The sequence below is a fragment of the Vigna unguiculata genome, chromosome 3 (genome assembly GCF_004118075.2).
Source record: "Vigna unguiculata cultivar IT97K-499-35 chromosome 3, ASM411807v1, whole genome shotgun sequence".
Classification (NCBI taxonomy): Eukaryota; Viridiplantae; Streptophyta; class Magnoliopsida; order Fabales; family Fabaceae; genus Vigna; species Vigna unguiculata.
Window position 1 is genome coordinate 53657333 of NC_040281.1, and position 72089 is coordinate 53729421.

Genomic DNA, 72089 nt, shown 5'->3' on the forward strand with positions numbered 1-72089 from the left:
TATAGAAATTTAATTCTTTTAATCCAATTTTTTTAAGTTTATTTAACATTTCAAGCACATTTCATAATAATATTTGACGACTTAACATTAAAGCGAAAATGTGTCAAACAGTATAAACAACTCAGATACAATCCTGAAATGCATACAAAACATCAACTAAACCTAATAAAATTTGATTAAAAAGACTAAATCCACGTATTTCGAAAGATGAATGACTAAATTGGTCTAAAATTTCAAAATTTAATGCACAGTCATATTTTCTTCTTGCACCCCACATTTTCTTTTTCCATCTTGCCTTTACAATCTGAGAGTCAAAAATGTCTTATGAACTGTGTAACTCAAAAGTTTTTCCTTTAAAAAAGAGACTTTTAGATAATAAAATGTTAATAATATATTAGTTGGATTAGTTTTTTCATAAACATGTTTTAGGAAGAAAAATAAAATAAACTCCTTTATAAGCTAAAATTAACTTATTAGATATAAGTTCAAAATAAAAACTTAGAATGAAACTAATTTTATAAACTAATGTTATCTTATTGAAAAATTCAATTTTTTTTTCTTTTAAAAATATTTGTAGAATAATATACTATTGAAGCCTATAAAAAATAGTGAAATAGGAATTAGACCAATTTATAAGCAATGCAGATAATGTATTAATGTTTGTATGTACATTGGTGGATGAGAATTGAGAGGTAGATAAGGATTACCAAAGGCAAGATGTTTGAGGAAGTTTAGATGATAAAGAAATAAATTTTCATATATTATAATTGACCAAAAATAGAGAATCCATGGTGAAAAAGAAGTAAAAAGAGAGCTTTTCTTCTCTTCTCCATGGCCTTCTGATTTCTGTAAACTGAATTACACTCCTCAAATTGGTTAGCTTCCAAGCTTCTATTCTTGGTACTGTGTCTATGTGGACATGATAATGTTCATCTGTTGCTCAAAGTCACAGCAGCTAGTGAGCTTGGAGAATGAAAAATGGTCCTTTCACAAGGACATTTGGTTTCAAATGCACCTTTGGAGTTACTATTTCCTTCCATGAATAAATATCACCTTTGGAGTTACGTCCCTTGCTTCTTACCTGCAATCCATGGATCGATTAACTTTGTAATACCATAGTTTCTTGATAATGATTGCAAGAACTCTATGCACAAAAATGAATGAGAAAAGATTGAAGAGGGAGTGAAAAAAGCAATTGCTTCTTCATTTTGTGACAACAGTCTTTTAGATATTTCTGCCACATACCTCTCTGAAACCATGATCTTCTGACACTACGCCGGATGTGACGCTCATGTCTTTCTAAGAGTTCATCAACTGTGTGCATTTGAGATAGCAGAGGCCCTGAAAACTCTACCTTTTCTCCTTGATCCTGGTAACTCTGTTAAGAGGAAATAAATAAGAAGCATGTCCAGTGAAGAGCACATAAATTGCACATTAGGGAATTAGCAAACTAAGTAAACTTACCAGGTTACTTCTCTTGGATAGTGAGTCTTGCCTGTTATAAAGCGCCATGGAAAGTTCTTGTGAATGGTACTCCTCAGTATCAAATGAATCTGGACGATCAAACTTACTCCATTGATTTTTCATGGAAAGCTTAGAAATTTCAAGTAGGTCGTGGCCCCTAGAGTTGGTGCATGTCCCGAAAAATTCATTATTTTCGTAGTTTCTGGATTCAGAATTATTCCTTGAATTTAGTATAGAAGTTTCCAATGAATTAAAGATATAGCCTCTAGAAATAGACCGACTGTGAGTTCTAATAGAAGTGTCATCTCTACGCCTTTTTGCCCATGCAAAGCCACTTGATTTTGAAACTTGCAATGGCCCAGGAAAGGGAATATCTACTTTAGATGCATTCTTCACATGGGAATCATCCTCTGGTTTACCACTACACTGCTTTGGTGCCTCCTCAACTGTATTAGTGTTCTCTTCTTTAAGGGTGTGGATACATCTATCATCAATCTTTAGGGAAGTTTGAGTTTGAGTTGTCAAATCCTGTAGGAGGAGAATAAGATTCTAGGTGAGATGAAAATCCATTTTTGGTGATTAGGTCACTGTTTGGAAATCAGTGCATAAGAAACACAATGATGGAAGAACAAAAAAAGCAAGCTAGACCTCTGCTGGGGCTAATTTACTCAGTGCTAGTGGCTTTCTTGATGGTTTTCTTGATTCTGGTACACCAGCTCGCCCACCAATTTTTTTCCTGGAAGTTCATCGACGTATAATCTCATGAAAAGGCAACAAATGATGATTGATAAAATGAAAATTTCAAGATTAAATTTTGTTTATGATGTTCAATACTATTGAAAGCTTCATATCCTCTTTTCAGTAAAACTAAACCTTTCTAGTAAAACTCCATAAAATAGTCAGAAAAAAGATGATTGATTTTTACCTTCTTGACTCCTCTTCATGTTTCGCATCAATCTCCTTGCTAGGTGGGTATATTGGTAAGGTTGATGGGTCGCATGCATAAGGTTTTGTTTTGAAATACTGAAAAGTGGTAAAATTATTATTAGAAGGCTAGAAGAGTCCAAAACCATACATCAATGCTGCACATGGTCATAAAATTTGCAGATGGATGACGAACAAATCTGAATATAGGCTAGGACTAATATCACAAAAATGACAGAAAGATTATATGCACAAAAAGATATTATCAAAATCAAAATGTACAAACGCAATCAGGAGACTATGCTCTGTTATAGAGATTAATCACCGAAAAAGAACACTTCAGTAAATCCACTTTAACTCAACTTTATAGAATTAACTCTAAATCCACTTTAGATGGTTGAGTTAGACCTAAATCCATTTTCTAACTATTTTCAACATATAAAAAACCAACATTGCCATGCTGACTTACCTCTAATGAGAGAGCGGAGGAGGCAGTCCCACGTTTGCTTGGTTCGACAGAAAGAAGAGTTTGTAGAAGATTTACACTGGAGATGTGAAAATCTTTAAATGTCTCTCGGAGGCAACTATCGTATGGTTGCTGTGGCTTGAACAATGTTGCATGAGGAAGTCTGGTTTTTTTCCAGTATTCTTCGGGTGGGGAGCCACAGAGCTTGAAAATTTTGTGCAATTGTTCAACCTAATGTATAGCAAAGTTGAATTCAGTATAGATTGAAGAGAACAGTAAAGAACAAAATATTATATTTGTCACTTCCAGTTGATTCGTTTATTATCAATTAGCCGGTTAACAAGCAATCTATGAAGTTCAGTTCCACTCTCCACTGTATCAAGATCATATATAATTAAACACACAACAAGAGCACCCATGTCAAACAAACCAACAGTTTTTGACTGTCACAAAACGTCATGCAATAGGAAGGGGACTATAATTTGTATTCTGAATAATTATTGTCAACAACTACATAGGATTTAATAAAATTAGTATGTAACCGAAACAATGAATGAAACTCAAATTGTCACCAACGAGCATCATTAGAGGGTAATCATCTGAACACAAAATATCAAACAGGGAAGGAAAAAAGTCCATACATTTTGAAAAGTTTACTTTACTACCTCGGTTCTCCCCTGAAGTATGGGCTTCCCAATTAGTAATTCTGCAAATACACAGCCAACACTCCAAATATCCACGGATGGACCATAATCTGTTGAACCGAGCAAAAGTTCTGGAGGACGGTACCATAACGTGACTACACGACTAGTGAGGGGCTGCTTGTTCCCAGAATTGGAAAAATTTGCCAGTCCAAAATCTGCCACCTTCAATATCCCTTCATTATTCACTAAAAGATTTGATCCTTTGATGTCCCGGTGCATCACACCCCGTGAGTGACAGTGCTCAAGACCAGATAACAATTGTTTCATGTAGCATTTGATCTGCACAACAAAATTGTTTCATCCTTTTAGCTAAGCATCACAACATTCAATTGGCACCTTTTTTTGTCTCAGTTCACAAATCACTCAACACTTATCTCACGGTGTCTGAGAAACAAAACAACAAACATGCAACATTCATACCTGTGATTCACTAAACTTGATTTCCGGTCTAGACAAGAGCCCCGTGATGTCGTGCTCCATGTACTCAAACACAAGGTATATGCTACAAGACAATCTAGAAGTAATCAAGCCCTCCAGTTTAATGATGTTTGGATGATCAAGCCTCCTAAGAATCATTATTTCTCGTGCCATAAACCTCACACTCTCCGGCTCAAAATTGTCAAATCTCACCTTCTTCAAAGCTACTATCTTTCCGGTCTCAATCTCCTTTGCTCGGAAAACACTACTATATGTTCCCTGCCCAATCTATTCATCCAGTTTGCAAACATATAAAAGCCAACTTATCAAAACCAATAATAAACATTAGTATATAAAGCAGTACGTTATATACAACTCAAGAGAAACCAATTATTCAATAGCGACAATTTCAATTACATCGTCAAGTTTTTAAGATTTCTGCAACCATAGTTGTGACTGCATTTACGATGTTTTATAACATCAAATATTGTGATAAGTAAATTGAGATGCAATTACAATTGTGTTCGTCTACAAATTTTCTGCAAAACCATTGTGATAAAATTGCTGACCGCAACTACAATTTTTAAATCTTATCTATACCATTCCAAAAAGTTTGAGAAATCTCATCCATGACTCTCATTTTGAAATGCTTCCTAGTTAGTTAAATCACAAAATGAACACCCCGAGATAAACCATTGATAATTTGACATGATGAAATGGTGGCTGGTATTTATACGAACCTTTTCAAGTTTCTCAAATGCGTCAGCTCGAAGAGGGACCCAACCGTGAATGGCCTCACTTGCCACGGCGCTGAGCCACGCCGGCCAACCTGCCGCCGCCTGCTCTCCCTCCACGTACTTGCTCAGGTTACCCAACCTGAAGCTTAGAGACTCACTTCCACCATTGGAACTCGCTCTCCCTGACTCGCCCAACTCGCTCCTACCAGACTCGGTCTTCTTCTTCCTGTTCTTATCCGACTCAACCGAGTGCTCAATCGCAGGCGTGACAGAAACAGCCTGCTTCGCCACCACACACCCCATTACGTTACGCCTCACCGCACCATATCACTCCCAACACCTTCACCTTCCGACCCACCACGCAACCGGTTAACTTCGTCCTGTTCCTCGGATGAAGTTAGCTCCTTTGGGAACCACGGAGAACGAGAGTGAGCATCAGCAACTGTTCAACACCGCAAGGGCAAATGGGTCTGACCTTTTAAACTCACACGACATGAACTCAGACACAGGCACGGACATAAAACTTTGTTTCACTCGCTTTCTCACTTTTTTTTTTTCGTTTCTCCGGTAATTGCGGAAAGAGAGGGTGGATGTTGGGATCTTAATGAGGCTCACTGAAACACAGCGCCGAAATCAACGGAAGGATGAAAGTCTTTTGTGAGTATCTGCCTTTTTGCATGACAACGAACGAACGAACGAACGAAAATGCGAAATACTGGTTTTGTTGTATTTGTAACTACTCAGTACTACTGGTTTGCAAATTTGTATTATAATAGGTTTGTTTTGCCTGTGAGCGTGATGTTGTGTGAAAGGTAAACTACTTGAAAGTAGAGAAATTTTGCATGGGCTTGATTAGAAGAGCGCGTGTGAAATGGGGAGGTTATAGCATATGACAGATATATAAATTAATAAATTCCGTTTTCATTTGGCTTTTGTCGTCATCATGTCAAATTGCTAATCACCAATTATTATCAATCACAATTAATTTGCTTCCACACTGATAAATGGTATTGGGCTGTCGTTGTTGTGTTCATTAATGCGTCTTCCTTGCTTAAATTTCCACTTTCTTTGAATTCAAGATTTGAAGATTATTTTCTGTTCATACTTCATGCACCACTTGACGTGGGAACAGGGTAATAAAAGGGTGATTTTTCGTACTAATCACTTCTTGAAAATAATAAATCATTGTCCCTGAAAAGTTGATAATGGAAGGAAATGTTAGTCTGCATAAAATTCGCTTACTCGAACTGTGTCTGCATAAAACGCTGACATTTTGATGTTTACTTCCGTCAGTTACTGACTTAAAGTCCACGCATTTTGTGTTTGATTTTGATAGGTTGAAATAATAATGGGGCAGGCACTCTCTGAGCACAAAATTTTCTTCGTGGTTTGACACCGGATCATGAAAACAGAACAGTGTCTATCTATCTTGCTTCTATCCTTGGTGTATATATTGACCACAGTTCTCACTTTCTTAAAGATAACGCTTTGGAATGTTTGATATTTTTGAGTGGGTAGAAAGCGTGCTGCTTAGGATATAGCCTCACTACGGAATTCAGAGTCTTGGGACCATTTCTGTAGATTCCAGAAAATCTTCCCAAATTATCCCATTTCAATTTGATGTAGACCAAAAGTATTCAAACGGTCTAGGCTCCTACACATGCTAAATTAGCTTTTACCTCCTATAATTTACTATGTTTCAATAGTTCCTCCTATGTGCACAAGAAAAGGTAAAACCAGACCTTTTTTCCAATTGATAATACAGAAAAAATTAAAAGTGGGGTTTTAATAAATTATTCCTGGTGCTAATGCGTTTAGGAATTCAGTACAATGATTAGGCATGGTGTAAGCATAGCTGACTTGAGTGAAAGAAGGATAGCATGATGATTTGATCACCAAAACCTTGTCTGCATTATTAATGTGGTTACCTTATTTTCAGTATGCTGTTTTCTCAGTATCCTAATGGCGAGGGAAAAGTTTGCAGTGTGGCTCCCACTATATATCCTTTTTTTTCTTTTTTCTCTTTTCTCTTTCTAGTGATAAAAGGAAAGGGGGATCCAACCCAAGCATCCAACAGCTATTTTCACCGTTATGATTACCATTCTATGTAGTTTCCGGAATCCTAGATTTAACAGTCAGAACAGGATAAAGTAAAATATAAGTGAGTAACTTTCCTGATTCTGCAAGTCTTGTTTGTTATTCACCTAAATAATGGTTTGTGCTGTTATGCAAATTGAAGCTTTTTCATAATTTTGTCTATTTAGCCACAGGGAAACATCATACTAGGAAGTCATAATTTAAGGAAATAAGGCTCATAGTTGCTGGATTGAGTCACCAGTAACTGAGATTAATAGTTCTGGGTCAAGATTCAGAATTAGAAACATGAGGTAATAAAAGCTTTTGAATTTTATTATAATGACTGGAGTTTAAATATCAGCATCTTACATTCATTCCTGTATGGAGTTTTCACAAATTAAACCACAAAAGTAGGAAAAAAGATTTTAAAACATGGAAATAAACAAGTATCAAAGTAAATTTTATAATTAAAAAAAAAAAATCAGGCTTCCTTTTACCAGTTCTACATGTGGTGTCTTTGACATCACTGGTTCACACTGATAATAGTAACTCTTTTTAAAACTTTAAAAGTCGCTTCTCCAACCCCTCCCCCTGAAAAAGAAATGGCTCTGATGATATACATAAAAAAAGGAAAGATGGCTCTGAGAAAAGCCATAATTGCTGCCTCGTGCCTCCCGTGATCTAATCAAGATATCCCTCAAAGCATGAGGAGCACTCAGAAGCAATGATAGAAATAAACAATACCAAAGTGATAACTAATAAATACATCTATAGATGAAACTATGAAAGAAACCCTTACATTAATCAATGTAAATAAATGCAGACAAAGCATTATTCAAATTCACAATTTAAAAGAAAAGAGGATAAGTGGTTAATCACAGAGCTAAAACAGGAAAAAGATCGTCTTTTAGATTTACAACCTTGCACCCATCTTTCCCTGAAAGTTTCAACCCAGTTATAAGAAAAAAATATGAAGATGTACTGCATGTATTTACTGCAGGGTAAACACAAAGCTGAAAAAGTCCCCAGATTTTTAATGTGCCACAGTTGATCAGAGAAAATAATCTTTTCATTGAATGCATTTATTAACCACTCCAGACATTTTGACAAAGTTGGCTTGAGAATAATGACAAACAGTTTAGTGGCATAAGTGGACTTCTTTAATCTTCAATATAGGGTGATCCAAATTGCAACTTGAGGAAGTTGACAAGAAACAGAAAGCCAATGCATGTGCACCTAAACAAGATTAAACTGATAAGCTTAATTTCCAAACAAGGAAACAACTCAAAGAAGTGAGTAAATGTACACCAAAAGAAACAAAGTGAGTAAATGTGATGTTGAACAAAGCATGTGAGTGGAGCTGTTGTGATTAATTTTTGAATTCATTTTTTATACATGGTGGAGGAAGCATCACCCTCTCTTCCACTTGAAAAGATGTCAATGAAACTGAAAACCAACAACAGTGATTAAAAGGAATAAAGAGTAATAAAATGAAGAAGAAAAAGAGGTGGGTGTGGTAGGTTAAAGGTTGGTCACAAGTGGGGATCCATGTCAGGATTTGGTTTATAACTGTGGTTTAGTTGGTGCAAATATTGACTAGAGAACCTACATACGCTTAATGAAACCACAAACACTGAACGACAAGGGAACCATAACACACAAACATTTCCTTCGTTAGTTACTTTATTCTTTTCTTACTCACATTCTGGCCCTGCAACATGTTCATGTTTTTCTCCCTAATCAGTACTCAGGCACAACTTAACTACATCACAAAAGGAGAGGCCAATTCTTCAAATACTTGGTCATAAAATTCGGGTTTTCTTATCTAAAAATCTTGCATTTTCCACTTTTCTTAATGCTTTATGATCTGAAATCTGAAAAAAAAAGGAGAAACAAGTTAGCATTTACGTGATCATTACGTATCTCTGTTGCAATGATAGTAATTAGAGTTTTAAGATCTTTCAGGAAATTCATTATGTATATAGTAGGAGAGTGTTAAAAATTATAGCTTTAAATATTATTTTAGTTCAGTTTGTTGAATTTGGTCTCTTTTATTTTTTGTTTGTTTGATTTGATATCTGATTTATTAAATTAGGTTTAATTTTATCTTTTTATGTTGACGCTGTTTAAATTGATAACAGTAGAATGTACAAATTGATATTTTTCACATGACATAACATTATTTACATTATGAATGCATGTGTTTTGTTCAAATAAGTTATAATGTGAAGAGTGTCATATCATGTGAACAGTACAATCCTACATACTTTGTGGTTATCAAATTAAATACGTGAACATGAAGACAAAATTGAACGAAAAAAAAGGACTAATTTAAACGACATGAACCAAGATTATAAATATAGATGTTATAAGACTTGTATATTGTGTCAAAACTAAAAAATATTTTAAAAAATTATATCACGTAATGAGATTTATATAATAGAATCTATATAAAATAAAATTATGAAGTAAAACGATATTAGGATACATAAAAAATGAAATAGAAACTTATGTTGTGAAAAATGGAAATGATATCATTAGATTTTGTAGTACAATATGAAATAGCAACTAATAATGTATTTAATTATAATCATATTTGAAGCATATCATAAGTTTAATCCACTGAAGATCAGATCATTTCAGAAAAAAAAAAGTTTTTTTTTCAGTAAAACTAATGCAATTTAAGCACATGATTCTTACTTAAATGTACTATTAATAAATAATATTTGGGGTATTTTGCCGAAAGAGAGTTCAGCAGATAAATGTTATGGTGTGAAGTGGTATATAAATATTAGTATCTGTCTCTGAACATTTCTAATTGTTTGTCCAAAGACTGAGTATAAGAAGACCAACTTAATTTGGTAGTAATATTAATTCCATTTGTTAAGTACTACCAACTTAGTTATGGAAACATTTATTTATAAGGAAAAGCAGAAAAACGTCAACGTTTAGTAAGATTATTTATGACTATGGTGGTGGGGTTTACAAAGTTTCTATAAGGTTTTAAGTCAACTTGTGGCCATTATTTTACATTAAAAATATATACCTTTATTAGTTTTGTAGGGTTAGTTTCCAACTTATAACTTTTATATAAAGTAATTGCTTAAAAGGTTATACTAAGGTGATTATTAATTAGTTTATTATAATTATGAGTAAATGTTAAATTCTTTTCTCAAAATTAAAGAATAGAATGATTTTAAATTTTTATGAATTAGAGTTTTTTATTTATATAACTTTAAAGATGTAGTTTAAATATATCTTGATGAAAAAGAAAAAGAGAGAACGTGGTTCCAATTGAAGAAAACCAAAAATTACCATAACCATATATAGTGTATGATCTAAGTTTTCTTATTTTATTTTTCCAAAAAGGTCAAATATCTAATGTATGCACGTTTAAAGATAATTAGTTAAACACTTTGAAATTGGAAACATATCCTCTTCAAATAAATTTAAGGAGAATATATTTTGATAATTTATTCTTGATCAACATTTAGAGTTCAAATTGAGATAAATTAAGTATAGAAATTTATGTAAAATATTCTAATTAAGATAAGATAACTTTTATATAATTATCCGTCTCAATTAATGATTTTTCTATTTTTCTTATTTTGCAATTAATTTTTATTATTGACAATCTCGATCTAAAAGAGATTATGATGCTCAAATCAGATGACAAGGAGATATAAGGTTAATTTAGTGATAAAGTTAGAAGTGAGTCTTAGAAGAGATTATGGATTCAACTATCTTCACTAACATTTAAGAGTTATAATGTTGGTTTAATAAATTTGAAAAGAAGGGTAAGAGAGGTTGTGAGTTCAATTTTCTTCACTAACAAACCTTATAATTAGAACCTTATAATTAGAGGGAAATCAAAGTGTTTTATTTTATCATGTTATCGAGTTAAATTATTCAGCATATTTAAACAATTTTAATCGAAAAGAAAAGAAGAGATGGAAAGAATAAATAAAGGTGTGGGTGAAGGTGGAAAAACGGAGATGAAAGGTAAAAGAAACTCTATTAAGAAAAAAAAAAAGTTTTTTCATGAAGATTGTCCAATAAAAAAAATACACCAATTATTTCTGCAACATCTCATTCGACAATGTCTGTTTCGTCCATTCTTTTTTTCTAATTTTTTTATGTTTTCATCTCTTAATTTTGTTCTCCAACTTTGTGTGATAAAACCTAAATTAACACTTAAAATGGTACATATAAAATGAAAGTATTTTAGATATATGTTGTATAGGTAATATTGAATGCTTTAAAAATATTATGCAATAACTTTAAGCATCAAGAATTTAATGGTAGAAATAGTATATAAGATAAACCCTATTTACTTAAAACCTTGTGTTGCGTTAGTGTTTGAAGGGAGAATGTTGGTCCTTCTACTATTAAAATATTATTTTGATACAAAAGGAAATGGTTCTTTCTCTCTTAATTATGAGCCATTAATCACCCACCTTCCCTTTTAGAGTCCATGAAATAATGTTTTTTGTGTTCTTATTTGGAAGATTAATGAATACACCCAATTTTGTAATATCCCATGTAACATCCCTGTGGTGGTAAAATAACATCAGATGGTGTTATAGAGATAAATCCTAACTGCATTATGCTAAGTGGATTAATTTAGAATGTTGAAAAAAAGCCACTCTCAAAAGTGTACACATGATATGTTTCTATTATAAGTTGAATGAAACACAAACTACTAAAAATTTTTCTGTATATCAAAATTTGTTTTCTGCAAGTTCTGCAATATCCACAAGTAATCTTTCTTGGTCCTTTGGGACATCAGTTTAAAAGGGACAATTCTTTTATCATTTTGTTCAGGGTGCCATGGATGGCCCTACTCCCTCACACTCACATACCTTTCAACTATGAAAATAATAAATGCAATATTAAAAGGCTTTGTAGCATTTCAAAAGTACTTTATACTTGTTAGAAATCAGAAAAAGTAAAAGACGATAAACAAGTTATTTTAAATATATTTTTTCATATTTTTATTTACTTTTAATCTAAAGATTAGAAATGAATCACTTGTTAAAATTATCTATTACAAAATTAAAAAATAGAAATAGAACACAACTCTTTTAAACGGTTCTGAAAAGTGGCCAAGGAGACCCCATCAATGTATTGGATTAATCGTTTGAGAGATAGATCACAGACCAACACACATTTAAAAAAAAAATATTATATATAGTTAACCCAATTTGACAAATCTAATCAAATTTAAAACTTGTTAGATAAAAATAAATAAATAAATGAAACAGTGAATAAAGTTTTAAAAAAAATAATGGAATTTGATAGCTCAAAATTTAAGATATTATTTGAAATAACTAATATTCAAAATAAAGTTCTAACATCACCAAAGATCCATAAATAAAAATTAAACAACACATATTAGTAAACTAATTTAAAAGGCAAATATATATATATATATATATATATATATATATATACACACACACACACACACTAAAAAAATCGGACCAATTCAATCGTTTTTATTGATCCAGTCAGATTCAACTGGATCAACCTGGATTGGCTATATTTCCGGTCTGAATATCAACCCGTGACTTGGGACCCATTTGAACCAGCTGGGTAAGCCTAGTTTTTACAACTTTGATTTTAAACCCATTCCCAAAGACTTTCAAAATGACCAGATTTTACTTATCTCCAGGCAGGGATACCATGTTCATGGACCAAAAATAAGAACTGAAAAATAGGCCTTCTCCTGTTTAACTAATTAAGCAAACGATCTCAACCATGTATCAGAAAATGAAAAAAAAATATATCATACAAATCTATAATTACCCCACAAATGCAAGTTTCTTATTAAATATAAATTATTGATTTTGTCATTGATCATAGAGTTTTTTTTCCCTCTTACCTTAGAGGTTACTTTAAAGAAGTCAGAAACCTAGAATTACACTTAACAACTAGTCTAGATGCCAATCCTCACGCTAAACCAAATGATATGATATAAAGTGAAACAATTGTTTTTTGTCTAAAACTTAAGAGATTTGGCATGAGGTTCTGTTTTCAATACATTATGCTGTAAAGTTGCTTACTACAGCTGAGATTCATCCCTGTGGCAACTTACAAGCATCTTTGTCATCTTTTGGTTTAAATTTGCCAAGCTTCTCAGCAATAGTTCTGCAACGACACTGATTTCCCGGCCGCGCCACATCGCCGTAAACAGCCATCTCAATTATATCAAGCTCCTTATCTGCTAATTGATCAAAAGTAGAATATTGAGATAAGAAACATGATTGTTATGCAGAAATTTGAACACTGCACAATTTACTTGTACAACACTATACCTATAAGTAATTGTGAATTAGACATATAATTCCAATGAACATGTCAATAATTGATCAGGCCTAGATCTGTTAGAAAAAATAGAGAGGAAACTAGAGAGAAAAAAGAGGAGATTTTATTGCATTTGGGACACGAAAAAGATGGATTGATTATTCTTTTATATTAGAGTAGGTTCTACTTTACATGTAAACTCACTCCCTTTCATCTCCAGCATCCCCCTTAGAAAAATCTGAACACATTTTCTGTATATCAAGTATTTTTCTTAATCTTGTAACATCTTTAACCTTGAGGAGCTTAATGAAAAATGAAAACGTCTTGTGTCTTGTGTCTTCACATGAACTACCTCCACCTTTTTCTCATCAACTTTTTTCTTAAACTCGAATGTCCACTGAACTTTAATTGCTTCATGACCTTTAGGAAGTTTTGATAAATTCCAAGTGTCCTTCACAATGTTTTAATTCTTTCTCCATGAATTGTTTCCACCTTTTGTGCTCCATGGATTCATCAAAGGTTAGGCGTTCACAGTCAACAAAAAAGACAAAACAAATCATAAAATAAATTCAATTTGAACATATCTCTTAAAATGCTTCTCATTTTGCTTGGCTTTTCTTTCTGCCAATTCCATGTTTCTTCCTCATTCTACATCTCTGTTTATAATAATCTTTCCATTGTTTGAATTATAAAACTAGTAATCTTCTGAACTCACATCATAGCCAAGGACCACATGTTTCCCACTTCTATTGTCAAGCTAGAATCTTCCTTTGTTAGGTACATGAGCATACACCATGCTCCCAAAGACTCTTAAATGGTCAACTCTTGGATTTTTCTATTATCAAGCTTGGATCTTCCATGCTTCTTGGCTTTTGACATTCCTTGTAGGAGAGTGGTTAGACAAATAACCTGTACATGAAACAGCATTGGCTCAAAACTTCTTGGGCATAGATTTAGATTTCAATATCCTTCTACTCATGCTAAGAATGACACCACCTTTTCTCTTTCAAGACATTTTGCAGTGGAGTTCTATGACCAGTAGAGGCTGACAAATTCCAATATTTGTAACAAAATTCATTGAATTCTTTTTATGTCAATTTGTCTCCTCTATCATATCTTAAAACCTTATTTATTAGCCACTCTCCTTTTCTACAAGAGCTTTTTATTTTTATTTTTAAATAACAAATGTCTAATTTTTTCTTCAAAACATTATACCCAACTTTTCCCATTAAAAAACATCAACAAAGGGCAAAAAAACCTTTTTTACCAAATGAAAGAGGATGCACTACACATTGGAATGCACAAGTAGAACAAGCTCTTTTGCTCTTGATTCAGCTTCTATAGGAAATCTTCATTTTGCATGCTAGCTATAAAGTCATGTTTCACACAATTTATAGTGTGGTTCATGTGAAACATCCCCATTACCGTACTCTCATCTCCTAAGGACTTAACTTGAGTACTCAAAAATTAAAAATGATCAAGACCAAACCTCATATGTCAACACCGTGTTTTAAAGTGAACAACATTCTATTTCTTGACAAAACGACATTTAGAGTTTTGATCTTAAGCCAAAACAGTTATCTTTCATGAGAATTTAATATGCCTTCTCAATAAGTTGTTGCAAACTAAAAATATCACTTCTTAGTTTGGAAATATAATAGACATCCTTGATTAATTTATGAGTACCATCTTTTAAGGAAATCATAATTGTACCTTTCTCTTGGATTATGTGTCTTGGAAGAATCACCAAAGAAAACATTCTCTTTCACCTTTTCTTCAAGCTGCACAAAGCTCCCCCTTGTAATTACGAATGATTACTTGGTCCGTTGCAAGATGCCATAAGATTTAATGATCTTTCTATTCATTACTAAGTGCTAGCAATTGTGCGAACTCTTCATCTTCTTCTTTCACACCAACAGGAGTAGCCTTTTTCTTCAACACTGGTTTTACAGTCACCAGAAAAAAAAATGGTCATACTGTGACAATTATAACATTCAACATTTGGTTTTATACTCCATAGAAAATGACCATATTTACGGCATGATATCATTCAACATTAGATTATCACACCTCCTTTCATTTGTTCTACCAAAATTACTTTTTCCTTTTTCTCTTCCATGATATGTAGTGGGTTTCCTTTCATTATTATAAAAATTGTCATAGACTCATCTTTCTCTTCTTTGGCCACAACCACATCCTCTTCCAAGACAATGTCCTTTTTGGTTTTTTCTCCTCCATTTTCTTTCAAAGAATCTTTGACGTTGAGGACTTTTTCTAAACACTCATCATGTCTTCTTTTGAACCTTTCTTCATAAGCTTGAAGTGAAACCATCAATTGGTCAGCAATTCTATGTCCTTTGACCCTTCAACTGCACAAACCACAAAATCAAATTTTATTGTTGACAATGAAGAATCTTCTACACCGCAAACGTCTTCCACATTCTCTCCATAATTCATAATTTGATTTACAATCATTATCACCTTATTGTTAAAATAAGAAATCAATTCAATCACCTTCATATGCAAGGATTCAAACCCTCCACAAAGAATTTGTAGGCACACCTTCATTACCTTGTCAACACCTTAAAAGGAGTTTTTCAAAATCTCCCAAGCTTGCTTGGAGGTGAATGCATTAGACACCATCTCAAACATGATGTCCTCAAAACCTTCATAGGTAATGGTAAGTGCTTGTTGATCCTTCTTCTTTATCATCAACAAAGCCTCACTCTCATTTGGAGACAAAGTATTCTCAATGTCATGTTGGGTATAACATTTATCTACAACCTCCCAAGCATCTTGGTACCCCAGCAAGGCCCAGCAAGGCCTTCATCTGACCGCACCAATTGCCATATAGGTAAAATGAGCGACTTGAAACAAGTTCAAGATTCTGTTTGTCATCTATCAACTCAACAAGTGTATATCTCTCAATTATCAAAGCCTAAACTCTGATACCACTTTGTTAGAAAAATAGATAGGAGACTAAAGAAAATAAAGGAGGATTATATTATATTTGGCATACTAGTTGCATGGATAGGAACTCTATTTATAATAAGATTAACCCATAACTATTACATGAATTTTGACAAGACACGCCAAATAATCACAATGTAAATAACCCTTCGGATACCTGATAGTTACATAAAATAATACTGCTTGATTTATATTAACTCACGCCCTTTTATCTTTTCACAACCCTTCATTTTGTAATATTATTTCCAATAAATATCATCAAACAGAAAAGGGTCCTAAGTGTAATGCAACAACAATTCTTTTAACGGGATACAGTGAATAAACTACCCATCACAATATTAAGTCCGGGATAGTGACCGCCAATACATCCACTTAAGATCAATCTAAAAATGTATTGCCAACTAATTTTGGAGATCTTCAGAATCAGGGTGGCCAATTGAAGATAACTAGAACGAAACATTCTTAATTGATTCAGTTAAAATGAAGCATTAGCTAAACTAAGAAATTCACGTAAAACAAATGAAAGGAAACTAAGACATTAATAGAGAATTTCATCTAACTGCTTTCATTATTTTTTACAAAGGTGAAGTAGTCCATAACTCATAATGTGCAGAATGCAAAAAGTGCAGGCAAAAGCTTCTAGTGATGAAATTGAGGGACATGAAATGTGTAAAGCATTCAGAAAATCCCAATCCGGGCAACCAAGACACTTCAAAAAATTGTGCAGATACTCTTCAATGATGCAAGCAATAAATTAAAAAAGCCAGCAATTGAAAGAATCACAACTATTACCTACAATTTGGGTTGTATGTCGAAGAGGATTGAGGTTCTAACTTTACTAAGGTGACTGAGTTCGAAAAAAGGAATTGAGATTCTCAGTCCCTAAAAATAATACTATCATTCGTTCCTCCATGATGAACAGACCTGGATAAAGGAATTCCTCAAGCCAGGGATGGGTAAAATGCATAATAGGAGGATAAAGTGTAATATCTAAACTGATATTACACGATCCTCTCACCCAAGCTCCCTATACTGTAAACAGAACCCACACAACTCTCACGTACCACCAAGATCACTCTTGCAATACTCACTCACAACTTCAAAGGAAGATTGTAGAGGTTTCACAAACTAGAAAACTCTCATACCCCTTCAAAAGCACATACAAGACCAATTTATAATTCTGATTCAACAAAAACCAGAATTAACTAAACAGAATTATTGGGTTCTGTTTTACAAGGTTGTTATTACGACAACTATTACATAAAGAAAAAGTGAAATGCAGAGATAGACAAACAAAGAAGCAGACATACCAGTAAAATTAACCTCACAAGAGTAGTCTTTCAATTGATCAGCATCAATGTCATATTTGTCCGATTTGAGTCTGTTAACTCTTGACTGAAGTATTTGACAATTATCCGCTGTTGACTCACCACCTACACCCCAATATCACAACACAATTAGATAATTATCAAATTATCAAATAGCAAGCCTAATTGTCTATTTTCGAAGGCAAACCTAATACAAACAACACAGGTTTTAACTGGAAATTTGTACCAATTTTCATTTAAAAAAAAAAACAATTGAAACTATCATTATCATTTTAATTTAGTTCTATCTTCAGTCACTTCCCAGATTATTCTCTTAACTAAAAAGTGTGATAGTCATAGAAGAAGAATAGAGTATGCAAATGCCGCAGAAGAAATGAATGGATTAAAAAAAAGAATGAAACCTTTGGAAAACGGAATGATGTGATCGTATTCGTAGCAGAGGCAGCCGATGCAGTTGTAAAAACGTTTGCAGACAATGTTACCGGCGGCGTCTTTGCGCCACCTCTCAGGGTGACGGCCAGGGACAATATCAGCCTTGGACCAACAAATGGCCTTGGCGTTTGAATCGAAAAACCTGGGTCTTTTCTCGCCGTCGCCACGAGAACGAGGCGGAGAAGAACTCATCCTCCTCCACACTCTACACTACAGGGAGCGAGGAATCAGGAAAAAACAGCGGAAGAAGAAGCATCTGTTTTTATTTTTGTTTTAATAAATGGCATGAATCTCTTAATATTCTAATAATATATAATTTATTAAAACAAAAAAAATATTTTAATATAAAATAAATAAATAAGTATATAATATATTATTGAAACTCTTAACTTATTTTTAATGATTTTAGTATAAAAAAAACTAAGAGTATAATAGTTGTTTTATTTATAATATAAAAAAATACATGTTTATTTTTAAATGAATGTGGCGTATTTTTCATTTATAATATATTTTTTCTAACATTACGAAGCAAATATTAATTTCATTTGTGATATTAGTGCTATTGCTATTAGGATGCTATTATATCACTAAATTGGATTAAATCATTCAACTTTTAACTTATAAAAAGTTTTTAATTTTTCTTTTAGTTTTTATAATTTTCTATTTAAGTTCTAGGGAATATATTATTAGAATATGATAAAGTATCAATGTGGAAGAACGTTGAACAATAAAATAACTGCATGTATAACAAATTAATTGACTAACACAATAGTTTTATCAATGACACATTTATAATGTTGAAAACATGACAAGGAATGATAAAATCTACCTTTAAGGAAGAAAACTAAACCATTAGAGAAAGGACTAGCATCCATGGGAGAACAAAAGAAAAGGTGTTTACTCCTTTTGTTTCCATATCCTTTAACAAATAAATATACTCCCGGAGACATTTTTTCTACAATATTTTTTTTTTTTAAGATTTTTTATTAATTGAGGTTACAACCTCTTGTTTGAATATTACTTTTTTTATGAGAATTTTTTTTCTTTATAAAACATGGCACTAATATTAAATTGAATAAGAAAAATTGAATTGAAAGCATTTTTTAATCATAAAAAACGACCTTATACCTAACTATAATCATAAAAAAAGTATTTGTTATTTCTTCAAGATGTGAGGACATCACCTCGTAAAATGTTAATTTTAAGAGCCTATACAATTCACTTGATTTAATTAATTTTAGCTTTGAAATGTATCAATGAATTATGCATACAACACATAATAAAATTTACCTAGTAAAAGTTTTTAAATATACCCTTTTAGTGTATACATTTGTTCTCAATCAATTTCAAAAAATTGTTTCGTCCTTAAACAAAATTGAATATCTATTTCGTCCCTGCATCTTAAAAGAATGATGTAAAATATCTTTCTCAAAGCACATTAAGGATACGTATAGTTCGTTGTTGTTGGTGCTTTTACATGACTTAGACCAAACAATATAATGTTCAACCTGTAAATAAATAAAAAAAATTGAACACAAAAAATGTATTTAATCCTATATAATATCTATAATATCTAAAAGACAAAAATTGATAACATAAATATTTATATTGTATAATTAAACTTAATTATAACAATATTCATTGCTCTGATCTGAGATAGTATTTTATTTTAACGATTGAATTTCTTTCTTAAACTTCATAAACTAAATATTTAATTCTTTTATAACATTTATTTTAATTATTACATTAATTAGCAAAATAAAACTACAACATCTATTAAATTATGTATTAATTTTATTTTATTTTCATTTTTTAAAGTATTTCAAGATACGAGATTAAAATAGGAATATACAATGTAAAAATTATAGTAACTAAATCTTAAAGTATAATTAAATCAATTACTTTACTATTAAAAAAATTAAGATTGAAAACCAAAATAATATATTTTTATTAATAGTTAACAATAAAAAATTGTATACAAAGATCATATAAATATTTTTATTTATGTTACATTTCATATTTAGCAAAAATATAAATATATATATATATATATATATATATATATATATATATATAAGCTTTCCAAATTTTAATTGACTTTTAGTTTCTATTCAACAGAAAAAGGTAATTAATTACATTCTATTTGGATAAGGAAATAAATAAAACAGAAAATAAATAAATAGAATTAAAATGAATTAAAATTAAAAAAGCACGTACATTTTGATGATGGAAATAAGGAAGAAAGTTCGTTAGATTGAAAGATGAAAACATTCATATAACTTTGTTTTTAAAAAGATCACTTACTACATTTCACATACCAAAAGGTGAAAAAAGACGGAGAAAAATATCTTCCAGAAAGACAGGTACAAACCCAAAAATATAAGCAATTTCTTTAAATTTTGGAAACAAATAAATGAAAAATAAAAACAAGAAAAATAAATAACCCAACCTTAACAAAACCTAAAACATTCATAATACATGTGGTAAAACGACTATTTATTCAAAATTAAAAATATAATATAAACAAAATTTACTAAATTTCATAAATATTTTGTAATAAATAATTGATCTCTAAAAAACTATATGAAATTAAAGTTATAAAATATTAAAGTAAAACATAGACTCTACATATTTAAGTACACATGAAGGGCAATCATTGTAAATTAAATAACATGGTAGAGACAATAAAATAGTCTAAATGAAAAATAAATACAATTTCCTAATACAAAACAAAGACATAATATTCAAAATCAATTAGACATGATACGCTTTTATAATTTTTATTGACATAATAACATCGCCAAAGACCTTAAAGTCGACAAACTTCCATTATAATATCATATTATAATATCAATAAATTATGAGTAAAACATCACAATAATAAGCATTATACAAACTCAAAGTATCACTTCACCTAAACACATTTAAACATCGTGTCACAGAAAATTCCTTTTAAGCTTTTAAGTAAATGAAAAATTTTCAAAACAAAAATAAAATCCGTTTTCAATTATAAATATATTACTAGATTTGATGATAAAAAAAATTATCTCTTGAATCGTCCCTCTGATTACCGGTTTATCATGAAGTCTCATCATGAAACAGCATAATATCATAACAAAAATACTCATCATTCATCATATCATACCAAAATTAATTCCCACATACTCTTCCTTTCATAATAAAATCACAGGACAACAGAAAAACACAATTGTTAAGACTAGTCTGACTAAAATCTATAAGCAGTTCTTGAACAAACCAAAGTTTACAAAAATAATTTTGCTTAAATAGAAACAAGAAACAACCAACACGAAAAGCTAATTCTTCGGCCCAATATCCTTCAAAGCACAAATCTGTTCCTCACCCATAGCAGACATCACAGACACAACAAGGTCCTTGCCCTCAGCAAATCCATCCTTTATCTGCAAAGAGAAACCAACAAAACAAACCCAATCAGAGATACTAACAAAAAACAACTTATACCGGTCAATCCAAAAGGTGGAAAATATCCAAAATTGAGCCAACCTGAGTCAGAAGACTCTCATCAGTAGGGAGCCTGAGGTCATCCTTAGTGTTCCCATTTTCAGTAAGCAGACTCACCTACAATAATTTTAGTAGCGAACCCATGTTCAGAGTTCATAACAGAAGCCAAACTAATTTCACCATTTACAATGATTATAAAAAGGGAAAAATCTGAACAGAAACATCAACTCACAAATCCATCCTCAGAGATATCAATGAGCTGGTAGTCAGTACGATTCACATGAGGAACCTAAAATCCATAATTTGCAAAAACATAGGAAAAACATTGCCCAGGTTAGGCTAATCTACTACAACAACAAAAATCAAAAATGAAAATTTAAAAGATCAAATCATGCATACATCACAGTTGTGAGAGGAGGGCACAATATCCTCAAGTTTCTTGGCAGTGAAAATATCAATTCCAACAAAATGACATTTAGCGTGACCGTGCTTTCCAGTTTTGGAAGTGGAAACTTCCACAACCTGTTAATATACATAACATAAAGGAGCGACAAAAATCAATAACAGAGACAGGACATAAAATCAACGGCAGATCTATCAAAGAATAAATAAATTAATGGCGGCGAAGGCCCCAACAACACCGGAATTGTAAAAGTATATTACCAGAATTATAAGAGCATACTAGGATCTAAGAAGCAGAAATCATAAAAAAAAAAATGCAAAAAGTAATTTAGGGTTTGACAAAATAATCGACCTTGCAGGGGCGGGCTTTGATGACTATGTAACCATTCTTGCGAATGGTACCGGCTTGCTGAGGGTAGGTTTTGGACGCTCCGGCGTCGGCCTTGGACTCAAAATGGTGCTCTTCGTCCGACATGGCTTGGATTGAAGAGGGAAGATTTGAGAAGTGGCGGAGAAGAGCAAAGTGAGGATACACAAGTACAGATCTCTGTGCCTATATAATATATTCCTTCGCCACCAAACTGAACCTATCCATTTAGGGTTTTATTTTCCTTTGTGTATCAGATCTTCTTTTGTTTGCTTCTACACCGTTGGATCTTTTCCATGCGTCAGATGGACGCTATTATAATTGGGCTTCAGCCCAACAAAAATAATCCAGCTGCGAAAATAAATAGAAAAAAAATAAAATAATATATTTCTTTCTGCATCATGCTAAAATGACCCTTTTAACCTTTGGTGAGAAGGGAATAAAAATTTAAAATATATTCAATCTTTCTCTTAATTTTTTTTATGATAATAGTTTAACTCACTTCTTTTATCTATTATTTTCATCACTCTTAAATTATTTATTTTAATTTTTTTTAATAATATAGTGATAATCTAAAATAATAAATTAAAAATGAGTAAAAAGAAAAAGATCAAAATATTATTTTCCTTTTTTCTTACCCTTCCTTAAACAATTGTGTTCTCTCCCAAAACATTTTTTTATATTCTAGACTAGAAGGAACTTCAAATTCGAAAGTAATTTTTGAAATATACATTCCAAAACATAATATAGATAGTATAATTTAAAATGTTTTTTAATACATTTTAAATTGTACAAAAATTTATTTTTAAATTTAAAAATATTTTTCAGATTATATAATTTAGAATATATTTTTTAAATATATTTTGAATTGTATATTGTATAGGGTGTCTGTGTATGTCCTACTAATTAGTACAATAGGGAAGCGTGAGATAGATGTACTCGAACACGTGCATAGCGAGAAAGGATATTGTTCAAACTAAGATGCATTTATCAAAGGAGGATAGGGAGAAAAGAGGATAGACCCAGCTTGGCATGGATGGACGCGTACATCCTGGCTCCGCATACATCTCGACCACTGTAGGCAATGTGCGTTCCATGACCCAACAAGACAGCAGGCACATCTCGACCTAAAGGGCTGGGTACATCCTGGACTGGGCTAGATACATCCTGGATTGGCCCAGTATCATAATATATGTTTATAATTGTTAGATATGTATTTTAATATTTTCATTTTATTACGTATTATTCTAATGAATTAGTTTAATACAAATTGATTTTTAAATATTGTATATTATTTACAAAGCTATTATGTGAATTACACTTAAAATATATCTACATATAACTAAGTCATTAATTAATTAATTATACATTTTGAACATTAGGCACGAGAGATTGTATTAATTTTGAAATAATTGTGGTTTGACGTTTTCATATTTAAGTTGACTAACATTTTTTAATTACATAGTAAGATTAATATATGTGAATTTTCTTATATGTGATTTTTCTTCTATCTTAGTTAATAAGGATCGAGATGTGACTAGTTGGATTCTAGATGATACTAATGTTCTTTTAAAAGGTTGTTAAAAATTTTACTCTTCTGGTATGAAATATGATGATTGAGGGAATTTGATTTGTTAAGACTTTGATTATTTGGAAGTTATTGGGTGACCGAGATTATTTATTGATTTGGAGGTAAAGAAATGGTTGTGCTTTAATGTTGTTCATGTTATTTATGTGGGAACAATATTAATTTTTCTCTTATTTGTTTTGAGAATGGTTGAGGAAATTTTTTTTTTCAGGATTTGCAATTTAGTTTTTGGATTTCTTTGTTTAGTTTATGAAGTTTCCTTCTAGTCTTATGTTTAAAGTGATCAAAGTGGCTCTTATTAATGCGGCTATCTGGATGATTTGGAGATTAGAAACCATAGTTTATTTCAAGTTACAATTGTTTTTACTTTTGTTGTTTTTCAAATTAAGGAATTTGTGTGTATGATTGAGAATAAATCTAAAAAATATGATTTTTGCTGTTGAAATTTTTCAACATTCAAACTAAGGAGAGTATGATGGTTTAATTTACGGAGATAATATGACAAATTCTATATGCTAATTGGTTTAAGGTAAATATTGATGGTGCAAGGAGATGTTGTTTTGATTTAGCAACATGTGTTAATATTTTTAAAGGAAATTAGGAGTGAATATATGGATAGTTTTTTATTTTTATTTTTTAGGGGTGCAAACCTCTACTTATATTGAGTGTATGAGGATCATTTACATTTTTGATTATTTTGAAATGAGTGATTATTTGGAGTCATAAAGAACAATTACCAAAGTTTCTCATTTTTTATATGAGGAAAATCATTATGCTAATAACTTAAATAGTTTGACTTTTTTATTCATAGAAAACCACACAAGTGTGTTAATGATTTACCTCCATAGATTTTTTAGATTTTTTTTTCATAATAAGTATAATTTATTTTATGTTTTGTAAATGTAATTTTTATCATGATTTAGAGTGGTATTTTCATGCTTTGTATTTTTTTTTTTATTTTTGCTTCATCCGAAATTTTCCAGCATCTATTAAAATAGATTAATAATTATAAACCATGATTATTTAATTTTAAATTTTTTTATAAGGATTAGCTTATCAAAATAAGAATCCAGTTCAAAACTATTATTTCATGATTGCTTATTAAGAAACATAATAAAATAGTCTACAACTTACGTCAATGGGTATTACAACTCAGTGCAAATATGCTTAACATCATTGAAATTGACATCATACATAGCGCATACAGTGAAATTAATATGTGAATTTCAAGTTTAACACCGTATACAATACCCCTAAACTTACCCAGGAAAGAAAAATCAATAGTCTAATAATACAACCATGTATTAATACATAATTTGTGAACTGAATTACCATATTACAAAAATGGTTCAAAATTCTTGTACCTTAATGGCTTCACGAGGCATTTCATAGGCATCTTTGGGTCTTGATTTCTTAACTCCAGCAGCAGTGAACCACACTTTGTCTGATTTGTAACTCTCAACAGCAACACTGGTGACCTTGACCCACACAAGAACCTTCGTCTTCATTCCATCCATAACATTAAACTTACCCTTTGTTAAGCTCCCTTTCACACGGTTTGCATACCTTACAATGGATGAGTCCTTAAAGCACACCTCACAGGGAGACCACAAGTGCACCACTAACTTTCCTTTAGATTCATCAAACTCGTAGCAGGTTATGTTTCGGGGAAACAGACCAGCTGGAAGGTTGTACTCTCGAAGAAGATCGGGTAAAGCCTTCTGGGATTTTCCTATATTAATTGCAAAATATATCAAAACGTATTAGAGATCCTCTATTTACTATAGATGAGACGAGTTTGTAAATCACATATAACAAACTAGTTTTGTGAGATTGAATTAGATTTAAAATTCATTTTTTAATATGATATTAGAATCATGAATATATCCTAATAAGATTTGTTGTTTGTTGAGTCTATAGTGTCAACCGCTATCAAACCTTTATGGAACCACTTATTAATGTTTAGTCTACGTTCGAAATGTATATACTTCAACGTGAGAGAAATATTTTGAATTAGGTTTGAAATTTACTTTTTAACAAATTCTTAACAAAACAAGTTCTTTAACAAAAGGAAGTGTCTGATTAATATGTTTGTTATTATCTATACAAATTTAATTGCAAGTTCAAGTCGGAAATGCAAGTGGTTTTGAAAAGAATAAGTAGTAGTATAGGCAGGTACCTTTCAGCTTGTTGATGAAAAGTTTTGCCTTCTCTTCCACAGTATTTGAGAGAGCCTGAAATTGCAAGCAACGTATCAGCTTTCTTGCACCCAATATTCAAACTCCCAACAAATCAATGATCGTTCATCGCAAGATCGTTCAGAAAATTTTCTCTAAAATCATGATTAAAGCAACCCATCACCAGTAATCATATCAGATTCAATCGGAAGAACAAATGTTGAAAGTCTTGCATCGACTAAAAATAAATTCAATTCACAATATATAAATAGGTGCAATCCTCACCTTACAAGCCGGTTTTGTGGAGTTAAATTAGACTTTAAAGTCCACTTCTAACAACAAAGCATTTTCATGTCCTCCTATATTTATTTTCAAATAAAGATATGATCATAGTTCTATTCCACACTTACATGTATCATAGTATAAGATTCCTAGAAATAGTAGCAAATGTATTGCATCAGATCTTAGTTCTACCATTTTTGTATGAAATCAACAAAACATTTTACCCAACACAGAGAAAACTCTAGCACTCAGACAGAAAGTTAAGATTTGAAGGTGGTTATAAACAAATGAGAATTTTCAGAGACAAAAAAAAAAAAAAAAGAAGCTGAGAGATGCATACTGATAGATCGTCAGTTACGTGGGAAATCTCTGCCTTGGCTTTCTTGGAGATCCAAGCACTTCCCAGTTTAGTGAGAGTCTTATCCATTTTCCTTTAACTTTACCAAGTATCAGTTTCTCTCTTTGAAAGAAAGGAAAATCAAGTTTAAACACAATGGTATGAGAAGTGTCTCTCTCATGGATGGTAAACTAGACAACTCAAGGCGTGGCATAAAGAACTTCAAATAAAAACTAAATAAATCACTCATAATAGAGAAAAAAAACTTCATCGTATAAGGTCAAACCGCATAATTTTCTCTACTAAATTGGATTTTGAGGTTAAAATGGGAAAACAAAACTCGCATTAAAAAAGATAATGATAAGTTAATTCACTTTTTTTACCGCTTATAATACACCATTTTAATCATCATTAGATCATCATATTTGTTGGAAATAATCTAAGTGTGAGTCAAAAAGTCCCACGTTGGATAGAAAAGACAAAATTAAACACTATATAAAAATAAAGACTCATAACACAATTGTCTTAAAGTTTTGATGTAAAAATAATGTCAAATATCTTATATATACAAGACTAATGTTATATAATTATATGAATCACAATATCTTCGATAACTATATTATTATCTTTAAAAAAATTAGATTAGTTTTGACGGTTACTTCAATGTTGCAGGTACGAGCTTAGCTTGCCTTGTAATCTAAATTATCAGTAATTTCAACGAGTTTATGGTTATATTTGTTGTGTAGGTGGGTGATGTTTCACATTCAATCACTCATTTATGTAAGATATGAGGTTCGCTGTGCCATAAAACCTGTCATACAAACAATGATTTCCCAACTTAAATGTTACATCAAACAGAGTCCCATGTTTAAATATTTTTACCAAATATTTACGATTATCAATTCAATTTTATGAGTTTTTTTTTATCTATAGGAGTTGGAAATATATTAAAGAGTTTACAATAATTCAATTTATACATCATTTATTAAACCTTATAAACAAATGTTATGAATTGGAATATGTTTGATTAAGTTCTAAGAAGTATTTTTAATTAAGTTTTTTATCAATTGAGTATTAAAAGTATTATATATTTTTCAATTCAGTCTATGTACTATTTAATTGTTCTTTCAGTTGGATAACATGATTGTTATTTTGTTTAATATCGAATAACCCAACATTTTGTTAACATAAGATGTGATTTTTATTTTTGGATAAGGATAAACCAAAATCAAAAGGAAAGTAAAATGACAATATGTAAATACGTTGTTGAGATTGGGAGGTCCATCCATTGTTCACCATATTTACCTATTATGTTTTATCTAAAAGTCAAACTTATATCCTTTGTGGGGCTTGGTCCGTGGTTATCTATAAAACAATAAAGGAGATTCTTTTTTTTTTTTCCACATTTCATAATATCTGTTTTATCCTTAGTTATTTTAAAAATTAATTATTTTATCTATAACAATATATATAGGGGATTCCCTTTTTGTATCCACTTTTCAAAATACCGATTTTACTCTTTAAATATAATAATTTATTAAATTTTTAAAAATTGACCGTTACTTTTACAAACTTTTTATAAAATCATATGTCTATGCTTCTTCTTTTATTCTTTATTTATCAATATTTATTCTTTTATCTGTTCTGATATATTTAACTTTATTTTAATAAATATTAATGCATACACAGGCGCGATAGCGCACGCTAGTATTATATAATAAATAATAAATATATCTATAACTATATATAAAGGGGAGGATTCCCTCTTTTGTGTCCACATTTCATAATTCCAACTTTACCCTTTATAATTTAATTATTTATTAAATTTTTAAAAATTAACGGTTATTTTTATAAGTTTTTATAAAATTATTTACTTATCTCTTTTTTCTTTTTTTCTCTTACTATTCATCAATAGTTATTTTTCTCTTATTTTCTCCGTACATTTTATTTTATTTTTTATAAATATACTTTTATTTTGTTTATTAAATTAATAACATAACAATATCATCAATTATTAATATAATTCAAAAAATGCGTACACACAGGCGCGATAGCGCCTATGTTTACACTAGTATAATAAATAATAAAGAAGATTCCTCTTTTTGTGTCCACATTTCATAATACCTGTTTTACCCTTAGTTATATATATCTATCTATAACTATATATAAAGGGGATTCATCTTTTTGTGTCCACATTTCATAATACCCGTTTTACCCTTAGTTATTTTAAAAATTAATTATTTTATAAATAATTTACTTTTAATCATTTTTCTAACAAAGGGGATTCCTCTTTTTGTGTCTACATTTCATAATACCTGTTTTACCCTTAGTTATGTATATATATCTATATCTATATCTATAATCTTCTATCTTCTATAATATATATAATCTATATCTATATCTATATCTATCTATAATATATATATATATATATATTATAATAATAAAGGGGATTCCTCTTTTTGTGTCCACATTTCATAATACCCGTTTTACCCTTAGTTATTTTAAACATTAATTATTTTATCTATAACAATATATAGAGGGGATTCTCCTTTTGTGTCCACTTTTCAAAATACCGATTTTACCCTTTAAATATAATAATTTATTAAATTTTTAAAAATTGACCGTTACTTTTACAAACTTTTTATAAAATCATATGTCTCTGCTTATTCTCTTATTCTTTATTTATCAATATTTATTCTTTTATCTGTTATGATATATTTAACTTTATTTTAATAAATATTAATGCATACACAGGCGTGATAGCGCCTGTGTTACGCTAGTATTATATTATTATATAATAAATAATAAAGGGGATTCCTCTTTTTGTGTCCACATTTCATAATACCCGTTTTACCCTTAGTTATTTTAAAAATTAATTATTTTATAAATAATTTACTTTTAATCATTTTTTTAACAAAGGGGATTCCTCTTTTTGTGTCCACATTTCATAATACCCGTTTTACCCTTAGTTATTTTAAAAAATAATTATTTTATAAATAATTTACTTTTAATCATTTTTCTAATAATCTATAACAATATATAAAGGGGATTCCCCTTTTTGTGTCCACATTTCAAAATACTCATTTTACCCTTTAAATATAATAATTTATTAAATTTTTAAAAATTGACTGTTACTTTTACAAGATTTTTATAAAATCGGATGTCTCTGCTTCTTCTCTTCATCTTTATCTTCATTTATTAATGTTTATTCTTTCGTCTTTTTAAAATAATTTAACATGTAATTGTTATTCTACCGTTTGTTTCTCTCTACAACAACATCATTTCATTACTGTTAGTTTCATGAAGTTGTCTTACCTTGCTTATTGGCTTTGCTTTCACACTCACTTTGTTGATGCTATTTATCTTTATTGGACAAAACAAAAAAGGTATTTTCCATTGTTCCTTTTCATTTATGATTATCTCTATTAAATCTTTATTGAATGTCCAATTATCCAATTTATGATTATTCACTTTTCATGTTTTTTTATTGTTTCAATTTTTTTTTCCTATCCTTTTTCAATTCATTATGGTGGAAAAGTAATCAACCAAGATATTCTGGGCAAGTTTGGGAAAATTCCTCTATCGCAGTGGGAACGATGACAACTTACTTAATAACCAAATATTCATATATGTTCTTTATTCATTAAAGAGCGTCCTGCGAATCAACCATAGTATAATCTTCCAACTGCATCTTAAGTAACAACTGTATACGGGTCCTAGACATCAATCTTTATTTGACATCCCAATTAAAGAAATGGTTAAGGATGTAAATGTATGATACTTTCATTTACTAATTTTTTTCTACATCATGTATGTAGTAAATATATATTTCAGTTTTGTAATGAATGTATATTTATAGACACCTACTAAAATAGTTTGTATATTTATAGACAACTACCATTGACTCCATCACATATAGCTCATTAACCCAAATCTTGATCAAATATATTAAATATTAGTTCATATGCAATCTTACGAATTAGTAATTTACTGTTTTCTTATTCAACCAATCTATGTAGTATACCCATCATAAATTGTCATTTATTATTCTTAATATTATACATATAGCTACATAAAAAAAAAAAAAGCGAACACACAAGCGCGGAAGCGCCTGTGTTTTCGCTAGTAAATAATAAAGGGGATTCCTCTTTTTGTGTCCACATTTCATAATACCCGTTTTACCCTTAGTTATTTTAAAAATTAATTATTTTATAAATAATTTACTTTTAATCATTTTTCTAACAATAAAGGGGATTCCTCTTTTTGTGTCCACATTTCATAATACCCGTTTTACCCTTAGTTATTTTAAAAATTAATTATTTTATAAATAATTTACTTTTAATTATTTTTCTACAAATCTCTTTTGTCTTAAATCATCATTTAAATTTTCTTTTTACATATCTTATATTTGTTATTGATCTTAACTTTCAATAATAGAGGAGATTCCTCTTTTTGTGTCCACATTTCATAATACCCGTTTTACCCTTAGTTATTTTAAAAATTAATTATTTTATAAATAATTTACTTTTAATCATTTTTCTAATTATAAAAGGGATTCCTCTTTTTGTGTCCACATTTCATAATACCCGTTTTACACTTAGTTATTTTAAAAATTAATTATTTTATAAATAATTTACTTTTAATCATTTTTCTACAAATCTCTTTTGTCTTAAATCATCATTTAAATTTTCTTTTTACATATATTATATTTGTTATTAATCTTAACTTTCTTGAAAATTAAAAAATGCGAATACACAGGCGCGACAGCGCCTGTGTGTTCGCTAGTGATTGCAGTAACGAATTTTGACCATAATATAGAAATATCAAAATAATATATTCAAAATTTATAATTGTTTCACAGACATTATTTGAATTTTAAAAAATGTCTCATATTTTAACAATTAGATCTTTAGTATAATATTTTAAGACAGGTAAAAAAATAGAACATGTTTTATTTTTATCTTTTATTTTTTATTATTTATCTATATATCTATTTAAAAAAAATTAAAAATAAAAATAATTTATCAAAATTTAATAAAAAATTAAGAGACATAATTATTGAAAGAAAAGTTTATGATAATTAATCTTTTATAATAAAATGCATGAGAAATAAAAAGAATGAGTTTCTCTCTAACTCTCTATTTTCTTCAGCAATAAAAAAACATGTGAAAGTGATAAACTGTGAAAAACTCAAAAAATAATGAGAACATAAAAGTATCTCAATAAATTTGTTTAATTTGATTGTATTTAATTTTATGTTTTATTATTTATTAACATTAATATTATAATTCATTAAAGAAATAAAAGTCTATCTAATTTAAATTTCAGTAATATAATATTTAATTTGTTTTCCTTTTATATTTTTATAAAAAATATTTTTAAATTTTATCAACTAGATTTAACATTTGCAAATTTAATAAATATTTTGGTTCTCATGAAATTTTATTTGTTATTCTAATTTGAAATGTATACAATTTCTTTATAAATATTTGATATGTAAACAAACAACCTTTTAATGTTGAATATTTAAAAATATTATATTTCTTTTACCATAATTTGTTATTATTTTATATAAATTAATTAATTTATATTGAAAATAGGGAAATAAAAAAAAATCGTACTCGCGGGTATCCGCGAATAAAACCCGCAACGGGTAGGAATTGAATATTAAAAATGGATACCCGCTACCTGCGGGTACGGATGTTTTTTATACCCACTGATTAACGGGGCGAGTACGGGTATTATAGTATCCGTACCCGTGGATACCCGTATCCGCTAAACTTTAATTCATCAAAATATCCTCATATATATATATATATATATATATATATATATATATATATTAGTAAAAAACATTCTGACCTAATTTTTTCTAAGTTGCACTTCTTGTCTTGTCTTCCTTCTTCCAGCTTCAAGTATTGGTTGGCATGTTTCCAAGTACACCCCTTGACATTCTTCTCTTTCTTTTCTTTGAAATTTGTCATATACATCAAACCCTATATAGATAATGACGGTTATAATATGCTTGTTGTCAAATGATGAAATCAAAATAAGAATACTTAGCACATGATAGTTGAGGTTTATTATTTGTTTATTTTTTTTATTTGGACTTGTTGATCAAAACACTAATTAAAGAATTTTCATTGTATTGAAAGTCATTTTATATTTACTTTTATAATTATTTGGACTTGTATGAACTTGAGTTTGTTTGAACTTTATTTAAAATTTATGATAGTAATGTATTTTATTTTATTTTATTTAAATTTATGATTAAATATTTATTTTTTAAATAATTTTATAAATACCCGCGGATACTCGTGAATACCCGTGAATATGAAAAAAAATAGACGGGTATTTACATAATTCGCATAATGGATACCTGACAATATGAGTATGGGTACGTGATGAATATTTATTCAGCGGGTAGGGTACGGGGGCTACTACCCGTACCCGCTCCGTTGACATCCCTAATTGAAACAATAAAAAAACAAATAAAAATATGAGTATGCAACTATACATATTACTTGATTAGGACGAATATAAGACAAAACTTTAATATCCATCCGATTTAAGCATATGGACGATGATAGAATCTTTCTTTCAAAATGAGTATGGGATAATAAAAATCTTCTAGCCTCCTTACTATCCCTAGATGCAGGACTTCATTTTATTCTAATTTTATTCGAAATAAGATCCTTTTCTAAACAACTTTTTATGTCTTTCATGTTTGATTGAATATACTGAATATACAAATAATATCACAAACCTACGGTGATAAAAAAAAAAAAAAACTGAATTATAAGTCTTATTTCATTTTGGAATGTAATACCAATAATATATTTAGGCCGTTAATTTATCACAGAAGACAAGCCACAACATTGGTTAATTTAGGCTGTTATACCAATCAAATATTTTTCTAAATATAAACCTAAATCAATGAGACGGTGATGTAGCATGTTCTAGGACATTCAAAGAGATCCATCCATCACATTATATTTCAATTAAAAATAAATAGTTACAATTTTATCTCTTGGTAAATATATGATTAAATTAACATTTTTCACAATTGACATATTTAACAAGACAAACAAAGGAATACCTATTCCACATCACACTCCATGGAAAACATATAAGAGGAAAAGTGTTTGCATGGAAATGTACAAGTTTACAGGGTAAAGCATAAACCAACGTTTATTTCCCTCCCACCCGACAATCCCAAGAACCAAACAAGAATAATTCTTCGACGGCCACACTCCATGACAACTTCACAACATTGTGTTATCCGTAATGCTATTCTCCATTAATACAACTTCCAAAACAGACCTCCAACATCATAACTTTAATGTTTTTTTTTTCCTCTCTTCCTTCATACTATTCTCTCTGCCTTCTTTTTTCCCATTTTCCTTCCAACCTTTCCTCCTACCCTCGAATCAGGTATCTTCTTATCTTCTCTGATACTTACTTTTACTTTTTTCGATGGGGCCTTACATTTTCTCCACATCACACACATAAAATAAAGATATTGGATTAAGTTGTTTCTAAGTTCATATATATTTAATTTCCCTAGTTGTTTTAACCATGTTGAACAGATCTGTGTTTGATGCTCTTTCTACCATGTTTTGACAGATAACCTGGGATTTTGGAGTTAGTTTTGACTTTCTTGTGACACTGGTGCAATACATTATAGTTTTTCAAAATCATGGGTAGTGAGATAGATACTAAATCAATTGAACCTGTCCGGAATGCTGTCTCTTTGTTTGGAGATAAAGGTGATCAGAAGAAATACCAAGCTGCAAAGAGTAAGGTAAATAAAAGATTTTATTTAGAGTGTCTTAAAATAAATCGGCAAGTGAATTCACGATTTTGCTTCATTTGTTGGTCAGAGTGATTGTGGAAATGAATTTGAGGAGCTGACAAAGGAATTGGCCAACTGCAAGTTTCAGTTAGAAGCAAAGCATGCTGCACACATGCAAGCACTTCTTAAGTTGGAGCAGAGCCAGAAGATGATTCACGAATTGTCCACCCTATTGAAGAAATCTGACATTGAAAGAAACAAGAACACGAGCGAATGTTCAGAATGTAGATCTCGCAAAGGTGAACTTGAATCCAAGATGAAGGAGATGGTTGATCAGAGTTTGGAGGCTGCAAAGATCCGAGACCAGTTTGCACATGTTTTGAGCGAACTGAAGGCCACACAAAGGGAGCTTCTTAACAAAGAAACAGAACTTGTTGCTGCTAGAGATTCAGAAATGAACTCTTTGACAAAAGCAAAACAATTGGAAGCCGCATTGGAGGCCGAAAAGGAACAGAAAGAAGAACTTCTGCAGCAAGTGAAGGAGCTCGATGAAGTTATTCACAGTTCAAAAGTAGCTGCCATTGAATCTGAGAAAGAGATGTTAGCTTTATTGTGTGAGAAGGATGAGCAAATTGATTTCGCTACAAAAGCTACTGCTGAGGTACAACAACAGCTAGAAGATATGAGAAAGCATGCGGAAATGTTACAGAATCAACCAATGGGTGTGCCTACAGTGGTTGATTCTCTTCTCCTGGAACATATGCTAGCTGATGAAAAACTCGTTTTATCTGAGGATTCTGCTCGCAAAGCCATAGACCAATTAAACATTGAGATGGAACAAAAGGACAGAAAGATGATGGATCAATCTGTGTATATTCACACACTAGAAATGGAATTGAGTGAGTTAAAGCAAGAAGTTACGGTTGCAAAGGAAGAAATAAATGCTTTGAGTATTACCAATGAATCACTTACAAGTGAGTTACATGAGGCTAAAGCAGAACTAAACATGAACAAGGGAAGCGACATTGAAACACAAGTGGAAATTGCATTGCTGAAGTCTAAGCTGCAGGAACACAGGGTGGTTTACAAAAATGGAAAGATTACTGAAGATTCTACAAGTAATGACTCAAAGGAAGAAGCTGAAGAGAGAAATGGTGAGAAGAAGAATGAGCATGTGACAGAGAAATCCTTATTTGGATTTTCAGAGTTAGCATTGATGAAAAAGGAGCTGGAAAATGCATCAGTGAAAATTTCGGAGTTAAGGGCTCGTGCAGAACAAGCTCTAAGTAGGGCTGAGTTTGCAGAGAATGCTAAAACTGCATTAGAGGAGAAAATAAGGAGACATAGGGAACATAGGCAGAGAAGAAGGCTTGCTCTTACTGCCCTTAGGGAGGAATCTACCCCTAAACCATTTAGTCCTTCCTCATCATATGGAACACCTGGATCCTACCAGCCCTTAGGTAAGGTTCTCAACATGAAATTGTGAAACTCTAACTCTCATACATATATGTCACTTGTTACTTTTCTTATTAGTTGCAGTGTTCCTCAAATATTTGTTGTATCAAGCAATGGGATCATCTGTTTGGTCTTATTTTCTGTAGCAATATTATTCTTATCCTAAGACATTATATGTTTAAGACATTATCCTAAGACATTACTGTAACAGGTTATGCAAATTTTCATATATAACTATGGAACCTAACTAATTTTTCACTACTTTAGTATCGAGTTTTTTCAATTCTATTTTTACATGATATCAGTTATTTGTTTACTCTCAAATTTCATTATTCATACGTGGAATTGGTTTGTGTGGTATTACATACATAAATTATTTGGTCAATCAAAGCTATTTATTTCTCTTTATGTGGGTGGGTGTAGTAGTTCATGTGTTACAACTTAATTTCTTCTGATGATAAGAAAGAAAGTTGATGGTGATAGTTTAGGTTTAGTTGGGCCAATGATGATAGCTTAGGACTGTTGGGCTCAATCCTCATTTCCTAACTGAGACGACCCATTTAATGAAAACACTCCCCTCCAGAAAATAACAAGCAATTACTTCCTGCACTCTATCAATTTCTTCGCTCACCCCATTAAAAACCTTTGGAGAAGTGTTTTCAGTAAAAGGGTTCTGAAAAGTAAATTCTGGAATTGATGGGTGCAGGAACAAAATAATGGGGTGCAGGAAGTAGTTGCCAAAAATACACACCCTTGGATATGGAAAATAATCTCAGACATTCTTAAAATACTCAGCTGTGTAAATGCTTAATGTTTTTGTTCTTTTTAACGATATATTGAATACCCTTATGAAATCTATTTATACTAATGTTTAATTGGTTATCATAGTGTTTCTTATTTAATGTGACGCAAAAAATGTTTTTTTTTTGGCAAATCCTTATAAAATCGTTATTTCTAGAAAATATAATGCACCGTGATTTCCGAGTTTTGATTTATCTTATTTGGTGGTAGAAGGTTTTTGATGATAATGTTTTAGGTCTAAAGAGCATGTTTGAATGATTGGGTTGGGTGATTGAATGGTCTTGTTTATGAATTTGTGTCCAAGTTTTCCATAGAAGAATCCAAGAATAGTATTCAACAAAGTACATGTTCAGCGTCACTTTAAAATGGGCATGACAATAAACACCACTTTCTCAAAGCCAAAAGTATAGAGATGGAGATGCAAAGTAATTCGCTTCACCTTTTTTGTTTAGCAAAATCAATTTTCTTATATTATTTTTAACAAAATGATTAAGTTTAGTTATTTTTTTAATTTAAATAATGTATACAACTTAATTAAAGATTTGAATATTGAAAAGCAATTAAAAATCTTAAAAACTAATTAAATATAATAATTAATTTGTATGTTAAATTGTTAAAAAAAACCGAATGCGTACGCGTGTTATATATTCTACAAACTAACCTTTGCCATAAAACCATGGATCGACAGTTATGTCTCTTTCGGTATATAAATCATGATCCTGTATTTGAATTATGAATTTATTAGTGTTCTCACAAAAGGGGAATCTGAGGTGCATATTGATCACAACTCGGTCTTTTTGTCAGATGTTTTACAAAGAAATATTTTTGTTTCTTTTTAGATTTGTTTTTTTCGGTCATATCTTCTTCTCTTTGGTGGAGAGCAACTGCTTAATTTTATAGAGGTCTCCAAGTCGAACACAGTACGTCCTTGCAATGAGGTCGGTTCCAGGCAAACACAATACGTCCGCACACCTTGCTTGGTTTGAGGTCGGCCTAGTACACACATACACATAGGTTGTCTTGAGGTTGGCCCAATAGTCCATACGCATAGGTCGTCTTGAGGTCGGTCTAATAGTCCATACACTAGGTTGTCTAGAGGTCGGTCCAATAGTCCATACACACAAGTCGTCTTGAGGTCGACCCAATAATCCATACACATAGGTCGTCTTGAGGTCAACCCAATAATCCACACACATAGGTCATCTTGAGGTCAACCCAATAATCCACACACATACATCGTCTTGAAGTCGGCCCAGTAGTCCATACACAAGGTTGTATGGAGGTCGATCCAGTACACACATACATATAGGTCGTCCTGAGGTCGGCCCAATATGCACATACACATAGTTTACCTAAAGTCTGGTCGTCAGGATGTATAATTAGTATGAATTTTACTTATGTAATATATCTTATACACTTTTTACTCCTGTTTAAGGTGGTGCTTGTTTTTATTATAAAACAAATATTCATTCTCGTCCCAATTCAATTTTCATGTTTAATAGATACAAAATTTTATTCATATTTTCGTCTCCATTCATCTACTTGCCTCAATTTCAAATATGGACTAAAATTATATTATAAAACATAAAAATCACTTAAAAATGACAAAATTAAACATTAGTAAAAAAATTATAATTATATAAATATTAAATTAACATATAATAAATAACAATTAAATAAAAAATAATGCAAATGATTTATCTTAAAAAGAAGTTACAAAATTAAGAATTAGAGAAGAATTAATGTAACCTAATAAAATAAAAGTGTTTTAATAATTTAAAATAAAAAGTATATATATATATATTGTGAATTTTCTATCAAAATTGAAATATGTTTGAATAATATTCAAAATAACAAGTTCATTTGCCATTGATGTTTATCTCTACATACTTAGAATGGGTTAAGAATTATAAGGACTAAGGAAAAGTAAGTACATCTACAAACAGACTCAAACTCATTTCCAAATTTGAAACCAAAATTCAATCTTAAAAGTTGTTTCTTAACAAAAGTTATAGCTATTAGTCAGGATGCAACTCCTTCTATTTAAGGGCGTATGAGTACAAGCGCCATGATTCGATTGTGACTCGGCCCACCCGCCTCCGCCACGAGACAATTGCTGTCACCCGCAACAATCTCCCCATCAGGAATTGTCCTACTGGAAATCCCACTCTTTGATTGTGACTTGATCCACCTAGCCTCTGCCACGGAACAATTGTGCAACCCGCAATAATCTCCTCCTTAATAATTGGTATCAGAACCAAGGTCACGAGTTTGATTTTTAATGAGCAATTATCAAGAGTTACGCCCTTTAAGTATAAGAATCATAATATATTTAAAACATCAAGTGAAATATTGTACTTTCTATAAAGTAACGATTTATTCGTTTTTAAAATAAATGCATAGTTTGCAGAATATTTATGATAAATTTTAATATTTAATGAAGAAACGAGTTTTTAAATGTCTAAAAAATGAAGTAACTCACATTGTAAATCAAATCATAAAAGTTATTTTTCTGAAAGTGACTACACAGATCTAAAATTGACCTTCCTAAAATACAAGAACAACTTCAAATATTTTTAGTAAAATACATCATACATGGTTAAAAAGATATTGATACAATTATAGTTTGCAAGAGTTCATTTACCCTTGAGTGTAGCCTAAATATTAGAGGAAAGCAAGTTCTTTTTACCTTCCATCAAGCAAAAGACGCTTAATATTGATAATTTTTAATTAAGAAACATGATAAATATTGTTAGCAAGTTAAACACATGTTTTGTATTCCTTGTTTCTGGTCCCTATAATGGCAAGTTGAACTATGGGCCTTTTGTCTTCAATTTCCACAAGCGTGTGCTGGTCAATTATTCGTGACAGATATCAATTTAATATATTCATTCATTCATTCATTCATATAGTCTTATTATGCGACAATCACATCTCACACTTCAAAGTTCAAAGTAGATTGTTCCTGGATGAGGGGGGAAATCTTGAAGTCAATATTTGTATATTAACGTATTACATATGGATGCCATATTATATTCATTGAATAGTATTTTGTTTTCTATATATATATTAATATATATTTATAGTTATGTTTTAATGTTTTTTTATTTTATTTTTTATTCAATATTATCTCAATATCTTTTCAAAATTCAATCTAATTTCTTTTGTTATATCAGTATTAATAATATTCTTTTTCATTTTGTTCTTAAGATTTGACAATAAACACGTCAAAAAATGGGTGATTGTATTAACATAAGGCACTTCGTCATTCACTAAACGTTAATCTAACAAAAGATATCACATGAAGTCTTTTTAAAAATACATGACCAAATTAATTAAAAGAATAAAAAGAAAGATAATATTTAATCATTGTTACAAATAAGTATAATTATTGATTTAATTCTCTAATATTTTAGTTTGATTCATTTTTGAGTCTTATTATTTGTTGATTCAATTTGATTATATAACATGTGTTAAGTCGTGATTTTTTTTTATTTTTTAATTTTTTTCTAAAATTATATAAACTGTCATGTGTCAGACTATAGTCATGTCACATGACACTATTGGTAGTTGTTTTCAATTTAGTCTTCTATTTAAATTTTTTATTCAATTTAGTTAATCTATTCTTTAACATGATCCAATTTGGTTCTCTCCTATCCGAGAACAAATTAGTAATTAATCTTATTTTTTACAATTTTTCCCTTGTAATCTTTTACATTTGAATTTTTTTACACATAAAAAATAAAATAATTTGAATATTTAGGTGTAGTGATTTGATGTATAAATTAAAAAAAATATATTTTAACATGTATATATAAATTATAATTAAATTTATTAACTAATTTTGTCTCAAATTAGAGAGGGCATGATTGAATTTAAAAAAAAAAATAAGGGAACTAAATTGAACCAAAAATTTAAATAAAGAACTAAATTGAATACAACTACTACCCTTGCCATATAGCATATGACAGTAACCTGTCACATGGCACGACAGTAACTTGACACGTGACAGTTTATACACACATATTATATATATATATATATATATATATATATATATTAAATTTAAAATTTTAAAAATAATTAAAATAATTTTAAAAAATTAAAAATTCCACCAATTGACATGTGACATATACAGACACGATGTTAACGTCAACTTAATATAGAGCACCAAATTGAATCTTTTTAAATAATTAAAATACTAAATTAAACTAACAAATAATAAAGGAATCAAAGTGAACCATACCAAAAAATTAAAGGATTAAATCAGTAAATATACCTAGGGATGGCAACTGGGCGGGGCGGGGACGGGTTTCGCTATCCCATACCCATCCTCGCATAAAAAATTCATCCCCATCCCCATACCCAAACCCAACGGGTATCAAACTTTTTTCCCATCCCCATCCCCACCGGGTAACGGGTATAATCTCGTACTCATACCCGTACCCGTGTTCTAACTACTTCAATATTAATTTTTATAAAAGAAAAAAAATTACGGTAAAGAAAACATAATATTATGAAATATTCAATATTAGGAGGATTTTCTTCGATGCCAAATACCTTAAAATAAATTATAATTGTTTACATTTTATATTAGAATACCAAATAAAATTTCATGTGAACCAAAACATTTGTTAAATTTGCAAACTACAACATTGATGAACTTAGTTGATAAAATTAAAAAATATTTCAAAAAAATATAAAAGGAAAACAAATATTTAAATTAAAATATATTTTAAATGTTTGTTTACTTCAATTTTTTAAATTCTAATGAATATCTTTTTTATACACTAATAAAAGTTATAATATATCACTTGATCAAAATGACACAAAGAATAAATAATAAACATAATAATAAAAGGAAAACAAATATTCAAATTAAAATATATTTTAAATGTTTGTTTACTTCAATTTTTTAAATTATAATGAATCTCTTTTTTATACACTAATAAAAGTTATAATACATCACTTGATCAAAATGACACAAAGAACAAATAATAAACATAATAATAAAATTTTGACATAGATTTTGTATCTTTTGAACTTCAATATATGTTGGATAGTGACAAAAAAATATTCATAGCAATTACATTAAATTTTTATATTGTAGTAAATAAAAGTTATTTATACAATTAAAGTGGAAAAAATTACAGTATGATTAATAGTGAGTTATAAAATAACAAATAATTAGATAGAATATATCGAAATATTATTCTACATGATGAAAATAAACAATAAATAAAAATATTAAAAGACTAACAAATGTGTGTTTTAGAAATAATTTGAGAGACTATCGAAAGAAATCGCACAAAGGAAATCAAATGTATAATTAAGGTATGATAAAATGAAAAATACCTTACAGAACTAATTATTAAATTATGTTTGAAGTGGTTAAAATTAAATAGAAATATCATTAGTGACCAAAAAATTTGTCATTAAATTACATATAAATTAGTAATTAAATTGGTCACTAAATCAAGTACAGATTCGATCATTGAATCGGTCACTAATTTAGTCATTGATTCAGACAATAAATCAACTACTACCACCAATGACGAAAAATAGTGACTGATATGGGTTACTGACTAAATCAGTCACCATTTCATGTTTTTCTTGTAGTGAATTATCATATACTATTCCTAAATATCATTATATATATATATATATATATATATATATATATATATATATATATAATTTTAACCACTTCAAACAGAATTTAAAGTGAAAAAATTACATTATGATTAATAATGAGTTATAAAATAAAAAATAATTAGATAGAATATATCGAAATATTATTCTACATGATGAAAATAAAAAAAATAAATAAAAATATTAAAAAACTAACAAATGTGTGTTTTAGAAATAATTTGAGAGACTATCGAAAAAAATCACACAAAGGAAATCAAATGTATAACTAAGGTATGATAAGACGAAAAATATCTTAGAGAATTAAGAAAACTTTTCAAATATTAACATATAATTAATGGTTGAAAAATAACGAAAATTATTTTAATGAAACAAAAGAGTTCTTCAAATTAAATAAAAATTAATAATAATAATAAGTAAAGAATTTTTTTTATATTATCTTAAATTGAGAGTATAAACATTCTCATGTGAAAGAAAAATTTATAATAAATAAAAATATTAAAAAATAATATAAATATTCAAATGTGAGGCATAATTTTTTTTTAATTAACATACATCATTTTAACATAATTACATAAAGGTTATGATAAGATAAAAAATATATTGGAGATGAGAATGAGTTTCATGACAAATGAAATAATTAAAAGAAATAAAAAATAGAAAAAAAAAATATATATATAGGGGTTACTTGATTAATTGTGAATATTTTAATAATTTAAACGAGAATGGAGATATGGCGGGGACGGGTATTATGGCGGGTATATGTACATCCCCATACCCATCCCCATACCCAACTGAAAAAGTCGGGGATTCCCCATACCCATACCCATACCCAGTCAATGCGGGGATTCCCCGTCAAAACGGGAACGGGTTCGGGCAATATCCACGGGGACGAGTTTATTTGTCATCTCTAAATATACCTTACAAATATAAAGACAAAAATGTTATTAAGCATATTATATTTCACAATCTTTTCAATAAGCAATTAGTTGAACCAATTTTTTTGTATATTTTTATTAAATAATTAAATAAAGATCAAATTGCAGATTGATGGTATTCTTATAAATCCAACAAACGGAGTCATGATGTGACACTCTAGATACGTAAAAATAAATTAACATTGTTGGTAAAGTAGGATTAAAGTCATGAATTTTAAAAGGAGAGAGACATAGGTAGATCAAGAGTTTGGAAGAGAAAGTAAAACTAAAATTACTCAATAGTTTAGGAAACAAAAATATGATTAACTTTTTTATTTTATTTTAATGATGGTTATGAAAGAAAATTTTCGTTGTATTGACAATTTTGATAGACAACTTTATTTCTTTTAAAATTTAACTTTCAAAAAAACTACATTTTATTTTTAAATTGACATTGTGATTCTATTTACGACTGAAAACCTATAACCATTGTTAAAATGGATCATCAATTTTCTTTTTCACCGGTGGTAAGCTCGTTAAAATGATTTGAATTTAAATATTTAAGTTTTTTCAACAAATAAGTATATTTAAAAAAAAAATTAACTAAAATTTATTGTCTAATTTATAATAATTAGTTTTCAAGATAAATTTTAATTAATCTATGTATTTAAATATTTATTTTAATGTTGTTGGACGTCAAGGTCTAAATTTTTATGAACATGTGAGCCAACTAGATTGTATGTAAAATACAGAAAGATATAACATGCCTTTTGATTGAGAAAATTTTCTGCAGATAAATTTTGATTTCATATTGTTCGAAAACATAATTGTAGATCGGAGATGAAAAATAAATATGTCTTTGTGGATATTGATTAAATTTGCCTTCATTTTGACGGAAAATTTCCACATTATCTAGATATGAATATGAGAAATATCTAACTTTTTCAATTGGGTATGAGAATGATAATGAATTCATTTTGTCCCTTCCCCCATACCTGCCATAATACTCTCGTTACCGCCATATTTCTATTTAAATTATTAAAATTTTCATAGTCTATTGAGTAACATATTATATATATATATATATATATATATATATATATATATATATATATATATATATATATATATACACACACACACACACACACACACACACACACACACATCACACTTTTGATTTTTACAAATTGTTTGGCTTGTCATAAAATTCATTCTCCAAGATATCTTTGGTCTTATCACAACCATGCAATTATGTTTAAATGATATATGTCAACTAAATGTTTTGTATGTCTCACATTTGAATATTTCTACTATTTTTTAATATTTTTTTATTGTATATTTTATTTTCACATGAAAATGTATATCGTTCTCAATTTAAGTGTTCAACCCATAAACCTTTCATTTGTTAGGTTATATAAAAAATTATTCTTTTATTCTATTATTATGAATTTTTGTTTCATATGAATAAGTGTTTTGTTTCATTAAAATAATTTTCATAATCTCTCAATCATTAACTAGATTGATATTTGAAGATTTTTCTTATATCCCTATGTATTTTTCATTTTATCATACCCTTAATTATATATTTGATTTCCTTTGTGTGATTTTATTTTATCGATTCTCAAATTCTTTCTAAGAAACACATTTGATCATTATTTTAATATTATAATAGTAAGCAAGCGCGTACAGGTACGAGTACGAATATATATCTTTCACCCGGTAAGAATGATGACGAGAAAAAAGTTTAATACTCGTTGGATTTGAGTATGAAGTTAATGATGAATTTTGTTCTCTCTGGATAAGTATGAGATAGCAAAACTCGTTCCCGTCCTATTACTATCCTATTGTGGATTGCTTAATTATTTTAAAATAAATTAGTGAAAATATATGCGTGTTTACTTTTCTATGATAATAAACTATAAAAGGAAAAAATGTCATCTGAAAGATAAAAAAAAATAGATACCAAAAAGGGGAATCTCTTAATATATTAGTATAAATTATAAGATTAGGGGAATAAGTTTTTTTCCTTACTTCTAATAAAAATCTCAATATTATGGTTCAATTTAGACTCATAATTTTAGAAATATAAAAATTTAATTATTTTAATCAAATTAATAATTCTTTCTTCCCTTCCTTTTAATCACCATGCAACCTTATCACTCTATTATTTATTTATGTTGTATCGTAAATAGTTTTTGTTTATTTTGAAAGTAGTTTTATAATTGTAAAATGATTAAATTTAAAAAACTGATCAAATAAAAAAATTAGTTAAATTTAAAGAAACGGATATCTTAAAAGATAAAATTAAAAAACAAACATACACCTAAAAAGAAAACCCGCGCTATAAAAGGTATTGATACCTATAAACATTTTTCAAACAGGTGATTTATATTTCCGACGAGTCTTCAGAACACTTTGATGTTCAGTTTAAATCTGTTGATCAAAATACAATATATTTCTAACGACTTTTAATTATTAGCAAAGATTTTATTAAACGATGTATTTGTTGACATTTTTCTTAAAATTATATATGATGAAAGGGATTCGGAACCAAAGTTGGGCAAGGAACTTCGTGGTTGACCTTATTAGAGGTGAACAAATAAGATTTTGCTTCTTCCTCCCATTTGAAAATTGATACCTTCTTTGTGATGAATTTCTGTGTTTAAAATAAGGAAGATATTAAATAAATAAATAAATAAATAAATAAATAAACAGCTTCTAAATGTAATAAGAAGCGGGAGAGCAAGTGAAAAGCTGGGGATTAAATGATTAATGCAACCTAAACACTGACTTAATCAGTTTATTAGTAAACAAAGTTAGGTTAATAAGTACTCACTTAGTCAAATTCATATTTTAATTAGCTTCTTAACAATTATTTTTTAAAGCTTATAACTGAAGGATCTATTCACGTAAATGACACATCATCATCATATTATTATTATAATTATTATTTATCTTATTGTAACTGATACATTACTATTTAAATACTTATGATCTCGCTTTGTATTAAATATTTTAAAATGTCAACTCAACGGTTATATAGATTATATTTTAAAAAATATAATCTATACGATTTTTATATAATTAATATCCAGAGGCTAAAATTGCATAAATTTGAGATAGTCCTCACTCTCACTCCATTTCCTGCATATAATAAGATGAAGAATTTGAAGAGGCCGGCACGATGGTTGTTACTCACCAACCATGATGATTGGTATATATATATATATATATATACATGAATACGCATAAATGTTTTGTTTAACCATGACCAAGATCTCAATTCAATCTCTTCAAGATTGTTGACAAAATGACCTAATACAACAAGATTATTTCATTAATATTAATAGAGATAAAAAAATAATTTGGGTTAAATAGACATTCAATAAATACTTTTAATATATATATATAGTTAAGAATATAAGTGTGAGTCTAATTTTCACATTGACTAGAAATGAGAAAGTAGAGCACTGTATAAGAATTAAGGCCCATAAATCTACTGTCTTAAGGTTTTAGACTGAGAGTGGTATCAATGTCAGTGGCGGATCTTGAACCAATATTTTAGGGGTGCCATAATTTTGGTTGAATTACTCTTTTCGTCCTTTTTTCATCCAAAAATGTCAAGTTGGTTCTCTAATTTTTACTAGTATCAATTTGGTCTCTATTTTTTAAAAATTGATACAATTTGGTCCTTTCATTAAATTTCTTGAAGCGTGGATCAATGATTTTTCATCAAAATTGATATTAGGATTATGTCAGTTACACTGAAAAAGCAAACCATTTTTATTCAAGACTTCAATCTTGATGAAAAATATTGATCTGATTTAATAAATTTAACGATAAATGACTAAATTGCATCATTTTTACAAAAATCAGAACCAAATTGAGATTAAAAATGACTGAAGGACCAACTTGATATTTTTGAGCGAAAATGTGGACCAAAAGAGTAATTCCAAAATTTTTACACAAACTAGTAAAAACATTACATTTTTTTTGTGATAATAAAAAATAATAAAATAATAATTATTGTTATTATTATAATTATAAAATTAAATATAAATAATTTTATTATTTTACTATAATTATTTTTCATTCATAATGATTAAAATTAAAGAATAAATAAATAAAAAATGGTTAAATTAAACAGATAATTACTTAAAAGATAATATTAATAAAATAATTATTTTTATTTTAAAATATATTTAAAAGGTAAAATGAAAAAATAAATATGGATAATAAAAAAATAACGTTTCTTTTATATAGATATGAATATATATAAAAAAATCAATTAACAAAATATATTAAAAAATTATTTAAAATAACATAAAATTATATAAATATAAAAAATTGGGGGAGCCATGGCCCCCCCTTTGTCACTTCAAAGATCCGCTACGGTCAATACCTTATGTGGTTGAACTCATGTCTCATTGATGTTTGTATCTCCCCAATAAAATTCTCTCTCTTAAACCTAACATATATATAATTACATTTTTATTGATGAGACAAATGAGTATCTCATAATATTCAATATGTGAATATTTATTATTTGTTAATAATTACTAGTAAATTTTATTTGAGTATTTTTTTAAAAGTTAATTGATTAAAATAATATTATTAATGAGATAAATATTAATCTTAACATTTAAAATTTGACTTAATATAATTTTATTTTGGGTTAACTATGTTTTTGTTTTTAAACTATAATGTACTTTTGGTTTTAGTTTCTATTTTAAAGTTTGACATTGTTAGGTCCCCATCTTTAAAAAGATGCATGAACATAGTTCTCCTTATCTAAACGTGGCAAACAGGTGAACCATATCAATCCTTTGTTTTTGGACATGTGGTATATTTTTAAAGCATTAAATATTTTTTTACTTCCTAAATTAGGCAGTGAAAATGAAATTTGTTGATGTCCCAAACTTTGTTATATTTTGGTCCTAAACTTTAACAATGATGGTCCTAAATATTAATTTTTTGTACATGTTAAACGACGTTCTAGACTAGCATTAGAACTTGAACGTGGCATAAATAACTCAAACGTCAATGTGAAATGTGTTTGACACATAAAAAAAAACTGACGTAATTGAATTAAAATGACTATATTAATTCATTTTTTAAGTTTGAAAACCAAAATATATCAAAGTTTGGAACAAGAAAGAATTTCAATTTCACTTCAAGTTTATGGACCAAAAACATATTTAACCCATTTTTAAAGCACATGTTTATATGCTACACAACCTAACACTTTACTATTTTTATTCTCTACAATTTTCCAACTACTATCTTCCACATCCATCCCTTTCCTTCAATTTCTAGCACAACACATTCATCACCTAACATGCATAGGATACTTAATTCTCCATTCTCCAATTCAACTTCTTCCCTTATCCAAAGCCATTTATACATAACATATAACACTCATAATTTCTCTCATTCCTTCATACAACACCTCATTCAATCTTCATCCGCAACACATCACCACTCAAGTTCAATCTCATCTCTAATCAACCATATCTACATCGAGTAGCACACAACCAACACTTCAATCTATCACCACCTTGACTCACCATCCACACTCATAACACAAAGCATAATACTCCCTTGCACACAACAATGGGGAGGTGCCTTACAGAGATGACCATCCCTGACAACTTCAACGAGTCTTGCAAGCTCAGTTTGCAAAATCAAATTGCACCAATTCATCTAAACTTGAGTTCAATCCCTAATCCACCAAAATTGAAACTCAACCCATTAACAACCCCACACAGAACCTATCGAGGTTCCTTTATCATCCAATTGTTCCTTCATAACCACACTAATCTTCATGTTGTTGTTCAAGCGTCCACCAATTTAAAGGAGAATAAAACAAGAAAGAAGAAAAAATTTAAAAGAGGAGAAGATGGGCAATTGTCTTGTGAAGAGCACATTACGATCACCATTTATTCTCCAATCCTCTTCATTGCACTTTTGCCTCGACACTGGTGACGACCATAGTTTTTGGCATGACGATTGGCGGTAACCAGACGAAAACTTTGTTGAGTCACCCATGGTGGTTTCGTGTTTGGCGTTTTAGGAAAAAAAGAGGGAAGGTGCCCCAAGTTCCAAAGAAGAAAAAAAATGGAGAAAATAAAGAAACAAACTAGAAGATTGAAGAATAATTCTTTTCACTTAAAACTTACACATGTCACATGTCCATAAATGAAGGATTGACGTGACTCAACATTTGCCATGTCCAAAGAAGTTAATGTCGTTAAGTGAGGATGATTGTATTCATGCATTTCTTAGGTATGAGAACTTAATATGATCAAACTTTTAAATATGGACGAAAACCAAAACCATGTTATTGTTTATGAACGAAAAATATAGTTAATCCTTTTACTTTTCTATTTAAATTGTTTTGAAAGATTATTTATTTTTTAAAATTTATATTTTAGCGCAACACTACCATAAAATCCCTCATTAACAACCAATTTTACCAAAAAAAAAAAATGTTAGTCACTATAGTTGCCAATTTAGATATTAATTTACAAAATGAAAAATTATTGATTACGAAAATAGTCACTATTATGAATAAAAAACTATAATTGGTCTCTAAATTGATTTCTAAAATTTACCTACTCAGATTTTGGCTACTAAAGGAAATTGGTTGCTAACATTAGCTATCAAAATTTTTGCTATTAAAGGAATTAGTTTTTAAATTCGTCTCTAATTAATTAATAATCAATCTAGTAATCAATTATAGTTTTTTATTCATAAAAATGATTATTTTAATAATCATTAAATTTTTTATTTTGTAAATTGATCATTGTAGTGACTAACAATTTTTTACCACTAAAATGATTATTATTTAATAGTTTTTTTGTAATACAACTTATTTAACTTCTTTTCAAAAACTAATTTTTTTTTTTGTATTAGTATTGTAGTAAGTAATTTGATTTGAATTGAATATTAATATTAACTTTTTATCTAAGTTTATATTTTAAATTTTTTTTTTAAAAATAATTTTATTTAAAGTTAAAAATATATATAAAAAAACATCCGTAAGTATTCATGTATATTTAATAGAATAAATAATAACACTGATCTTTTTCTAAAAAGGAGAGATAGTAAGTAAGTATTACCTATATTCGAGCCAAACAGTTTTCATCTACTCACCACTTAATATGTTTAACTTAATTTAAACGTATTTGATGTCGCAAATTAAGAAACTAAGTGTGAGGCCCGACTTACTTGTTTTTTAGGCATTGTATAAGTTTAAAAAACTATTATTTAATTAATACTATTGATTTGGTTGCTGATTAACTAAAGCTGGTTATTAAAAAGAAGCTAAGTCAACGAATTGGACAAAAATAATGTTTACTCATTACTTGATCTGTGATAATGTGATAAAGAATTTAATTTATTATTTATCTATTAGATATTCTTTTAAAAAATATCTAAAAGTTTTTTAAAATTTATGGGTATCCATATATATATATATATAAATATTTTTTTTATAAATTATGAAAATAAAATTTAAATAAATTTAGGCTTAAATACCTTTTTGGTCCTCATTTTCATAGTGTTTGTTGCGAATGACGTGGCACAATTTGTATTAGGGTGTATTACGTGTACTGTACAGGTGGCTTAATTAGATTTTGGGGATAAATAAATGAGCTAGGGTTTTGGTAGGGAATGTTTGGGCAGTTGGTGAGTTTTGGCAATCTTGTTCCTCCATTCCCAATTGGAGCACACACCTAGCAGTTTGGGAAAGAGTGATCTTAACAATTAAAGAGTTAAATATTGATGCTTACAGATACCTTATTGCTATACCTCCAAGGTATCTCTACTGTACAAATACATGATTTCTATACAAATACCTTATTTCTGTACAAATACCTGATATCAATTGGGAATGGAGGAACAAGATTGCCAAAACTCACCAACTGCCCAAACATTCCCTACCAAAACCCTAGCTCACTTATTTATCCCAAAATATCTAATTAAGTCACATGTACAATACACGTAATACACCCTAATACAAATCATGCCACATGTACAATGCTCCATTAATGATTTAAACGGCGTTACAGAAAAGGACCAAATAAAACACGAATTGCGAAAATGATGACCATTTTAAACATTATGTGAAAATGAGGACCATCCGCAACAAACACTACAAAAATGAGGATCAAAAAGGTATTTAAGCCATAAATTTACATTAAAATAAATAAATAAAAATTTAATTAAATTTTAATTTTAATTAAATTTATCCTGATAAAATATAAATTAAATTTTAATTTTAATTATCTTTAACTTAACAAAATATAAACTAAACTTGAATTTTTTGTGGATAACGAATACTATAGGTACAAATAATATGATATTCGCACCCAACCCGTTTATAAACGAGTATTAAAATATTCGTTACATGCTATCCCATATAAAAATCCCATATTTATCCGTTGCCTGTGAGAATAGATATTAATGAGTGGTCCAATAGGATCTCGATAGCGAGTGAAACTATATGCTCAACAAACACAAAATTTACTAGAAAAAGCTTTACACAATGATTAACTTTGATATCATGTTAAGTATTGAACTTTAAGTATAATTCAACTTATAAAATCAATATATAAGGTAAGATTTATACTTAGTTACAGGATCTTCAACCAATATTTTGGGGTGTCAAAATTTTGGTTGAATTACTCTTTTGGTTCATTTTTTGTCCAAAAATGTCAAGTTGGTAATCTAATTTTTTTTAGTCTCAATTTGGTTCCGATTTTTTAAAATTGATGCAATTTGATTCTTTTTGTGAAATCTCTTAAAACGTTGCAAAGATTTTTCATCAAAATTCATACTTGAATTATGTTAATTATACCAATGAAGCAAACTACGATTATTCACAACTTTAATTTAATTAAAAAATCTTGACCTGATAAAAGTTTAACAAAAAATAATCAAATTGCATAGATCAATTTGAGATTGAAAATAATGAAAAACCAACTTAATATATTTGAAAGAAAATTAAAATCAAAAGAGTAATATCCAAATTTTTTATATACACTAGTAAAAATATTATATTTACTTTTTTATGATAATAAAAAATAAAAAATATAATAATTATTATTATAATTATAAAATTAAATATAAATATTTTTATAATTTTACTCTAATTAATTTTTATTTATAATGATTAAATCTAAAAAACAGTTAAATAAAAATATGGTTAAATTAAACAATTGATCATTTAAAAGATATTATTAACAAAATAATTATTTTAATTTTAAAAAATATTTAAAAGATAAGATTGAAAATGTGAAAAAAGATTATTTTATATATAAATATAAATATATGAAAAAAAATTAAAAATTAAAAAATTAAATATATTAAAAATATTGAATTTTAAAAAACATATTTAAAATTATATATTAAAATATATAGATTTAAAAAAATTTGGAAGGCCATAACTCCCTCTATCAAGTGCAAGATCCGCTAAATAATATATTCTAAACTATTTTTATCTTTAATTCACATGAGACGATTAACTTATGAACTCTTTATTACCCGACACATATTAACCAAGTTGAACCATTATTATAAAAAGCGCCACGTGTCTGACAAATGTCAAACCATGAATTTAAAAAACGTTTCTGAAACAGTGACATGTCTAATCTCCTTGGCTGGACGCACGAGCGCATTGAATATTTTCGTCACTTTTTTTTTTTTCGTTTACAAATCTTTCACTTTTCTTTTTAGATCACATGTTCTTATTTGAATTCCTATTTTAAATTTTTAAAAAATAAGTATTTTTAGTTTATGTAAGAGTAATAATTTTTGTTTAATTCTAATAATTTGATTGTGATCATAATTATTTTAATTTTAATTTTTCAGAACACAACGTGTATCTAGATTTATAGCCATTTTGAGATGGGATGTGATGCAATGCAACATATCTCTATCTACCGTTGTGAAGTGAATAAAAATCGTTTCCGTAGACTTTTACAAGTGACGAACTAAAATTAAAAAAAAAAAATTATGAGGAACAAAATGAAAATAGATTATATTTTCATCATGTCATCATCAAATATATGAAACAACAAATATATATATTTTTAAAATGTATCAGACCATACTTGCTTTATTTTTAATTTGTGTAAAAGTTAACAAAATATATAAAACTAAACTCACCTTGCGACTAATCCAAAACTGGGTCGAGATACGAAGAGATGAACCGTGACCCTTTACCAAACATAAGACATAGTTAAATAATATGCAACTTTTCCTATCATATTCAGTTAAGGATAAATTAAAATACAAAAGGGAACATAGTTTTAGCAACATTTAATTTCAAAGTTAAGTAACTTAAATTTTTTTAATGTCAGGTGATACTTGAACTGAGTATTTTTTACTTGACAACTTTTTTAATTATTTTTTCACGTATACATTTTAGGAAGAAACCAAAGACCAAAGTCAAAGTTAGCATTAGTTTGAGATAATTACGTTAGCGTAGTAGAATTGAATAATTTTATTATGTTTACAAATAATTTTAAAAATATGATGGCAGCAAATGCATATATCGTGCATTAGAACAATATATTAATTAAAAATACAATTTTAAAATTATATTTTATTTTCCATACATTTTACATGTTGATAAATTGATATTAATGTTAATCAGCTTATAGCCCAATAAAAACTAACTTGAATTTCAAAATCAGAACAGCGAAATCACAAGTTTAACTCTACGAAATTGTAAAAAAAATATGAAGTAATTACAGTAAATATCAGATGAACATAAAGTTTTTTAACTCCACTTCCTTATTCCCTCAATTACCATGCTCCCCTGCCTACACAGTTCTCCCCTACTTTACAAATAACAGTAAAATATATTTTTCAAAAGTGTTACCTAATAGATCCAAATAGAATTTAACAATTTAGGAACTCTATCTAATTTAATCTAAAGATTTTTTTTATTAAATTAGATTATGAATTTATCTAAAATTAATTTAAGTCAACTTGTATATATCTCTAATCTGTAAAAGAGAGTTAGGAAGAAAATGTTAAAAAATAAATAAAAAAAGTAATAATCACGTAATTTTGAAGAAAGTCTGATCAAAAGTAGTTTGATAGAATTTCAAATTGTGGAGGATGGGATAGAGACAGAGCTGTTGATCAATAAGCCTTACCATGCAAATGATGTAAAAGTTCGCTAACGATTTGTATTTTCAGAAAATAACAAGTTTTCTCGTTTTTGGATAAAAATACAGAGTTTATCATAAAAAAATGACAGGTATTTAATATATATATATATATATATATATATATATATATATATATATATATATATATATATATTAAATAGGTTTACATATGTATTTCCGAATCTAAGAAAATACTTTTGTGTCCGTTGTTTATTTTGTATAATAATAATAATAATAATAATAATAATAATAATAATAATAAACTCTAATATGTTTAAAATAAGCTCATTAACTTTGATTTTAATCTTTATAAAAAAAAATGTTTGTCTTTTATCTTCATAAAATTTGAGATCACTATTTTTTTAATTCTTAAACAATATGTAATTTTAGTTTTGGCTATCATAAAATATTTCTTTTTGATTTTCATCTTTCTAAAACTTTAAATAACTATTTCAATCCATAGGTATCTATTTTAAAGTAGAAAATAATATTTATCTCAGATATAATAAGATTTTTTTTAGTTATGAAACACTATTATTATATCATAACACTAATACTTATTTAATTCATAAGTAGTTCACCAAGTCATCATATAATAATAGAAATAAAAAAAAAATATTCACTTTCAGATCTGAATAAACTCAATGCCAATTAGCCGCTAAGCACACATTTATATATTTAAAATATTTATATACTTATAGATCTTAACGTGATATTTTTAATCAAATTACAGAAATTAAAATCAAAACTCACTCTTTTTATAAATATTAAAAACATATTTAAATTTAATACATAATACTGTATAAAATTGATGTTTTTTTTGGCGTAAAGTTTATCAAGAAATCTTTTATCGTAACTGCAAAAGTCGTGTAAAAAATAATAACCGTAAGGCCCTCTATTCTAAATTTTTATAGACAATTTTTATATACTAATACTAATACATGTAAAATTTTTCAAAAGAAAAAGCATAATAATAATTACTCATACTTTAAATTTATTAGCTACAATTACGCATCACTTTTATATATATATATATATATATATTAATCTATAATAATATATAAAGAGCTTTTGTGTCCATATTTTAAAATATTAATTTTATCATTTTAAAATATAATTATTTATTATATTTTTTAAAATTGACCATTATTTTTATAAGCTTTTTTTAAAAAATCACTGTTTTTTTTCTATTTATCAACAATTATTCTTTCATCTTTTTTATATATTTTACTACACTTTTAATAAATATAATTTTATTTTATATATTAATTTAAAAACATTACATTATTATTATTTATTAATATAATATCACGGATATTTACGAAATGTATAAAATGTATAATAGACACGCCGGAGCGTGTTCGCGCTAGTGATAAATAATGTTGTTTACATTTATAAGAATCTCTAATGAAATGATTTTATTTAATTTTTTTGTATTTATTGATTGGGATGGAAAAAATGATGAAGAAAAGTCAAAAAGCGATAAAAATGATGACAGGAAAAAGGGTATTGCAGTGTGGTGGTAGACGAAGCTGATATGGACTGCATCACCAAAATTGTTGTGCTATGGTATGAGGTTCCTTTCGCTTTACTTGCCTTCACCAAAGTCACTTATGCCTATTCAAACCATTCTTAACTACTTTCAATTTCATTCAACCTCGTCTAAATCCAACTGCGTTCTTACCTTATTATCATATGCTGTCCCCTTAACACTTGCCAAAATTTCCACCAAATTCACAAAACGCTCGTCTCATTCTATTTATGACGTCACATAAACATTGTTTATAATACTTTTTTTGCTACATCACTAATGTTATTACGTACTTCTTTTTTCTACTTAAAAAAAGAGAGTAAAAAACTCCTATTACGAACAAGAACAGCGTAAACCGTGTTCTGGTTGTGCTGTTTTGTTGAGTCTTAGGTCAAACTAAAACCCGTGCGGGCCAATCTTGTTCGAACCGGTCAGCAAGGGCGGCTCGACCGGTCTCTGGCTCCAAAACGTGAGCTTCTTTATCTTTTCCTTGTTCGTAAATATGAATAGTTGAATAAATTAATGCCCCCAAAGTAGAAACACGCGACCCATTTCACATTCATTAACAAACAACATCAAGCAGAGCATACATACACACATACCCTTCTTTTGTTTTCACAAAAATCATAGCAACCGTTCATTAAATTACAATAATTCTCGGGACTTCAACACACACGTATCTTCAACGAGTAGACATATAATGCAAAGGAAAATTCCTGTTGCGATTTCCTTTTTGTCCCCCTGCTGCTGCACCTCCCAGTCCAACACGCTTCCCAATGGCTTCAAATTCCTCACGTTCTTGAGTTACTCTTATTTTATTCTGGCAATCATCACCACATGAGTTTTTCTCAATAAAGAAAAGCAAGAGGAGAAGCAAACGAGAAAAAGAAGAGAGAAGGAAAACTCCTCATAGCAACATTAATGTCAGAGCAGGAACCTCATTCTTGTGCCTTACTCTTGTTCTTTTTCTTGATCCTTCTTTCAGGTACAGATTCTTCTCTGTGTCAGCCTCTTATTTGCTTTGTTGTATTCTTGAGGATTATTATTTTATTGTGTTGCAAAGGTTGGTGATTTATGTTATATTAACTTGTGTTTTTGAGTTAACCGAGGCATTTCTTGTTTGGGTTTGGTTTTGGTAGGTAAAGTTGTTGCGGGGGAATCTTTGGAAACAGACAAAGAGGTTTTGCTGAAGCTTAAATCGTACCTGGACAGCAAAATTCTTGCAGACAAAGGAGCGTACAAAGACTGGAACACCAATAGCTCCAATCCCTGTCAATGGAGTGGAATTTCATGCAGTGCTACGGGGAGGGTGGTTCGCATAGGCCTTCCTGGGAGTGACATCACCGGTGAGATATTCAAGAATTTCTCGCAGCTCACTGAACTCAGGCACCTTGATCTCTCTCAGAACACGCTCTCTGGTGAGATTCCCGAGGACTTGAGGCGCTGCTACAAGCTCGAGCATCTCAACCTATCACATAATATTCTTGAAGGGGAGCTGAACTTGACTGGATTGAGAAGCTTGCACACACTGGACTTGTCAAATAACAGATTTTTTGGGGATATTGGGTTGAATTTCCCTGCCATTTGTGACAATTTAGTCACTCTCAACGTCTCAGGTAATAACAACTTGATTGGAAGGATCGAAAACTGCTTTGACCAATGTCTCAAGTTGCAGTACTTGGATTTGAGCACCAACAGTCTGAGTGGAGGCTTGTGGATGAAGTTTGCGAGGCTCAAAATGTTTTCTGTCGCGGAGAACCATCTGAGTGGGACTATTCCTTTGGAAGCTTTGCCTTTGAATTGCAGCCTTGAAGAACTAGACCTTTCACAAAATGGATTTGTTGGTGAGGCACCTAAGGGGGTTGCTAACTGCAAGAATTTAAGCAGTCTGAATCTTTCTAGTAACAAATTTACCGGGGGTATCCCTGTTGAAATGGGATCCATTTCCCGGCTCAAAGCATTGTACTTGGGGAACAACAGCTTTTCAAGAGAGATTCCTGAGTCCCTTCTGAACCTGACCAATTTGACCTTCTTGGATTTGAGCAGAAACCGATTTGGTGGGGAAATACAAGAGATATTCGGGAAATTTAAGCAAGTGAGTTTTCTTCTGTTGCACTCAAATGACTACACTGGAGGATTGAGATCCTCAGGAATTCTCACATTGCCAAACATTTGGCGGTTAGACCTAAGCTACAACAACTTTTCAGGACCGTTACCAGTTGAGATCTCTCAAATGTCAAGTCTGAAGTTTCTAATGTTATGCTACAACCAGTTCAATGGATCAATTCCTCCGGAACTTGGAAACATGACTCAACTGCAAGCGCTCGACCTTGCCTTCAACAATTTGACTGGGTCTATACCACCAACCCTTGGAAAGTTAAACTCCCTCTTATGGTTGATGCTAGCAAACAATTCTTTAACCGGAGAAATCCCTCCAGAGTTGGGAAACTGTTCAAGCTTATTATGGCTAAATCTTGCCAACAATATGCTCTCTGGAAAATTGCCTTCTGAACTGTCCAGAATTGGAAGGAATGCCATGACCACATTTGAATCCAATAGGCGAAACTATAAAATGGTTGCTGGATCTGGTGAATGTTTGGCAATGAAGAGATGGATACCTGCAGATTATCCTCCATTCAGCTTTGTGTATGACCTCTTAACAAGGAAAAAATGCAGAGAACTTTGGGACAAATTGATCAAAGGGTATGGTGTTTTCCCGTTTTGCGCACCTGGTTCTTCCTTTCGTGTGACACAGATATCCGGGTATATTCAGCTAAGTTCGAACCAGCTCAGTGGTGAAATTCCTCCAGAGATCGGGTCAATGGTCAACTTCAGCATGATGCACTTGGGGTTCAACAATCTCTCTGGGAAGTTACCTCGAGAGATGGGAAGTATATCCATGGTGGTATTAAACATCACAAGAAACGAGTTTTCAGGCGAAATCCCCCAAGAACTTGGCAACATGAAATGTCTGATGAATCTGGATCTGTCGTACAACAATTTTTCGGGAATGTTTCCGACGAATTTGAACAAATTGACAGAGCTTAACAAGTTCAACATCTCATACAATCCCTTCATATCAGGTGAGGTCCCATCAACCGGACAGTTCGCTACCTTTGAAAAAGATTCATATTTAGGTAACCCCCTTTTGATTCTACCCAAGTTTATTCAGAACACCACGAATGACAGAAACGACACCTCTCAGAAAGAGCATAAAAAGTCCTCAAGACTACCTGTGCTTTTGGTGTCTGCGGTCATAACCCTGGTTTTCGTAGTATGCGGACTTCTCACTGTCTTAGTCTGCGTATCGGTGAAAGGCCCTTCAGAGGAACCAAGATACCTCTTGAGGGACACAAAACAGTGGCTTGATTCCAGCAGCTCCGGATCCTCACCATGGATGTCCGACACAGTGAAGGTCATCCGTTTGAACAAGACAGCTTTCACACATGCCGACATTCTGAAAGCAACGGGCAGCTTCTCGGAGGACAGAATCATAGGAAAAGGAGGGTTTGGAACAGTGTACAAGGGAGTGTTTTCAGACGGCAGACAAGTGGCGGTGAAGAAGCTCCAAAGGGAAGGCCTGGAGGGTGAGAAGGAATTCAAGGCCGAAATGGAGGTTCTGAGTGGACATGGGTTTGGTTGGCCTCATCCGAACCTGGTGACACTCTACGGGTGGTGCCTAAACGAGTCAGAAAAGATACTGATTTATGAGTACATAGAAGGTGGAAGCTTGGAGGATGTAGTGACCGACAGAACATGTTTGACATGGAGGAGGAGGTTAGAAGTGGCAATCGATGTGGCACGTGCACTGGTGTATCTACACCACGAGTGCTACCCTTCTGTTGTGCACAGAGATGTGAAGGCGAGCAATGTGTTACTAGATAAAGATGGGAAGGCGAAGGTAACTGATTTTGGGCTTGCCAGAGTGGTTGATGTTGGGGATAGCCATGTGAGCACTATGGTGGCTGGGACAGTGGGGTACGTTGCACCTGAATATGGACACACATGGCAGGCTACTACAAAAGGGGATGTGTATAGTTTTGGGGTGTTGATCATGGAGCTGGCAGCGGCAAGAAGAGCAGTGGATGGAGGGGAAGAGTGCTTGGTGGAATGGGCGAGGCGAGTTATGGGTTATGGACGACACCATCATCATCATCATCATCGTCATCATCGCTCTGTGCCAGTTCTTCTGATGGGTTCAGGGCTTGTTGGTGGGGCTGAGGAGATGACTGAGTTGCTGAGGATTGGGGTGATGTGCACAGCTGATGCACCACAGGCTAGGCCGAACATGAAAGAGGTTCTTGCTATGCTGATTAAGATATTTAACCTCAAGGACCACTCCACTTATGGATACCTTGTTTAGTCATTTTTGTTTAGGAATTCATGCCTAGGATGTAACATATTTTACATACAAACACTTCATCTCATGCACAGTTCATTCTTTCTTATCTGCACACAAACTTCATTCAGTGTTAAACAACTTCCTCAATTTTCTCAACACCTATTCCTTCCCTTATTTTGTCTTATTTTCTCTCTTGAGATAATATATCTGTATAATATTAGTTGTATTTTGAAAATATTAATTTATTTAAACTATTTAGAATATGTTCTTTCTAAAATATAAATGTAGTTTTGAAACACCAACTGTAAGAATCTTTATAATTACTAGTGTATTTTTATTGACATAAATAAATTCAATGTTAAATTCAAAATTATTAAAGAATTTTAGAATTTAAATAACAATAGATATTTTCATCAGTGATGAATTTGTCAATAAGATTTATTGTAAATTATAATTTATATTACCGACAGTTATTTCCGGCACTAATGTATCTATGACTAATTTTGTGGATAATTCTATTGATAAATTCTTGTCACATATCAAAGAAAGTTCAATGAAAAGAGGAAGAAAAGGCAGAGGAAGAAAAGAAAGAGGAGGAGGTGCAACGACAATAGTGGTTCAATGGTAGTGGTCAGAATTGGAAGAGAAGAAGGAAGAAGAAGAACAAAATAAGGAGAAAGAGGAGGAGGGGAAGAAAAGAGGAAGAGAGGAAGAAAAAGAGAAGAAAAAAAGAAGAAGAAGAGGAGCTACCTATTTAGTTCTAATCACGAATTTTCCTTATTCTATTTTGCTTACTTATAACCACCAAATGTATTTTGTTTCTGAGTTACCTTCAACTTGCTTCATCCACACTACCATTTTGTACAACTATTTTTGTTGAGATTGTTTACAACTTCACTCTATTGTACAATTTAATCATCTATTGCTATGCTCTATTTGGTTTATTTATTTATGGGCGAGATAGAAAATTAGTATTTAATCAGTGCAGTTTAACTTTGTGAGCACCCTTAATACAATTTTTCAAAAGGCTATAACAAAACATCTAACATATTTCTATATTACTCCTTTAGTGACTCGTTCCAGCTCTGGTTCTACTATGACCATCAATTCCTATATTTGCTCTCTCTATTTAAAATATGATCATCACAAAAGAAAAGAAATAAAAGACACACAAAATTGCAAGGATAAGCTAATTATGACATAAATAAAATCCAATTTGAAAATTCTGTAATTTTCATAAAAAAATTGTCAAAATAAATCCTTGAGATGTATAAAATAAAAATCAGCAAAACATCAAACTAAGGAGTAATATCTAAACCCAGACTTTCGGAAGACTAGTGTATGGAATGGACTCATAAGACTTTGCACCTGTCATACTGACTCTCATCTCTTCCTTCTTTACAACTTTTTATCACAGATAACTCATTCATTTCATCAGTACTGACAGGGTTAATCTCATTAGCTCCATAAATATGATCCTCTTTCATATCACACAGTCTGTTAAATGAAGTCTCCTTCGACGCTCACCACCTAGTTATCTTCCTCTATATGAGTTAGATACTAGTATAGTCAGGATAATCTCATGTAGCAAATCTCCTTCAATACACTTAGACCTCACCTTATATTAGCATTTTTTCCTTGAAAATAACTAATTTGACAACCCAAACACACTAAATCTTCACAATTACTCATACAATATCAAGCATAACTCAACATAATCATAAACATAATTGGTGGCATTCAAAGAAACAATTTAGTAACATATGAATCATTTCAAATAAGAAAAAAAAAAGAATTTCTTGGCATTATAACAACCACATAATCCTACTGAACTCTTAAAAAAAAATAAACATCCACATTCAATACTACATTATTCAATGCATGCTCCCATCTCTACTTTTTACATATTCATCAATTCTATAAAAATCACTATACCACATCAAATATATTCCATCTTTCAAATACTTGCAATAACTTCACTATAGCATCATCAAGGTCACACTCATTCCTCACTTTTCTTATATATCAGTTCTTCTTTAACCGCTTTATACAATGTCATATTGCTAATATTTCTTTAAGAACTAATTTATGTATTTCAATGGTTTCCCAACATCATATGTTTATACTTTTAGAGTTCAAATCAAACACGTTTTCTCAAATTTTCATAACCTTCTATATTTATAAAATACCATACTACTAACATTATTCATCAAACTCTCTCTTCTCACAAATATTCTCAACTTTACGCAAACATGCAGTACACCGTTTGTACCACAATTTTTGAATTTATCTATATAACATTAAAATTTTCAAAAAGATTAGTTTCCCTTACACAACTCCCCCACTTACATTATTTTAGCTACACAACAAAAAAGTTCGATCAATGATCAAGAATGATTTTATAACTACAACTATATCTAATTTCATCTATAAAACTGAGAGATTACATGCAATCTAATAAAAAACTGCATGATACGAGGAAAATAGATTTGCTCTACAAGACAAATGGCAAAAATGAAAACTTACCTAAAGATGAAATTGATCAAGGTATTTGGTAGAACTCTTCATAATAATAAGTTTTATAGCCTTAGATTTTCAAGAAGATAAAGAAGAGAGAACCTGAATTTTCTTTTAGAGACGAAGAAGTTTCTTCTGTTATAAAAAAACTGAAGTCTACTTTTCAATTAAATAAAAAAAAATCCTTTCTAATATAAAAAAAAAACAATTATTTATGGATTCTCACAATTATGTATAATTTGTTCTATTGTTAGTACACTCACTCTTATATTTTTTTAATATGTTAACTATTTTTTTATTCAAGAACTAGTTTTATAAGAAATATTTTGTAAAGAGTTATTTTTATAAGTTAGAAAAGAAAAACTAAAATGAAGAACAATGTATATTTTATAATTATATTTTAAACAATAATTATTGGAAGTAAGTTAGAATTTTTTTAACTTATCTAGTTTTGGGATATATTTTTGTAATAAGTAAAAGAATTAAGGTAAGAAAAAAAAACCCTAATATTCAACTTAAAAAAGAATTTTTATTATTGAAAATATATATTTAGTTGGATTACATCTTAGGATAGATCCTTTAGTTGAAAATGTACATGTTGATAAATATGATTTAGGTTTTGTTAAATTTATTAGTTTAAATTAAGTTATTTGATGTTAATTTAATTTGGGAGATATTTAAATTTGGTATCTGAATTAATGTTTTGATAGCTGATTAATTTCATTGAATCTAATTAAATTAGAATAAATATAATTTAAATACATGTAGAGGATAAATTCTCTTACATTGAAGGAAGCAATACTTGTTTTATCCAAATATTCAAGAGATAGATTACATTGCTCAAGTGATAGATATCTACTATCGTTTGAGATTGAGAATAGAAGATATTAAATCAATTCTCCATCTTGTTGAGGGATGATTATAAAGTGAGAATGTCCACTCAAACCACCATTTATGTACACAATACTTTTACTTTTTGTTGTTTAACTTGAAATTAAATAGGGATATATTGTCATAAATATAGTTTATACAGCTGTGATTGATATGCATTGTGAATTGTGAGGTGTGGTGTTCATGAAAAATGGACATAGAATATTAAGAAAATGAAAATGATGATTTATTATATTTGAGAATGACATATATGATGATATGTATTCAAATGATATTCTACACACAAATCTAAGATATATGCCAATAATGTTATGCAAATAGATTTAACCTATGTCAATGATACTGTGCATATGGATTTATTAACATATGTAGCACAGGTGGACACTTGATATGAGATGACCACTACCAAGAAAACAAGTAAACCCTAAAAACTTTTATTTTTGGATATATATATTATATTTGTATTAAATTATACTAATTAACACTTCGTTATGCTTACTTAGATGGGAGAATCAATTATATTTTCTTTTATCTTACACCAAATTATTTATTTCTTTACAAATTATTTTAACTCCTTTTATATAATATATGTCTTAAACTTTTTAATATTAAAAAGGTAAAACAAATTATAACTTGTGGTGGTATAATTCTCTCATATATTTATAGCATTTCCTCTTTGTAGGCTTTTCAGTTATTTGCAATGAAAATTAATTCAAAAAAAGTGTTTAGACAAGTTACACATTTTAATGTAGAATAAATATATATATTTGGACAAATTTACTCATAAAAAAAACCTTAAAAACTAAAATAAGAAAAAAAATGTGAATAGGTTTTTACGTAGTAAAAGTGAACTTAAATTTACATTAAAAATAAAAATTTACATAAAAATTATTCAAATTAGTTTATATATAATTTGATTTTAATCTTAATTTTTACCCTAAACAAGTTCTTAACTAAAACTATTGGGATTTTTTCTATCGATGGAGCAAAACGCGGGTGTCAACTGTGCCAAAGACCGTCTTCATAGCGGGGTGTTCCACTCTTTTAGGGTTTCACTGGCACATTTTTTTACCTTTTTTCATTCATTTCCCATCTATTACTCTCCATACTTTGTACTCTGAATCTTGTTTACTTTTTCTCACATTTGTTCACACTCAGGCACAGTCAAACACGTCAATCTCTCAACACTGCAATTAAATTGTTCTCTAGGTTGCGCAATCCGGCATGCAGGTTCATTGTCCCTCACTATTTTTGTGTGTTTTTTTATTTTTTATTTTTTTAAGTTTTCTGGTTAGAGCTCGTGATGGATTCAATTGTTAATAATAATTGGTGTGATTTGGACTTGTTTATGGGTAATGAATCTGAACAGATGTAATTGTTATGGTGTGTAGGTTATATTTTTTATTAACCTTGCAAGGTGGTGGTTTGTTTGTTCCTAATTTTGATGCCATCTCTTGCGTTTGTCTTAAAGTTTATTCTTCAATAATAAACTTGATCTTTGACCTTTTAAGTGCAGGCATCAAAGGCAAGGCTGGCTGTACAAGGAGTACAAAGAAGTGCAGCAAGAGAAAGACTGTTGATCCTGATATTAAAGTAGTCTTTGTTGATTCTAATATTTTTAAATGGAAGGGTCTTATCAAGGTATGCTGACTATTGTTAATTACGACCTGTTTGTGATGATTCTGACATTTGCTTGATTTGTTCTGCTTACAGTTGGGGTCCCTCTGAGACTCCTTATGAGGGGTGCGGGTTCCAGCTTACTTTATTCTGGAGCAGTATTCTCTACAGCCACCTCAAGTCCTGTTTTTGACTAAAATATTTCACCCAATGTTCACTTTAAGGTAGGATGAATATGTCTTTAAATCTGTTATGCTTGTAGCCATACCTTTTTACTTATGAATACTAACTGTATGATTTCTGAGAAGAATTATTTATCCTATTTTTTTTTTCACTAAATTTTCAGTGATGCATGGTTTCTAAAATTTTCTTAGTAATGTGTCCATTATAAAACATATATGGATTCTTTTGGTGCATGAAATTGAAATTGTTGTTCAAAATTGCAATTCCTATTCCTATTCTGATTGGTTTGGAATTATAATTCCTATGTTTGTGTTGTGTAATGAATTAGAGGTTACAATTACAATTACAATTCCAAGTTTAATTTCAATTTCCTTTTTTGACATCTCTAGCTAGGGGTAGTTGTGGGTACAATTATAATGGTTGGGGTAGATAGGTGGTGGAAATATAGCGACAAGAGTGGCAGAGTGGTGATGACCATTGATGTGATAATAATGGTGATTGGTGATGGTAGGAGTGACAGTGGTTATCGAGGGTGGGGGGAATGAGTATGGTGATGTTGGCAACAAACAAAGTTATGAGAGCGACACGGTAGCAATCATTGTTGGCAGTGGTAATAAAATGGACGGCGATGATTGGAGTGGTAGTAGTTGGTCAAGGGGGTGGCACCACGACGGCAATCAGTGGGAGTCAGGTGGCAGTGATTGGTGGTAGGGATTGTCATGGTAGGGGTGATGACATTGCGTCTGGTAGCAGGAGCAACAAAGACGGAGGAACAACAAAATAGTGAGGATGAACTTAGGAATTGTAATATAGAGGGTAGAGCTTTGGAACTGAGAAATGTTCGCTTTAATTATATTATAATTCCATGGAATTGGACTTTAGAGTTGTTCCAATTCTAGATGAAGATCCAAAGGTCATAATTCCAATTCCAAGCACCAATTCCATTTCCAATTCCGTGCATAAAATTGACACTAATAGTTGTTTGCATGAGAAATAAATGTGAAATGAAAAGGTTGTTACCATATATGCTGGCGGCGCTGCTACAAACGATCAGCATTGAAATGAAAACTTCTGCCACTGCTATCATAGACATACTTTAGTGCTCATATGTGATGCTTATACATGATAAGTGTTTGTGGTTGGTCTTATTAGTTGGTTTGGTTACCTTCTCCATGATGGAAAGAACAATCATGCTAACGTTTTATGGGAGGCCGATAACTTAAAGAAACCTAAGCTCTATGCATACTATTAATTAGGTACCTTTCAGTTTCAGAACTAATTGGAATTTGAAAGCCATTGATTTGTTTCTAATTGGCTGGTCAATTAAATTTGTTTTTCTTCTGTTCTTTTCAAGTTGATGGATAACTTTTTCCCTTTGGATTTTGTATTTTTAACATATCTTCATGACGATTGGTTAAAAATCTAATGAGCCTGCATGACCTCCCATAGGCCAAATAAATAAGATTGTTAAATCCTTTTTTATAAGCTTCTTACGTGGCATATAGAGGACCAGGCAATTCCATCATTTCATCAATCAGAGTAAATAACAATCGACATCATCAAAACTTACATATCTTACTTCATATCTGATTGAGTGACTTCAGCCTGCATGTATGACTCGCCCTGTGTCAGGTGAAAACGCTGTGAGTTCCTTTTGACAAGCTTCTTACATAGAATACAGGGAGTGAGGCAAATTCACCATTTTACCAATCATAATAAATAGCAATTGTATCTTTAAAAATGTACAACTCTCCTCATATATGATTGACTAGTTTGCCTGCATGACTCCCCTCATGCCAAATAAAAAGGCTGACAATTTCTTTGGCAGGCTTCTTACATGGCATTCAGGGAGCCAGGCAAGCGCATCATTTCACCAATGGGAGAGATATAACAATTTTCATTAAGGTACCTCACTTGAACTTGACTAGAATCTGCATCATCAAAACAATACAGTATCAAATTCCAATACTCAGAAAGATTTAATTAAACAAATACACCGGGTAAAGGCTAGCTAATTCACTGTCTCACGTGTGAGTGTGATGAGATGAGTGGGAGAAAGAAACAGTTTCATTTGACAGCAAAATAAAGAGCTACGTACCCTTAATTATGTAACAGAGGGACAGAATGAGTAAGAGGAGGCTATCAAAGAGGAGGGGAATACTCTAGTTCTTGTGCTCAAGTCAAAATGACTTTGAACTCCAAGCAGGTCTCTGTAGTTTTTGCTTCTGGAGCCAATGAACCTATGGGGTATTTAAGGAGACAGAAGTGAGGGGAGAGACAAGAGAAAATCCATGAAAAAGAGGGGAGAAAAGGAAGAATTAAGGGTACAATTGGCAAAGGCGGCAACCAAGCCTTGGTTGTAACAAATAGTTCCACCAGATAGAGCCAAACCTCCTGGGTTTTACAGGTAGTCTTTTTTGGATTTTTTCCCTCGGAAAAGATGAACCCCTCTCCCCACACAAACAAATCCTCCTTTAAAAATTTTCATCCTCCACTCTTTTCAGTTACATGTAAGATATGAGATGTGCTTATCTGTCAATTTTCCTTTGTTGAAACTTGAAAACTTTTTTATTATGGGACCGTTTAGTCTTTAACGTTTAATCATTACTGTTTCATTGATGAGCACAATTAATTAATTATTTATTATTATTGAATGCACTACCCTGCTAGCAAAAGGGTCAATGACTTAGTGTGATCAATTTCCAGACGATGCCAAAACCAGTCAATAAGACAAGGCCAGAGTTGCAGTGAGCGTTAGCTGAGTTTGATGCTGGGGTCCGTTTCTCACAGAACCGAAGCTGGATCAAAATATGGACAAATGTGATCATCTAACTCATACTCCATCACCATCAAACGGTACTTAATATTATAGAAAATTTGTGCAGTGTCCATCACTGGATTAAAATATCTCTAGCCGTTGTATAAGTATGTTTCATCCTTTAACTATAGTAACAATTTAATAATTAACAGAAAAGAACTGTACTGGCATGAGACAAAAGGATTTATTTTACTTCTTGTTTTAAACAAACTATTATTATGATAATTATACTCATGTATATGGGTATTCCATATCAATCATAAGCTTTAGCTTTTTACAAATGTTACTCTAAATCATTTACTGTGGCCCCAGGAGATTAAAAGGAATAATTTCAAAGTTTCAGTGTGGTCTCAGGATATGTATATGATATCCCTGCTTAGTGCCAAATGAGGGAGTTGGGACCACTAATCCGTTTAGTCATTTCATTTTTTAAGGAATTTTATAAGGGCACTTGGCCAATCAAGGACCACAATCAACTGCGAATAAGGGAACACAAGCATCAATCCATATCTCAAAGACATGACTCATCATATGGTTGTGTCTGTGTGTGTGGAAGGTGCAACCGTGGCTCGGATATAGCAATTGGCTAAGTTGATTAGAAGTACTATAATTTTTTTTAAATAATAATGAACAATTTCAGTGATAAAAAAATATTTTTAAAGATTAATTTTTGAACTAAAAATTATTATTTTAATAATCAAAATTTTAATAATTAATATTAATGATTAATTTAGATATTAATTTATAATAGAAATTATTTTAATTATTAATTTATAAATTAATTATAATTTTTTGAAATTATTTTAGTTATAAATAATTTTTAATTTATAAAATAATACCTAAATTAGGTGTTATATTGATTAATTATTTTTTATTATTAAAGTTAATCATTATTTAAAAATTTTGTTGTAGCAAATTATTTCATTATAGTTTTTCTTTCCGATATTAATACATTCATCCTCTTTTATCTGTTAACATATATATCGGTATTTTAAGATCCAAAAATAAGGTTTATAATTTGAGGTCCGTTTATCTTATAGCATATATCTGTGTCTTGAGATCCAAAAATAAGTTTTATAATTTGAGGTCCAGTCTGTCCGTCCAAGTTATTAACATCCTTCTCTCTCTAAGTTTTTCAAAGTAACGTATGCATGTGACAACACGAATTAAAATTCAATGAAGTATTTAATTTTATTATTAATTTCAAGTATTAAAAATGATATAAATTAAATGAAACATCAAATATTGTATTAAATATAAGTAAATGCAATTCATAATAGTATTAATGGAAACAAACATTAATTATAAGTATAAATATTAATCACTTGAGATAAAAACAAAAAAAAATTAAATATATGCATTTATGATAATTCATAAATTTGAAATTTCCTATATATGCATTTATATTAATTATTTAATTAAAAAATAATAATTACCTATGATGCTATATGATGCATTGATACTTCAATTCAAGTCACGTATCCGTGTCCGATACTTTATCGAATCCTTATTAATGAAGTAAGTATCTAATTTATAAAGTCGTAGTTCACTACAAGAAAATCTTTGAATAATAATGACAAATTTTAGTAATAACAAATAATTAATCACTATATAGTAAACAATTTAGGTACCAATTTAAAAACTAAAATAGATTGACAATTAAAATAGTTCTAAAAAATTATAATTGATCTCTAAATTGATAATTAAAATAATTTTTACTATGAATTGATTTTTAAATTGGTCACTAACATTCCCTACCAACGTTTTGACTACCAAAATAATTGGTTTCAAAATTGCTCACTAAACATTAGTTATCAAGGTTTTGACTATTTGGTCTCTAATTAGGAAATTGGTCTCTAACATATTTTTTGTAACTAAGATTTATCATTATTTAAGAGTTTTCTTGTAGTAGTACTTTTATGATGATAATAATTTATATTTTTTATGTTGACAACTTTAGTAATATAGTTTTAATTTGGATTCACACAATAACAATCATATATTTATTATGTTTTTAAGAATTATTGTACACTTTTCAATATTCATATATCACGTATCTATCACGTATCGTATCCTATTATTTTCAAAATAAACGTATCGACGTATCAGATATGTATTGTATCTGATACACATGTGCATTATAGATAATTACAATAAATAATAATAATAATACTATTTACAAAAACTATTTATACTTGTGTATTGAGGATTGGTTATTTTAGTTTCCACATTTATTTTAATTTTACTTTTAAATAATCGTTATTTTAAATTAGAAATAATTATATTTTTATTTTTTTTAAATAACCGTTAATATTTCACATAATTATTGTATTCTTCTATTAAATACTTTGTTAAAATTTAAATAAATAGTATAAATATTATACAAAATATTTATTTTTTAATAACAATTATTTTGTAGTTTAATAAAATTTTTGCAAGAATTAAAAAAAAAGTAAGCATCTATGTTTCTATGTAAATTATATGAAGCATTGATAATAATACTAATCACTAGAAATATTTAAGGATAATATTGATTACAACCAGTATTAATAATAATATTGTGGTAAAGATATCTCTTTATCCGGTTATATTTGAACTAAATTTGTGTTCCTTGTAATTTTAATCTTAGTTTAATTTTTCTTTTAGTTTTTGTTTTCGTTCACAAATGTCAATTGGTTTTCTATTTTTTTTAGTCTCAACTTGGTTACAATTTTTGAAAAATTGATATAATTTAGCATTTTTCATTAAGAATAACGATTTGCTTTATTGGTGTAATTTATATAATCTTAAGGTGTGTTTGAATGAAGTAATTTAAGATAGTAATTCATTTATTTGGAGAATTTGAATTTCTTTGGAGTAAAATGACTTGTTTGAATTAGGAAATTAAAATGGAATTGAAATAGAGGAATTTTAAGAAGATATTTCAAATCACTAAAATAGTAGAATTTGAAATTCACTCAAAAATGAAAGAAATTGAAATTCCACAATTTGTGGAATTTCTCATTGTCCAATATTAGAAGTGTCAATTGGGCCTAGATGACCCATATGACCTAGACAGGTTGAGCTAGTCTGACGACTCATGCAGGCCGACCAGATGATCTAGACAAACCAAGTAGGCCCAGCGACACAGACGAGCTTGGCGGGCCCAACTACCAAAATGAGTCAGGCAGACCCGATAACCCAAACAGGTCAAGCGGACTCGACAACCAAGACATGTCAAACAGGCCTGATGACTCAAACGAGTTGGGGGCCTGATGAACTAGATGATCCCAACCACTCATACGGACCATGCCGTCCAAATTTTGAAATTCATACAAATTTGGTTGAGTTGACCTCGACCAAAATTTTGAAAAATTTGGTTTAGTCTGCACCAGCCAAAATTTGGCAGAATCTGATTGAGTTGGCTCTAACCTAAATTTGGCCAAATTGGACTGAGTTACATCAGCCAACATTTGACCGAATTGGGTCGAGTCAGGTCGATCAAAATTTGGCCGAATTTAAATATTTTTAGGTTACAATTATATTTGTTCAATTTAATTTCAAAAATTATATATTAAATAAATATTATTAAAATTAAATTTTATCTCATAAGATAAATTCAATTATTTTATCCAAACAAGAGATTGAAATGTAAGATATTTCAATTATTTTATCCAAACAGATTATTTAGAAAATGAAGGGAATTCAATTGCAAGAATTTCAAATATAATGTATTTCGATTTCTTAGAATTGTTGAAATGCTTCATCCAAACACAAGGTTTGTGTTAATTTTTGAAAAAAATTATTGATTCACTTCAAAAAAATTTAACGAAAATGACCAAATTGCATCAAATTTTCCAAAATCGAAACCAAATTAAGATTAAAAAAATTGGAGGACCAACTTGACATTTTTGGAAAAAAATGATCAAAAAGTGTAATTAAACTTTC

The 72089-nt window shown here is 29.8% G+C and overlaps 6 protein-coding genes and 2 long non-coding RNA genes across 14 annotated transcripts; 3 read left to right on the forward strand and 5 right to left on the reverse strand.

Moving 5' to 3' along the window:
• Positions 1–1034: 1034 nt before the first annotated feature.
• On the reverse strand, positions 1035–5567 carry LOC114179417 (protein IMPAIRED IN BABA-INDUCED STERILITY 1-like). The gene is made up of 9 exons (XM_028065757.1): positions 4716–5567; positions 3979–4263; positions 3520–3837; positions 2858–3085; positions 2390–2487; positions 2113–2200; positions 1465–1992; positions 1246–1378; positions 1035–1081 (listed from the first exon to the last, which is right to left on the reverse strand). Exons 1-9 carry the CDS (start codon positions 5013–5015, stop codon positions 1062–1064), a joined length of 1998 nt encoding a protein of 665 aa, XP_027921558.1. The 5' UTR covers positions 5016–5567; the 3' UTR covers positions 1035–1061.
• A 7025-nt stretch (positions 5568–12592) lies between these two features.
• LOC114178898 lies at positions 12593–18091 on the reverse strand. Of its 3 annotated transcripts, XR_003603393.1 has the most exons (4): positions 17794–18091; positions 17375–17497; positions 15609–15924; positions 15174–15463 (listed from the first exon to the last, which is right to left on the reverse strand). XR_003603393.1 is itself a non-coding variant. In XM_028065046.1 (3 exons), exons 1-3 carry the CDS (start codon positions 18014–18016, stop codon positions 12866–12868), a joined length of 492 nt encoding a protein of 163 aa, XP_027920847.1. In that variant the 5' UTR covers positions 18017–18091; the 3' UTR covers positions 12593–12865. The 3 variants fall into 3 exon arrangements, 2 of the variants coding, with proteins under 2 accessions (XP_027920847.1, XP_027920846.1); XM_028065046.1 differs by lacking the exons at positions 15174–15463; positions 15609–15924 and adding an exon at positions 12593–13011; XM_028065045.1 differs by lacking the exons at positions 15174–15463; positions 15609–15924 and adding an exon at positions 12593–13014.
• Positions 18092–20933: 2842 nt separating this feature from the next.
• LOC114179234 (eukaryotic translation initiation factor 5A-2) lies at positions 20934–22331 on the reverse strand. Its single transcript, XM_028065496.1, has 5 exons — positions 22059–22331; positions 21704–21826; positions 21537–21593; positions 21347–21421; positions 20934–21243 (listed from the first exon to the last, which is right to left on the reverse strand). Exons 1-5 carry the CDS (start codon positions 22179–22181, stop codon positions 21139–21141), a joined length of 483 nt encoding a protein of 160 aa, XP_027921297.1. The 5' UTR covers positions 22182–22331; the 3' UTR covers positions 20934–21138.
• Positions 22332–24813: 2482 nt separating this feature from the next.
• LOC114179216 (uncharacterized protein At5g01610-like) lies at positions 24814–26641 on the reverse strand. Its single transcript, XM_028065475.1, has 3 exons — positions 26461–26641; positions 25841–25895; positions 24814–25393 (listed from the first exon to the last, which is right to left on the reverse strand). The coding sequence occupies exons 1-3, from the start codon at positions 26545–26547 to the stop codon at positions 25011–25013; spliced, it is 525 nt and encodes a 174-aa protein (XP_027921276.1). The 5' UTR covers positions 26548–26641; the 3' UTR covers positions 24814–25010.
• A 7518-nt stretch (positions 26642–34159) lies between these two features.
• LOC114175530 (GRIP and coiled-coil domain-containing protein 2-like) lies at positions 34160–35741 on the forward strand. Its single transcript, XM_028060286.1, has 2 exons — positions 34160–34264; positions 34344–35741. The coding sequence occupies exons 1-2, from the start codon at positions 34160–34162 to the stop codon at positions 35739–35741; spliced, it is 1503 nt and encodes a 500-aa protein (XP_027916087.1).
• Positions 35742–56244: 20503 nt separating this feature from the next.
• LOC114178955 lies at positions 56245–67453 on the reverse strand. Its single transcript, XR_003603409.1, has 4 exons — positions 67254–67453; positions 66915–66967; positions 66365–66421; positions 56245–56614 (listed from the first exon to the last, which is right to left on the reverse strand). It is a non-coding gene; the product is annotated as an uncharacterized LOC114178955 (long non-coding RNA).
• On the forward strand, positions 56506–60283 carry LOC114178952 (probable LRR receptor-like serine/threonine-protein kinase At1g74360). Its single transcript, XM_028065109.1, has 2 exons — positions 56506–56779; positions 56934–60283. The coding sequence occupies exons 1-2, from the start codon at positions 56716–56718 to the stop codon at positions 60155–60157; spliced, it is 3288 nt and encodes a 1095-aa protein (XP_027920910.1). The 5' UTR covers positions 56506–56715; the 3' UTR covers positions 60158–60283.
• Positions 64498–68337, forward strand: LOC114178953. Of its 5 annotated transcripts, XR_003603405.1 has the most exons (6): positions 64498–64774; positions 65061–65185; positions 65258–65385; positions 67173–67249; positions 67460–67751; positions 68051–68337. It is a non-coding gene; the product is annotated as an uncharacterized LOC114178953 (long non-coding RNA). The 5 variants fall into 5 exon arrangements; XR_003603406.1 differs by lacking the exon at positions 67460–67751 and having other exon boundaries at positions 68015–68337; XR_003603404.1 differs by lacking the exon at positions 67460–67751 and having other exon boundaries at positions 64499–64774.
• The last annotated feature ends 3752 nt before the right edge of the window (positions 68338–72089 follow it).

Coding starts and splice junctions, on each gene's coding strand:
- LOC114175530 (XM_028060286.1), top strand. CDS start 34,160: ATGGGTAGTGAGATAGATACTAAATCAATTGAACCTGTCCGGAATGCT. Junction 34,265..34,343: donor ACCAAGCTGCAAAGAGTAAG/GTAAATAAAAGA, acceptor TTTGTTGGTCAG/AGTGATTGTGGAAATGAATT.
- LOC114179216 (XM_028065475.1), bottom strand. CDS start 26,547: ATGGATAAGACTCTCACTAAACTGGGAAGTGCTTGGATCTCCAAGAAA. Junction 25,896..26,460: donor ACGTAACTGACGATCTATCA/GTATGCATCTCT, acceptor TTGCAATTTCAG/GCTCTCTCAAATACTGTGGA. Junction 25,394..25,840: donor TTTCATCAACAAGCTGAAAG/GTACCTGCCTAT, acceptor CAATTAATATAG/GAAAATCCCAGAAGGCTTTA.
- LOC114179417 (XM_028065757.1), bottom strand. CDS start 5,015: ATGGGGTGTGTGGTGGCGAAGCAGGCTGTTTCTGTCACGCCTGCGATT. Junction 4,264..4,715: donor CATTTGAGAAACTTGAAAAG/GTTCGTATAAAT, acceptor CTGGATGAATAG/ATTGGGCAGGGAACATATAG. Junction 2,488..2,857: donor CCTCCGCTCTCTCATTAGAG/GTAAGTCAGCAT, acceptor ACCACTTTTCAG/TATTTCAAAACAAAACCTTA.
- LOC114178952 (XM_028065109.1), top strand. CDS start 56,716: ATGTCAGAGCAGGAACCTCATTCTTGTGCCTTACTCTTGTTCTTTTTC. Junction 56,780..56,933: donor TTTCTTGATCCTTCTTTCAG/GTACAGATTCTT, acceptor TGGTTTTGGTAG/GTAAAGTTGTTGCGGGGGAA.
- LOC114179234 (XM_028065496.1), bottom strand. CDS start 22,181: ATGTCGGACGAAGAGCACCATTTTGAGTCCAAGGCCGACGCCGGAGCG. Junction 21,422..21,536: donor ATATCTCTGAGGATGGATTT/GTGAGTTGATGT, acceptor AAATTATTGTAG/GTGAGTCTGCTTACTGAAAA. Junction 21,244..21,346: donor ATGAGAGTCTTCTGACTCAG/GTTGGCTCAATT, acceptor TTCTCTTTGCAG/ATAAAGGATGGATTTGCTGA.
- LOC114178898 (XM_028065045.1), bottom strand. CDS start 18,016: ATGAGTTCTTCTCCGCCTCGTTCTCGTGGCGACGGCGAGAAAAGACCC. Junction 17,498..17,793: donor CATCATTCCGTTTTCCAAAG/GTTTCATTCTTT, acceptor ATTGGGGTGTAG/GTGGTGAGTCAACAGCGGAT. Junction 13,015..17,374: donor TTGTGAGGTTAATTTTACTG/GTATGTCTGCTT, acceptor TTGATCAATTAG/CAGATAAGGAGCTTGATATA.